The 72,089-nt window shown below is 38.8% G+C and overlaps 1 protein-coding gene and 1 long non-coding RNA gene across 2 annotated transcripts; both read right to left on the bottom strand.

Moving 5' to 3' along the window:
- Positions 1-37,713: 37,713 nt before the first annotated feature.
- On the bottom strand, positions 37,714-40,426 carry CTXN3 (cortexin 3). The gene is given in 2 exon segments (XM_074856350.1): positions 37,714-38,766; positions 40,326-40,426. A coding segment is annotated over 1 exon segment (282 nt). The 5' UTR covers positions 38,720-38,766; positions 40,326-40,426; the 3' UTR covers positions 37,714-38,437.
- A 1,627-nt stretch (positions 40,427-42,053) lies between these two features.
- LOC141937413 (uncharacterized) lies at positions 42,054-62,111 on the bottom strand. Its single transcript, XR_012626959.1, has 3 exons — positions 62,018-62,111; positions 49,098-49,160; positions 42,054-46,263 (listed from the first exon to the last, which is right to left on the bottom strand). It is a non-coding gene; the product is annotated as an uncharacterized LOC141937413 (long non-coding RNA).
- Positions 62,112-72,089: the final 9,978 nt, after the last annotated feature.

The raw sequence follows: 72,089 nt of genomic DNA, 5'->3' as shown, positions 1-72,089 counted from the left end.
GGAAACTCAATTATTTTACTTAGATTTCCTAGATTTAGATAGATTTCCATTGTATTCACTGTATTACTCTAGACTTCAGTTTCTAAAACCCACTAGAATTTAGCATTGTTGCCTGAAATAATATAGTTAAGGGCACTTTTATAATTAGTTATAGTAAAGTTTCATAATTACTTAAAAGATCAGATCTCTTCTAATATCTTATTTTTATGGGGAAAAGAGTATTTCATTTATTCATTGTATCATTGTATCACTTTAGTATCATTTACAGAAGCAGTGTTTATATTATATTGACATACCCAGAGTTTCACTATAAAAGCCTAACTTGCAGTGTTAAAATTTGTTGACTTCTTCATTTTGTATGGTAGATTGTGCTGCCTTTGAACTTCATAACTATAAAAATGTTCCTCAGGTAACTGAATAGTGTGGAAAAAAGGATATCCAACATAAACTTTTCATTTTAATCTCAAGATTTCAAAGCAACAGTGGATAAGCAGGTAGTTTTCAGGGAATGATATACAAGAGAAAGAAGAATAATAGAAGGAAAAAATGGGGAAGAAGATCACAGAAATTGAAACTTATAATCAGATATTGTAATTTTTTTTTTCCACTTTCCCCCCCCTCTTTTCTAACGAGAGACACTTGACCTGAAAGAAAGCTCAGCCTTCTTTAATCCTGAAAACTGATTGGGGCTTATATCTTCAGGTGTCCAGAAAAGTAGGGCAATGAACTAGCAATCTCTCATATTTTTGTTCCCACTTTTAAACAAGTAGCTCTGCCCTCAAAAAGGATTTAAATTTCTTTCCGTTCTTTTTCATGTATGTTCATTTTCACCCACCTTCAAACAGCCACTATGAACTTCATAAATAGAGCACTCACTGTATATGCACTAACCTCTGAACTTTCTGAGGCATTTCTTTGAATATTGGATTTCTCCAGGAGTTTAATTTTCTACATTTTCTTGAATTTCAGGCTTCAAAGTAAACTTTATTGTCTGAATTGCAAGCTGTGTTGTAATGAAAAGGAGTGAAAACACCTTGAAGAGGAATTTAAAATTCAACAGATAAAATAAATTCCAGAAAAGCTATACATTTTTTTGTTGTTGTTGAAAGAAGTCTTCTCTTGTTCAGGGTTACACATATGATGCTGATGCCATGGAGTGAACGGTGAGATGTGCCACATATTCTCTAACATCTAGATAAAACCACATGCTACTTTACTGGTGTGCTACATTCCATTTTAAGTAGGGAATAAGAATCAGAGATACTTTGCCCTTAATAAAGACATTTACTGTCTTTGTAGTCTGTCAAATCATTACTGTACTCTGATCAGGTATTTCCTCTGCTAAGTAATATGCAATAGAGCAAAACTATGGAAAATGCAGTGATGACTGTTATTAAATGCAATCATCACTTCACCTTTAGAAGACCACACAAGTGAACCACACAAGAAAACTGGGAGAGTCAGGAAGTATGGGAGAAAGACCCTGAAAGCCATTCTGAAATGTTATGCCACAGCTAGTTACTAGAATCTCTACTAGTAAAACAAAAAAAACCCTTGAAAATCAGCCACTTCACAGACAATGAAGAACAATCAAAATTTCTAGACCAACCCAGTACTGGGTTATGTAAGGCACATATAGCAGGCATGCTGGGCCTGACACTTGACTGCATTTGGTGTTTAAATGCAGAAGACAAAGAGATGTCTTGATGAAAGTCAAGGTATTTTATACTCCCACATTTCTTTCCTCTCTCCATAAGGAGCAAATTTCACACAAGGAGCTCCAACCACTGAGCAGCTGTTTTTTGACACTATGTGAAAAAGAACATAGGGGTTATAATGAGTAGAAACAGGAAAATTCTGGTCTTCAAAACACACGGATTCTATACATAGCAAACAGCAAAATAGAAGTTCTTCCACTGATCTAAAAGGTACTCTATACACCAAGAGCTGATTAAAGCAGGACATAACACTGTAAGGAAAATTACAGATAAGAATTTTAGCTGTGTCAATCAGTTCTGTTCTCTGAGAGTCAGCAGAGCTATGTTAGCTCTACTGCAGCAAGGGACGAGCTCTAAAACTTTAGTAATATATTAAAAGCTAGATTTCCCATAACCTCCAGTGGTCTAGTTGTCAGAAAGCTGTCCAATTTGACTTTTTCCCATGAGAACAATTAATTTGTGCAGATTGTTTACAAGGCAAGACATTACTTTATTTCAGACAGAAACATGAAGGATGTGAGCAATGACTATCCTCAGAAGAGAGTGTTCACTTTCAAATTGTGAGAAAGCAGAGAAGACATGCCAGAAGGTGGTTCTTAAATAAGTTACAGGCTGTGAAGTGTGAAGTAAGACAAGTGACTTTTCAGAAGTCTCAAATGTCATATACTGAACATATGTCCTGTTATTTTTGTCTCATTCACACTAACTACTGTAGCATGATCACTGGCCTTGACTTATCCGTGTTGGAGAAGGGCAGACTGACTGTTAAGGACAAAAATGTTATGCCAGTACTACATGGTTTTAAGTGGGGGGATTTGCCTTTAGAAGTTGAATACCAATTCCATTGCTCATCTTAGAGAATAGAGCATGAAGCCTAAAAATGCAGTAAATCTCAGTTTATCCATCCCACGAGTTCCCTTTGTTTAAAGAGAAGTCGGTTCAATATGTTAGGCAAATTAAATATATTTGAATACATTTTTGGCCAACGTACACCCAATTTATACTACCAAAATTTACTCATACTGTTCCCTGAAATTTTAATTACTTTATAAAATTCCAAATATTACTAGTGCCAATGTACCAACAATTATAAATTTGATTTAGTATATGAGCTTCCAGCATAAAATTTAAGACTACTCTTTATAATTCGCTGCAATAGCCAATTGACTATTCAAGAGGAAATTCCAGGTTAGGTCCTTTTGAAATTTATGAAAACATTTTGCCTTTATGTAATATACACTTTCAAATGCTGAAGCAATCCTACTGGTCTCTGTTCAGCCCTTAAAAAATCAATTGCCAGTGCAGCAGATTAGGATGAATCTTTCCACAGCACAACTCCACCACTTCTGCAAGTTTGTTGTCCAATAATATCAAGCTGACTCAATTTAGATTGAATGAGAGGTATAGCCACTTATTGTCATTATGTGATAAGCAGCATTCGCAGTCCAAACAGAGTCTCAAGCAAAATTTTTTCCATTGTTCAGTAGCCCGATCTCTCCAGGTATCTAGGGTACTATTTCCCAATTAAAAGTTATTAGAAAGGTCATATGCCAAATTAAAAAGTGGTGAGTGATAGCACACTAAGGTGATATTTCATATTCAAGTGCATGAGCTAAACTTGTCTTGCCTATGCATAAAGCAGTAACCAGTGAGAAAGGATTCAGTCAAATAAATACTCAGATCTAAAATTTCAGGCTCACATAAAGACTTAAGGTATCCTAAATGAATCAAAGGGTCAGAGAGCATAGGGGCCTCTACAATTTGTCTTCATGGCCTAATTATCCTGCAGAGTACAGCTGTTCAGCGTTCAATGAATCAGAAAAGCAGAAGCTTTCAGAGAGGCCATGCATTTGAAAAGTTATTTCAGAATTATTCGCAAGATTTTTCCACCCTTAGGTTTAGAGGTCTTCCCTAGATATTTTTTACTGCTCTAGTGGCCTAGTGGGGAAGAATATCCTGAAACTTGTAAGGATTTTCCTCTGTTCATGGACTGTGGGAAGATCTGAAGACAATAGAATGGCACTGGCATGAGTGTATGAAATATTGTTTCCCATGGTCTTCTGGGTGTACAAGGACCATGCGGCTTTAGCAGAATACCCTGTAAGCATACACATTAGTGCATCACATGAATGCTTGTCAGCAGTTTATTGTTTCAGCAGCAATTTGCATGTTTTAACTTGCTTCCTCTTTCAAGCACAAATCTTATCAATCTATAATCTAATCATTACATAAATACTGGTTGTGTTAATTTATTCTATCCTTATGGAGCACTCTCTGACTGAGAATTTTTAAAGACTCTAATCTTACAAAAACTTTGCTGCAAATTGCCTGTGGCTTACTTAAGCTGTTTCGGGGTTTTTTTTTGGTTTGGTGGCAGAAAATTAAATGCAGAATCAGTTCAGAGGGGAACAAAACCACCACACCCCTCACAGAAATTCAGCAGGGTCCTAGGATGGTGCTCTTTGGTTTTGTTTTTGTTTGTGTTATTTTAGTAATGACTCTACAATTGCTAATTTAAAGAAGACATTGACAAATTTGTTGAACAATTCTTAATCCTAGGACTATTCAGAATTTTTCCTCTGATATATACCCTCTTCTACTTATTTCCCCCAACAGAATTACTGGAAGAGTGATGTTTTCTCTGGAAAAACAGCTTTGCTGATTTTTTCTTATGCTCCAATAGGAAAGCCTAAACATATTTTGTTTCAGATTTTCTTAAAATAAGAAATGAAAAATAAAATCAAAATATTTCTCTATTAACCATGAATCTGCACAATGTATATTTGAACTGCTTTAGAACATCGTGTTATTTTCCTCTAAGACCTGGCTGAGTAACACACCAAAGTTTGAGCAACTGTAAATTGATCATTTAAGTTTTGAGTTATTTGCATCTTAATACGCAGATTGAATTCACCTGAATTTGAACTGAAAAACTAAAAATTTCAATAATAGAATCACAGGGAAAAATAGGAACTTGAGAGGCTTTTTACTTTATCCCTGCCCCGAAGCAAGATTACACCTAAACTATTCTTAACTTGCATATAAATTGAAATTAGTGGGAAATTTTTGCTGAGGGCATACTTTTTACAAAGTACTTTTCAAGTTATCAGACCTCTCTGAGCTTTCTGTATTAAGTCCTTAGCAGTTTAGGACTACTTCTTGTGCTGGTCTGAATCAAGAGAACCTGTGAGGACACAGGGATTTGCTTGTTTGCAAGCCATTGCTTAAAATTATAATCCCCATCAAAGTGATGCTAAAGGGATACAAGCATTATCTCAGGTAGACTTCAAGTTATTAATCCATTTGCTTTATAAATGGAGTATCTACAAAAGTTCAAATGGAATAATATTTTCAGAAAAATGACAGACAATAGAAAACAAAGCAGAAGTTAAATGCATCCAAGTAAAAACCTAAGTAATCCCTTAATCCTCAAACTGTCTTCTGCTGTAACCAAAATGTCTTTAACACTCATCTAAATGTAAATTCCCAGTGTTGGGTTCATATCTTACAGTCTGCAGGAAAACACCAGATCAGATTTAGCAACAATTTTCTCTTTCAAAAACAGGTTAGCAGTGAGGTTTTGGCAAGACTTTGCAGACATTTAATTCCTTTACCCAGGGGGTGTAAATGTTTTTACCTCTCAGAAGCATACATCATATATTATAGAAAACCTTCTGTACAGGAAGAGGTACTAGGAAAACTACTTGAAGGTTACTGCAGCTACTGCAAAAGACTGCTAGAAACTAGAAGGTATGTCACATGTGAAGGGCTTTCTTTTACCTAAGTATCACTCCACACAGAATCATAGAATCACAGAATCATCTAGGTTGGAAAAGACCTTGAAAATCATCCAGTCCAACCACTAACCTAATACTGACAGTTTCCAACCACACCATATCCCTCAGCACTATGTCGACCTGACTCTTAAACACCTCCAGGGATGGGGACTCCACCACCTCCCTGGGCAGCCCATTCCAACACCCAACAACCCGTTCTGTAAAGAAATGCTTCCTAATATCCAGTCTAAACATTCTCTGGCGCAACTTGAGGCCATTACCTCTTGTCCTATCGCTTGTTCCTTGGTTCAAAAGACTCATCCCCAGCTCTCTGCGACCTCCTGTCAGGTAGTTGTAGAGGGCGATGAGGTCTTCTCTCAGCCTCCTCTTCTCCAAACTAAACATCCCCAGTTCCCTCAGCCGCTCCTCGTACGACCTGTGCTCCAGACCCTTCACCAGCTTCATTGCCCTTCTCTGGACACGCTCGAGTAATTCAATGTCCTTTTTGTAGTGAGGGGCCCAAAACTGAACCCAGGAATCGAGGTGCGGCCTCACCAGTGTCGAGTACAGGGGTAAGATCACTTCCCTGTCCCTGCTGGCCACGCTATTTCTGATGCAAGCCAGGATGCCATTGGCCTTCTTGGCCACCTGGGCACACTGCTGGCTCATGTTCAGCCAGGTGTCAATCAACACCCCCAGGTCCCTCTCTGACTGGCAGCTCTCCAGCCACTGCTCCCCAAGCCTGTAGCGCTGCTGGGGGTTGTTGTGGCTGAAGTGCAGCACCCGGCATTTGGCCTTATTGAAACTCCTCCAGTTGGCCTGAGCCCATCGCTCCAGCCTGTCCAGGTCTCTCTGCAGAGCCTCCCTACCCTCGAGCAGATCAACACTCCCACCCAACTTGGTGTCATCTGCAAACTTACTGAGGGTGCACTCGATCCCCTCGTCTAGATCATCAAGAAAGATGTTAAACAGGAGTGGCCCCAAAACCGAGCCCTGGGGGACACCACTCGTGACCAGCCACCAACTGGATTTAACTCCATTCACCACAACTCTTTGGGCCCGGCCATCCAGACAGTTTTTTACCCAGCAAAGCGTGTGCCCATCCAAGCCACAAGCAGCCAGTTTCACCAGGAGAATGCTGTGGGAAACGGTGCCAAAGGCCTTACTGAAGTCGAGGTAGACAACATCCACAGCCTTTCCCTCATCCAATAAGCAGGTCGCCCTGTTGCAGAAGGAGATCAGGTTTGTCAAGCAGGACCTGCCTTTCATAAACCCATGCTGACTGGGCCTGATCATCTGGTTGTCCCGCATGTGTTGTGTGATGGTACTCAGGATGAGCTGCTCCATCAGCTTCCTGGGCACCGAAGTCAAGCTGATAGGCCTGTAATTTCCCAGATCATCCTTCCAACCCTTCTTATAGATGGGCGTCACATTGGCCAATTTCCAATCTGCCGGGACCTCCCCGGTCAGCCAGGACTGCTGGTAAATGATGGAAAGCGGCTTGGCGAGCACCCCAGCCAGCTCCTTCAGCACTCTTGAGTGTATCCCATCCAGTCCCATAGACTTGTGTATGTCTGTGTGATTCAGTAGGTCACTGACTATCTCCTCCTGGATTGCAGGGGGGTCGTTGTCCCAGTCTCTGTCTTTTGGCTGAGGAAGCTGGATTCCCTCAATACAACTAACCTTGTTATTAAAGACTGAGGCAAAGAAGGCATTAAGCACCTCAGCCTTTTCCTCATCACTTGTTACCATGTTTCCTCCTGCATCTAGCAGGGGATGGAGGCTCTCCCTGGTCTTTCTTTTGCTGCTCACATACTTATAGAAACATTTCTTGTAGTCCTTGACTGCTGAAGCCAGATTAATTCCCAGCTGGGCTTTAGACCTCCTGATTTCTGCCCTGCATAGCCTCACAGCCTCTTTGTAATCATTGTGAGTGGCTAGCCCCTTCTTCCAAAGGCTGTAAACTCTCCTTTTCTCCCTGAGTTGCAGCCAAAGCTCCCTGTTTAGCCAGGGTGGTCTTCTCTGTTGCCAGCTTCTCTTACAGCACCTGGGGACAGCCTGTTCCTGATACATTAAGACTTCCATCTTAAAGAGTGCCCAGCCTTCCTGGACCACAGAGAGGTGGCTGGACAGCAGCAGGACTCTATTTGCTTGTAAATAGAAAGGTCTATTTAGAGTCATAACATATACCTCATTTTGTTTCCTCAGAGAGACTTGGCAGATGTTGTAGTAGCCTATGCAGTGAAAATAATTCTTCTCCCTTAGAACAGTCCTCAGGTTAAAGAGGTAAGATTTTACATACTGAATATAATGTATTAAAAAGTTGCAAGAATAAACAAAGATGTACATACCTGAATTCTACTTAAAATAAATCTGGGACTGAACTACAGAACCTTAGGGAATCTTGGTCTGCAGCTTAGACCAAGTTTAAAGAAAATCACCTAGTACTTTCCCTTAAATCTAGATATCTATAAAGTCTACCATTCAAAGCTCCAAAAGAACCAGTCTCCAAACCTGGAACTAGGTTTTCCAAAGATTTACTCTTCTGTTTAGGCTCTGGGATAAGTGACAAGATTTTTCAAGAGAGAGGTATCTGGCATTTGGTCACTACATTAGGTTGTATAAGGAAACTGGATAATCCCTGGACTTTAGGAAGCTTACTGGAAGTTCCAGGCAAAGATTTTAATTGCAATAAATAATTAAACCATACTGGGGGAAGGGTTGCTTGGGAGCAGGGGAGGTTTTGTCTTTGTAGCTGCCAATGACAGCACAGCACTAAGAGTGCTATTTAGCTGCCAGAGCAAGTGGAAGGGACATGGGATGATGATTGGTCATTATTCTTTCCACCTCCAGGCATCCCCTGAAATTCCTATTTAACTGACCTGGCATGCCACAGTTAGGGTGAAAATATGCTTTCACAGGCTGTAAATAAACACAGAAATAGAGAAATACAGAGTTCCTTTTGTCAGCAACCGAATCACAAATAAACAATAGCCTCTTTGAAATTTGGCTAACGCCTGAAGAGAAAAGGAGGAATGCAAGACAAAAAAAATCCACCCACAGTCTCAACAGATAATTAAAATCATACTTGTTTACCATTCCAAATTGGTTAACCTTTTTGTGTTGCTTACCCCTACAGACTCCTGCATATTCTATTGTAAAAACTGCTCATTATACAGCTGACATCTTAATTTAGATGGACTTGGTTCTACTTCCTTCAAAATCAATACAAAATTTCCATTGCATTCAGTGAGGGCAGGATTTACCCCTAAATCTGAGCTACATTTTTTTAAAATGTAATTTATATGTATGAAAAAATATAGTTATGCACAAACACACAGCCACATTCCACTGGTTTTCTTCCAGTCCAAATACATTTAAAAACTGTTCCTTAATCTAATACTACAGAAAGGCGGGTATATATTGCATTTGGTGGTGCCAAGTGTAAACAAGACTGAGAAGTCTGAAAAAATATTTAATTTTTCAGAAGAAATTAAAATACATAAAGACATTCTAAACTCCCTCACCATGTTTTTTCTCCTTTCTGAAGGAGAAACAAGTTCTGAGGAAGAACAAGTTCATACTAACTGCAATTAAATCTTAAAGATACTAAGAATTTACCTTTTCAAATATGCTTCTAAACAAGATATGCTGTGTAATTACTATGTGATTAATTTATAACTGCTTCCAAAAACAAAAAAAGGAACTTCTGTTGAATGTCAATTCTGGGAGTATTAGTAAAAAAAAAAAAAAAAATCATAGAATTAAAATTGTGTATGAAAGGGATACATCCCCATTTTCCACAAAACCTGTAATATAAATGAAGATTCTTGATCAAAAAGTTATTTTCCTAGTGAGTTACCTTGATTTTACCCTCATATAAGCAGCTTGACAAAATCGTAAAAATAAAATTACTTCATCTATCAAACAAAGGATCAGGATCCCATTATACCTCTGCTTCTGCTGACCGAAATTTCAGGGACTTACACGCTGGAATCCATTTATACAAGTATAAACCTGAAAGCAGCATCTGTTGGGTGGTAAATGATGCTCTGAAAAATGGCTCATTTCTTATCTACAAGGGCAGAGCCTTCCACATGCACAAGAAAGGCAAGACAAGTTTGACAGGTGGATCTAACTGGAGTGTTATAAAATAACTGAACTGAAAGAAGGATAAGATAATAGCACACTCCAAAATTAGCCAGAATGACTGAAAAAATCTGAAGAAGCATTTAATGAAGTCACAGTTGCCTGATACTACACCTGTGAGCACAGAACTGCTGGCAAACAGCTAAAAATATTCTTACATTTTCTGCTTGAAATTAACATCTACCTGTAGTTATAAGGAACACATGATTCGCAATGATCCAGGTGGGATTGGTAGGTGAGTTGTTGATACTGAGAGATAGCACCTTAGAACACCCATAAAATACCAACATTAAAAAAAAAAAAAAAAAAGGTTTTCTGTAACACTCACAGCAAAATAAAAAAGAAGTTGAAATGATTAATCCAGAAAAGCTGCATTTTCTCTTTTCATTTGTTGCCTTAATATACTTTTCTGTATCATTTGCAATGAATATTTTTACTTCTATTTCTATATTCTACTATCATTATGAAAGTAATTTCTTTTGCTAGTTGGAATTCATTTACCAAATCCATGAATTGGAATCTTCTCATAGAAACTGTTTTAATGAGCACCTTTTTTTGTCTTCTGTAAAAGAAGAGTAAGAGATGAGACAAATGTAATTTCAGTTTTGAAGAGATAATTATAAAGAGTATTTTACTTTCTTCATATACATTTTAATAATAAATCTTTTATGTCACAGAATATTATAGTTATAGTCACAGAAACCTTTCCCCAGTGAAGTAAATGAGAAATATTATACCATGTTTGAGGGTTCTGGATAAGGCCTTCATTTAGCTGAACAACCTCATCCTGTCTCTAGGAAAACAAGATATTTCATCAAATGAGATCAATGGTCTTTTGCTGTCACAAACTGCAAGCCAAAAAATTCATTGAAAATATCTATTTTTATTAGAATGATATTTTAGAATATATGAAACATCTGGGTTCTTTGAAAAATTATTTTGTTAGTGTTCACATCCTCACAGCATGTCAATTCCCGGTGGAATTAAAGCTCACCAACTGTTTAACAGAAACTGATTTTATACACAACATATTATGTACACATTACAGGTGTCTAAAACAATCCTTTCTCTCTCAGGTCTTCTGTAACAAGAAGCCAAATGGATGCCCTTTTATATCATAACCATATTTTCCCTATCTGACATTATGGACAGTGGCATATTACATGCACAATGCCTTGTTAGAGGGCCACACTAAGAGAAACATGCTCCAAATGACAGGAGGTGATGCATCTTGGCTTCACTCTTTAACCATTTTATAATCACCTCCTCTTAGCTCTCTGCCCTGTGCTTTGCTTTTGGTGTCTGTGCTGTTGGTGTTACAGTGACCTTGCAGCTACAGCCTGTCCCAACAGGAACTGCAGCTCCCGTGGACTGTCACATGCAACTAGAACCAGACATGTCTAGTTAACAAGCCATTTTTGCTTTCAATGTCATTGCTATTTTAAAGTCTTTTGGTAGTTTCTTATCTCCTAACAGCCACCTAAGGAGAGCCAGCAACTGTTATGTGGCCAAAGCAGGGCTCGGGCTCTTAACAATCAAACATTTAGCAAGAAAACTGTCTTCCACTGCTCTGGTAGCCTCAATACTTCCTACAGAAAAAAAATGTTATTTCCATGTCTACTGTTCATTTTCTTAATCAAAGTGGCTCTTGAAGGTGAACAGTCCATTTCATTTCTCTCAGGATAGTGTGGTTTTAACACTCATTGCAAATTGTCCACAATGGATGATAAGATTATGATTTTAAAAGAAGCATACTAATACTAGGCAATTTGCATGAATCTTTGCCCCATGAGTCTGGGCAGAAACTACCTCCCATCTGTTCACAAGCAGGAAGGAATCAGTTCATGTTATGGCTTTCAACCTAGCAGATGTCTCAGTTCCTTTCCATCCCTCATGCACTGGAAAGGACAAGATAACTGTAGCTAGGCCATTTGATAAGGTATTTTTATTCTAGCTGGATAATAAAAAAACAACTTTAGTTCTGTGTGGTGGAACTCAATCAGAAAGATGAGCAGAAACAACTATGCATTACAAGAGGCATAATACCTCTGTGGAGCAAGCCCTGCAGAAAAGGATTAGGAGAAAAGGGATAATGAGTCAGAAATATAGCTCCAAACAGGCACCCCAAAAATCAGGCAGATTTCAATTGCCAAATTGACTCCAAGACATGATTTATTTAAGAATTAACCCATGGAAAAAGCACAGTAGGAGTGATTGTTTCCCCACAGAAGATACTGAGGTAACATAAATTTTCATGAAGGAAAATATTTCTTTAGAAATGTTTTGAGCTTTCATAACAATGAAAAGAACTGTCATGACTCAACCCACACTCACTCATAGATGGCAAAGCTGGTGAAGACATTCAGCTTCAGTATTATATTTTTTTGCTTTCGGGGACAGCATACTTGGCATCAAATATTTAATGAGTACAGCCTCATTTTGGCTGATCAGACCCATGCGTCTCCATCTGATTCAATCACAGTCTGCAGTGTATGAATTCTCAAAGTATCTTAGAATGAGAAAGCAATGTATCTGTTTCCAAACAGAAAATATTTCATTATAAGCCTGATGTATCACCTCCTTCAAACTAATAATGTAGATATATGTTAATTTTGTATAGCATTGGGGTGTATTTTTGTATATTTTGTGCTTTGAAAACCTTTTCTTAACATTCATAAGTATCTCAAAACTGTGTTTTCTGAAGACATTTTTTTAAATTGTCTAAACAGTCTAAGAAAACTGCAGTCCAAATTCTTACCTATCCTTTAGGTTGAAATTATAAAGAATCTACCCTAAGAAAAGAAAAATTTTTAGTTGTTTTTGAGGAAAAAACATATTACTGATTACCATAGCAGCTTTAGAAAAAAGGTAAACTGCTAGGGCAAAGCAGTTCTGCTGAGCTCACTGCCATGCCTATGTTAAATGTGACACAAGTAACTGGTAAAAGGCGTAAGTTAACAATATGTTAGTAAAGTGTTGCAATGGAGGAACAGGGCACAGTTTCACTGTTTGCTGTAAGTGACTGGAGATTCATAGCCCACTTTCAACAAAACAATGACTATACGGAAACCAAATTTGGAAAGGAATGTGTTTCTGTACAATTAGATTTGATCACAAACTGTAAATTCAAAGCTTGCATTTGTAAAGACATATAGGTATCTATCATACTGGATCTGTTTGGTTTAAAATTCTACGTATGGTATCACAATATTCCAAATTCCCAGAAAATTGAACTGATTTCCACATTTCACAAGTCATAGGTAAAAGTAGTTTATTGAAAAAAAAAGTAAGATTTCACACCCTAGAGAAGTGCTGAGTACCTAACATTTTGAAATTTATTATACTTTGTAGAAACCTCAGATTTCAAAATAAATATTCTGTGGTGGATCAACACCGACATTGCCAACAAACAAAGGTGAATTGTGAGATAATAAACTACCCTCCCACACTTTCATATTTTCTGTCAAGAATCTGAAGTGACAGCATGTTAAAAGACTATGCAACAAAGCCCTTTTTGACATTCAATAAACAAACAGACTGACAGTTTCATAGCTTTGAAGTTAAATGATGTTTAGCAGTAAGAGTGCCTAGACCCTCTGTTTTCTAAAGGGAGGGGAGGGTTGTGAATCCAGTAACATGGATTCAAAATCCACAGAGAGTAAATGTGGATTCATTCATTCATCATGAATTCAGTAACATCACTCAAATGAGTCAGATAAGTCAAAACCAGTCTCTAATCTTTTTGATGTTCAACAAGATGTTACTATAAACTTAGTTGTCCTGCTTGCAACAGAGGACTTTAGCATGTCCTCATGCTCTGCTGAAGTGATGCAGTAACATATCAAAATCGTGTTAGAGACCATCAAGTCATAGCTTTTCTACTTCAGACTGCAGGCTCAGGTTCCCCTCAGAATGTTTCTCATGTCTACTTATAGCACCTGAGCACCACTGAACATCTTTTGAAAGAAATAAAGAACCTCAAACAGACTGCAAACGCTCAACAATATTCTTTCTTCCCACTGAATATAGTGATGAAATCTCCCATCAATGCAACATAGTAGAATACAGTTCTTGTGGCTTCTTTGGTGAGAAGATTAGTCCTTTTTTCACAGCACACCAGCAGCTACAGATGTCAGAGCTTTCAATATTCATTACGCCTGCTTTCCTTTGGCACCTTTTAAGCTGTGCAATGTTGTTCCAAGCTTGTCTGTGGGTTTTGACCACAATGGTGTGTGTTTACTGTCATATCAAATGGTCTTTAGATATAGTATAGCTTTACTTCCACAATATGGGAGGGAAGTGGAATTTTGCTGTAAGAATGTCCTCTTACAACATTTTAGTGGTCTGCCACTCAGCTGATTACCATGCTGGCTATGTGTGCTCCAAAATAGGTACCAAATGCCTAAAGCAACTTCCACTATTCACAGTCCTTTTATCAATCTCCATTAACAAAATATTATCTGAACAGCACATTGATATGACCTTTCACTTATCAGGGAGATGGAATGAAAGCCACCTGACAACAACAACTAATAATGATAGCAGCTCTGACACAAGGTGGTTATCTGTGATATGTTGGCACCATCTGTGGGTCACACAAGACAAGTAGGTAAACTCTAAGTCCAACATTGTAACTATAAATGGCATTTGGAGGCTGGAAACATCATTCAAGCCTTTTTAGCATCTCTGAAGTCTCCATAAACCCTATTATATTACAGTTTATAGACACATTTGTTTCAAACATTGCACTGTTTAATCACTAGTGTAAATGCTGCTACAAATGTACAGCAATACTGTAAGATCTGAATTATTTTGCTTGCTCTGACTAAGTACAGAATATTTCACAGACAGCTGAGGATGAAAACTTTCAGATTCTGCTTACATGCTTAAGTTACACTCTACAACATAAGTCAAGATACATGCAAAATTTATCTTAACAAGCCAAATCTAAAATGATACAGGAAAATCCAAAAAGCATTTGAAGAGTGTAAATATGGCAGAAGTAAGTAAATCATCTCACGGTCTTCTCTGGAGTCTGTACTTTTAAGTATTCCAAAAGCAGAAAAAGAAGTCAAAAGGATTGGGACCCAATGCTAGTGGAGGGCATCATGAGTAACAGTCTGTCCAGTTCCTCTAGGAGGAGGTGACACCCTGAGGGGTAAGCACAGTTGACCTGCCAGTGAATCTATTCTGAACCTCTGCAGTTTAAGACCAGAATATTAAAGAATTCATTATGTCTCAGACTCTTCTATCTCAAGACAGATAGGTGTACTCATTGAATTTTTGTCTATCAACATGTGTTGCTCAGAGCTGTAAACCCTTAAGATTTTTCTGATAAAGGAATTAAATTTCTCTAATTAATTAATCCATCTATTGACTTGCTCTTAGTTTGCACTGTTAGAGATGAGATAAGGATCAGACTGAAGAACTTTCTAACTCATTTTTGTTGCTACTTATGATAATAGCAAAGTGAAACTGAGTGCCCAAATCTGCTTTCAAAGGAAGCAAAGCAATTAGTTGCTATAGCACCAGATTGGAAATTTCTCCTTGGCACATGTTCTGAAATAGTTAGATTTCCATTATGAGCACTGGTAACAAGAGTCATCATGGACTAATTGTGGATTAGTTGTGAGCTACTGTCTCTTTTTTCCTCAGAGAGGAAAAGCTCTAGGAAATAGTCTAGGATTTCAATAGTGCTGCTAATCACAAGTCCCTAGCCTATCTATAAACATAGTACAATATGATGCTGTAGTCAGTGATGTGTCCAGCTGGAATTCTGATCTTCATCAGCTTTATTGTTTAAGTATCAATGGGATATGTAAAAATCTTTGTTGAAGCCACAACATGTAAACTCAAAAGCGTGATCACACTAATTCAGTGAGGCATGAACTCTGAGCCAGAGTACGTTGGGAGTTCTGCAGATTTCTCTCTTTTGCAGGAGAACCAGAACTGCATAGTCCTTCAAATGTGCCAACCATAGGACCTTTCCAAGTCCTTATGTCAGCTATAAATAACTGAAAAAGGAGGGGGAGGGGGAAGAAACTCAGTTTGAGTTCTTTCTGGCAATCAGAATGCAAACAGAACTTCAATATACTCCTAAGTAGAGGAAGGTCTTAGAAACTGTTGAACTCTACCCACGACATCTGTAAGGCTGACCCAAAGCCTCGATTTTCTTGCTTCTCTTCCCCTATAATTCAGAGGGAGAGTGCTCTTTTTTCCAAAGAACCTAGAAAAGAAAGGACAGTTGCTAGCATTTCTGTCATGAGTGGAACTCACTATTTTCTAAGATACACCTTCCCAGCACTGTTGCCTATATTCTCACTGAGGAATCTGCAGGCTCCAACTGAAAATGTATGGGCTGTAGTTCATAATTTACTGAGATCAGTTAGGCCAAAAGTGACTCCAAACTCAGGTTCAAAATTCTCTTAGCAGCCAACAGCCAACTTGAGCTAAAACCTGTAAAGCCATCTGTAGCTTTGCTGTTACACACAGAAGACTGGCTTCAATAGATGTGTCTTTCAGACAGCAGAACTAAATGGGCCTTGCTTTCCTCTCCTTTTCACTTGCACCACAATTCCAACTCATAGCTCTTCTATTGTCCATTAGCATTTTCTGTTTCTTTTTTCTCCACCCAGTTCCCTTCCACAGGTGCAAAAGGCAGTAAGTGAGTGTTAATCTACATGATCTACATCTGTGTCTGATCTACATGCCTGTGATTAGTCTTCTTGTCTTGCTGGTTGGCCACATAGAAAAGAACTCAAGTCAATGTGATGTTAAATAGGATACCTCAGTTAGGTCCTTCTCTCTCTTTTACCTTCTGTTTCTGTGGAAACTTATGTGCAAGATTGGTGTCCCATTTTTAATTTCACTGAAAATTTAAAACTGGTTTTAAAAATCAAGAGAGACAGATAACATAATTGCAGAAGCTTAGTTTCTTAGCCTAGGTTTCTACAATAGTCAGATGTGTTCCACCAAAACTTAACCACTCTCCAAATGGCAAGGAGTAAGTCTGGTTGTGAAACATTGATTAAGCAATGCATTAGCTCAACAGACAACCTTTTTTTCTGTGTCTCTGTCTAAAGAGACATTTCTGGTGAGTGTGTGTGCTGGCATGGTATTTTTCCATGTCTTCATAGCAAATTCTAAGAATACAACATTGTCTTGTTTCCCACCCTTTCCCCACCCCTTTTTGCTTGGCTTTTCAGAGGTTTTGTTTGCATTTTAAGGAATTAATGTTTCACTGACTTATACATTGTTAAAATCTATTATATTGTTCTCCCTAGTTAACAGTTTCTCCCTCCAGCTCTCAGTCAATCAGACAGAAGTTCATTTTTAAAGCAGAGGTTTATATAACAGAAGATGCATGAAACCTGGGTATTTTATATCATTTATCTGAACAGTTAGTGTCTGGATCAGCAATTCCTTCAGTCAGGTTGGATTCCTGATCTGCCTAAAATACAGGGATCCCAAAGTTCCTCACATGCAGGCTTCTCTTTACTGCAGTGGAAACAAATCTACCATCTTAGCTGAAAAGGATTAGCATTTTTATCCAGATTATAGGTAAAGAAGTACAGCTGTTTAATTGCCTGCTTTGATAGCTGATTTTCCTAAATTACTAGAAAGAAACCATAGCAATAAAATTACTGAAGTCTAGTGGTACAAAAGAAGAAACTTGTTATTTTACTTACCAGGGACAAAAGCAACACTTATCTCCTTCCCCTTTTTCTAACTGTGTCATCGTGTTACACATTTTCCAAAATCAGCCTTTCAATAGCAAAACCACAACCACTTACAGCAACAAAACTGGGACTGATCCTGCAACAGCAAGTTCACAATTCTTTGCAATGGACAGGCATTTATCATATGCTTTCACAGCATTCATATTAGTGTCTTTTCAACCTTATAAAACAATTTTGGCAGAGTAATTTTACCAGTGGGTGAAATTTTACTTATGGACAAAGTTCAAGGTAAAGGCACCAAGTGACTGATATCAGGTACGTAGATTTTAGTACAGCAGTCTTCATTGCTGAATAACACTACTATAACTATTGTTCAGATACAGCTCTAGAGATTCACTGCTCTTCCATTTCACTAACAAGCATATTTACAAAAACTATAAACACACCTTTGCAAAGCACCAACATATTATAGACCTACAGATGGGCAGTCAGTGAACCACCCTCCATAACAGTTAAAAAATTCACCTAACAATTTTGCTAATTGCAATAGGTGAAGATCCCAGGAGGAATAGTTTTACAGTCAAGCATAGCTGCTTTTAGAAAGTAAAAAAATTGAAGGCTTAGAAAATTATATGTCCTGTTAAACTAGCTCATATATACAGAAACCCTCTAATTTAAAAATGGCACTTACTGTTTGGAACAGAGCAGGGATTTAAAAGTGTTTGTCTGTTCATACCCCACCCTTGGAAATAATTATTCAAACTCTCTAGAAAAGCATCCTAATGTGATTTATGATCAGTTCCTTACTGATAAGGTGGTTTGGCTCTTTGTTTTAGTTTTGTGCTTTGAAATAGAGGAAGGTCAATAGTTACTTAACACACATATAGCCTCACTTACATACACCAGTTTCGTCCATCTATATGGCAAAATAAGTAAACTAGGAACTCTAAGATGGAGAGTTAACCATAGTAAGATTGAAACAATTTTGTTTGTAGACAGCTGTACTGCTTTCAAGCTGGGAAAAAAAAAATCTATTATTAAGTATGTGCATATACATATGTGCCAAGAATTCTGCTTGTTCTTGATGGCTGTGGACAGAAGGGTCATTTTCCCCTTCAGCTTTACCTGTTTGAGATTCACTTAACTTGAACTGCAGGCAAAGGATGGTCTTGTAAGTTTAATGTAGAGATTTGATGATAGAACTTATACCCAGCAAAAAGGCCCATATATAGCATATTCCTTTGACATGCAGAATTAATCAAATAGAAAGTTCACTTCTAAAAATGGTTAGACAACTGCTACTAATGGTCTATTAAATAAAATTAAGTATGTGGAGGGAAAGATACATTTTGTATAGAAGTACTATTTGTGCTCATTTTCCCTATTGTAGCTTCTGCCATCTGTATCAATATTCTTTTCGTAAAGCTCTCTTTAGGTGTCTTTCAACACTGTCCAGTAGAACATGTATGTGATATCCCTATTTTATTTTTTTTAACATCCTTGTGGAAAAAAAATATACCCTGTTAAATTCTTTCTCCTCCAATTCTCAATCTGAGGAAGATAGAAAAAGGAAGGATTGTTTATGTAGATAAAGACTCAGTGTTAAAAGAGTAGAAAACTTCCACAAATGTTATAAACACAAAGAGGAAGTCTTACAGTAATTATAATAAAAGATAAAAGGCAGCTGAAGAAAGTTGTCTGAAGATGAGCTACAAGGCAGTGCTTGAATGGAAGGAGTCAGAATAGAGAAGCTATTTAAAGAGAAGAATAAAATGAGAGAAGTTGTAATACACTGGCTAAGAGAAATATTCTACATTTAAACTGGAGCAGAGAAGAGTGTTGAACAAGATCAAGTAAAAAGCCTCAGCAGACACTTCTGAGAAAAAACTCATAGTGAAAGCACCATAAATGATCTATAACACAATTACTTGTTAGTAAGCATGGCCAGAATAGCCTTGTGCTGAAAAAAGCTTGAAAGCTGCAAGCCAAGAGAAAGGAAAAATGTTAATTAAAACCAATTTTTAAAAGCTAGATATCTCGTCACTTATGAAGAAAATTATGAGAATAAGCAAAAATTGAGACTGCAGACAGGTGAAAGAAGAAAATAACATGGGGTATTACCTATGCATATCACATTTCTACCTCTAAAACAACTGGGATTTGCATTGCTCTCTACTTTAAGGATAATTTTCACTGAATAATCTGGTTAGCAAATGTTCACAACTCAATGGGGTGTCAGCCACTCTTTTCCCCTACATAAGTTCTTTCCTGTGAGATTTATTACTCTGCCCGCTGTGTCATACTTATGTGCTCCAACAAAGATCTCTTTAAATCATCACCTACAGAAACTGTCTAGCTTTTTGGTAATTTGAGACCAGCTATTGCGAAAAACGGAGCATCCTTGTATAATGGAGAATACTCCTCACATAGAGGAAACAAGGATTCATTGCAGACAAGGCATAAGAACAATAGACTCACTGTTGAAGAAAGGCATAAATAATTGAAAAGTCTGCAAAAGGACTAAGTTTTCAGAGAAACTGGCTTTTGGCCACTTGTAAATTAAGTGTGAAGCACACAAAAGTAGGAGGAAAATAAACCTGAAATGATTAGGTAAAGGAACAGCCAAATACTAGTCCCAGTCAGGCAGTCAGCATATCAGCCCTAGCTGTAGGCAGAGCACAGCAGACATTTTGTATGAGTTTGTAACAGCAGGCTACAGTCTTGTTTGGCTGCATGACCTCATTGTGTGTGTGTATATATAGATATATTCATGTAAAAACACATACACACACATACATACACATGCATGTGCACACAGGTGTATACATAAAATCAGGCACACTCCAACATCTGTACATAAGTATAGGACACTCTTTGTGGTCTCCAGCTAGGTGAACCCTAAAATGTTCTACCTAGAGGAACATATCCCACAGCATCTCCACATTCAGTTTGGTATGTACCTTCATGCATTCAATGTTCATTGTTCCTTAACCTCATGCAAACCCTGCCATACCTCAAGGTCCTACAGCCTTTTTCTTCCAACAGCTGCACCTTGACCAGTCTCTAACACAAGACACCATTTGCCGGGACTTGCATCACCCTTAAGCTGCAGCAAATTTGGGACTGTCATTTCTCTGAAAGAGGTATGGAGTCTATACCTCTTTTGCTGATGTTATGAAAAAACAAAAAAATTCAAACAAGTTCAGACCAGTTCTGCATTTCTCAGGGAGATTCCCCCTTACAATCAGTAAGTATCCTAAAATAAGTTTTTTCTCATCAGCTGCCTACTTTGAGTGGGCAATCCCATGTCCATAAGCACTTTTCTTTTCCCTTGTTATGCCTTCCCACGTGGCAGGGAGGAGGAAGGGAAAAAAAAAATAATGGAGTGGTTAGTGCCATCTCTGGGGTGACATATCTATCCTGTCTGTGGGCCACTCAACCTGATAGAGTAAGACATTCAACCTGCTTTATCAATGCAAACCCATGGGGCAGAGACCTCACAGGCTCCTGGAGGACTCGCAGATCCTGACAACTGACCTGTACCACAAACAGGAGTCTTTCTCACTCCATGTAGTTTCAGTCCACCATCTGCCTTGTTGCAATGCTCACAACCCTGAACAGATATACAGAAAAGTACTTGAAGAGGCTATTTTTAAACATGACAGTAGCTCAGAACACCAGAGATTTCAGTTTATATTCAGATATCAGCCCATGCCACCTGTTCTTCCCTCTGCCCTACCGGGGCTAAAGCTGCTCTGCTAAGAATCAGGAACATCTGCAGTCACCTCAGCCAAAAAACAACAAGGTTGTGAGTCAGAGACTTTAGTCAGCCAGCACCTCTTTGCTGCAGTGGAGGTGAGCCCCATTATTCTCATTCCCTCTAGTTTACACAGCACCTTCTTACTCCCTTTTCTCAGGTTTCGTTACAAACCCTCACCATTGCATATCAGCACTCGGAGCCTACTAGGGAACCCTTCTCAAGGTCAACCAGTCAGCTGTTCCCTCACATCCACACATCTCTTTCCCCCCCCTCCTCTCAGTTGACATAACAGTGTATCTTACCCCAAAGCATGAGCATGTCATTTAACACTTTTCTGACTAGCTGCTGCCAAGATGTGCTATTTCAGGTGGAAGGTTAACCAGGGATGAAAATGCCCCTACTGATGTGATAGTAAAATTCTTGGGTATCATTTATGGAGAACTCCAAGTCGGACCTTTTCCTTAAGACAAGCCTTTAATAATAAAGAGATCTTTTATTAAACTGCTTAACAGATATCAGAATACAAACACTCCTGTGCATATCCCCCCATCACATTCTTAACCATCACCTACTACAAGGATGTGCCAGAAGGTGCTACCATAGAGGCAACACTCACAACACTCATTTTAGATAACTTTATATGGTTTGAGAAACACCTAGCAGCTTGATTTGCATTTTAAAAGTCAGTATACAGTTTAAAGAGTGCTTGGTTTGCTTAAACTTTTCTGTTACAAAAAATCAGCAAACAACAGCTCCTCCTCTGAAAGGATATATTCAAAGAAATAGGAAGCAATCTTTGTTCTTTCTAAAATGGCCAGTTTTACATAAAACAGTACATGATCTCTGTTGCTTTAGCACCATGCAGTTTTTGGCAAACAAATCATAAATAGCCGGTATCACTACAGATGCTGAGCTTCTATTTTACAAGAGAGAGTGGAGCTGAAAATGGTGGTCAGGCACTGACAGACCTCTATTAATGAAAAGTAAATGGTTTGCAATGATGGAGGTCATGTGATGGAGGTCACATGAGATCATGTGACCACATGTGGTTACTTTGTGTTCAGGTATACTTTCCTTTACTCCACTTTCTCTCTCTTTTGTGTGTGTGCATGTCAGGTTTTGTCCTGTTGCACGCTTCTGTAAGTATGTATAAAATTGACTGTTTCCCTTTTCTTTCAGTCTGGCTGCATTTCCCTGTCTTTCTGTTGTATTTTTTCTGACCCTAATAACCTGGTGGTTTTGGATTCTGTCTATCACTTTTCAAGACATTGTAGTCATTACTTGTTAGAGACAGCCCACTCACCCTGATGAAATGTTAAAGATTAAAAGAAAAGAAGCATTTCATAGGACTTGAGAGGAGATAATAGGCTCAAAGATAGTAGAGCCTTGCAAAGAAGAAGGTAAAAGAACAGATGGAAACTTGAATTGAGGAACAAGGAAACTTCCCTTGGTCATGTGCTCAGAGATACCATAAAGACTGCACAAGTTGTGTCCTTTAGATGAATTTAGCTCACTATCATGTGAAAACCACACCTCTTGATGAGAAAAAGCCCTCTACTCAGATAAGACCCCCATCCCTTGAGACTGCTCAAGATAATAAAAAGACACTGTAACTTTAAATAGAGACAAGGTATGTTGCTAACTAATGAGGAACAAAGTGATAAGAAACTAACCAATGGTCATTAACATTAAATGTGTATTCATGTAGTTTGAAGTCTATAAATATGTCACTTGTCTGTGAGTGGTGTCCTAGCCTTGTGGAATTACCACCTAGCAACCATCTCTGTGCTGATATGTAAATGTCTAATTTTTTTTTTGTGTGTGTTTAATTCATCATTAGTGACTTGCGGAAAACAGACTCTACAACTCAAAGAGAGTTACAAAGCAGGTATGTTTACTCCAGCACTGGCGTGCAAGAGGATTTTTCCACAAAGCTTGCACACCCACGGCACATTTTACCAAAAACTTATAGAGTGTGGATATACATATTCATTGGATTGCATAACACAAACCTACATATGCATGAGTAAGGCTGGGTTAGTTCAAAAGGCTGGTGTCAGCAGTTTATGTTATCCTTGCGCCTGCGCATTGCCTCCTGGGGGGCGTCTTCGGGGGTCTTTGGGAGGAAGGCTCGTAGTCTTCTTCACCTTGTACTTTTCCTTGGAGCATGCACAGGTTCTCTTGGCCAATTTCTTGAATAACAAGAGTGTTTTCAGCTGGTTTACTCATTCTATCTTATCTAAGAGAACCAATGGAACTTCTACCATCCGTATATGGCTATCTTTACTCATTACCAAGACCCAACTACTTAGAGCACATCTGTTTCCCAAGGACAAAAACATGATATTTTGCTGAACACTGCAGTTCTTGGTAGATTTTCACAGTAAACTGCTTTGTTTTGATGAACACAGTAGTCCTTGGTAAAATTCCACAGAACAGTTTGGGCAAGCAGGATTCTTAGCAATATTCAAAAATACTATAAATAATAATATAAGTTGCTATAAGTAAGTAAATAAGTTGCTAAGCAGTTTGCTATAAGTAAATAAGTCTCAAAACAAGTAATCATTTCTCTGTATCATTGCAACCTTTAACTGAATGATAAATTGAGCCAATTGTAGTGTTTTTATTGAAATCACTGTACTGCTGAACGTAACCATTTGGGTTTGAATATGGAATCTTCTGCTCAGGAAAGATTGAACTTTAGTTAGTCTCATAAATGTCAATGACTGGCAAAGAAATTTTGCTTAAAAGAGAGCATTAAATGTCTCATACTTACAGTTCAGATGTACCATCATCAGTTTTACATTTTGTAAGGAGTGGCTGAAAAACAAGATGCGATGAGAAATCTCCCAATAATAGCACATGTGCAATGCATCCATCCTGGACAACATACCCACCTGTGGCAACACAGATGCCTGCTGCCTTATCCCTTAGGCCAAGGTTCCCCTTCAAGGATTTTGTCTTATCTTATCCTCAATTAAGCTTAAAAAGCCCAGAATGAGCTCAGGTTACGGGAAGTGAATGTTCAGAGAAATTGCTAAAATAAATGCAGAGAAGCTATTTTCTGTGGCAGAGTGCTGTGCTTTCTTCAGAGGTCATCAGCTCTTGGAGCTACTTGCCTGCTCTGTCCTCCTGGCTGCTCTCTCTCTCCTGTCATTTGAATAATTCTATCCTGTTCCTGAAGGTCTTTCCTCCCACTCTTCAGGCCATGTTTTCAGGCTTGTCCTTTTGCTAGCATTGGGCACACTGAGGAGTACTAGTCTAACAGCAACTGTGAGCCTCCTGGGCCTGATCCAGGCTTGACATGTTTGATTCACCTCTTCACTGTGGCATTTCCTTGGCATGGGAGGATTAAGTGGGTGTACAGGCTCTAGCTACTTTCCTCATAGCCTCAAGAGGAAGGTGTGTGTCTGGCAGTGAGGAACAGCTGACTCAGTATTGCATGCGCTGTTCCAGCTACTTCTGACAGACAGAATTGTTCCCTGGGGCTATGGAGAGCTGTAGAGAAACTGAGGCAGTCTAGCTGCACTTCTGTGCACCAAAGGAGACACCAGTTGGTCCCACTATTAGAAAGATGCAGGGAAAGTCTTAAATCACTGGTATTTTCCATCTCAGGTCCAGTCCAAAGTGTGGCAAACACAAAACAGAGGGCTAGGAGAGTGCTTAACCAGGTACTGTTGCAGAAAAGCAAACTGATTCTAGCACAGGTCCAATTATACGTCTTAAAATATTTCTAGTTCCAAAGGATAGAGTTGCTAAAAAAGCTCATACTTGCAGACTTTATTGCATATTTAGCAAAAACAGGGAAGCAGCTCTCAAAGAAAGAAGAAAGGGAGTCAGTTGTGAAATAACAGGGTCATGAAACAGCCTTGACATTTACACCAAGTGAGGTGAGCAGCTCTTCAGAAGTCAACGGGGAGATCTCAGAGTATACTTGCAGCTTCCTCACATTTGATATGAATGTGTCGTTAGTTTTTCAAAGTCTGTCTCAATCCCAAATGTAGTCCCACAATCAGAAGAATTTGTAAACATCACCTGATTTTGAAATCCAGTACTGTGCAGATTGAAAGTTAGGCAACTTACCAGTTTTATAGGCTTGTGCTTATATTTTCCAGTTCTTGCATAATATTCTAAAGATAGATGTTAATTACACAGAAAACCACTGTCTTTGTCCATTTCATTTTCAATTTTACATTACCTAATTATAATGGGTATATCTAGCACACCCAAGTATCCATGTTGCAGATGTGAAACATTATCATTATAATGTGGAGGGGAAACACATAATAATTGACAACATCATGTGAAGTAGTTAAGTGGATCAGATACACTGGAGCTTTGTTATCTTTACATCTTGTTTTCCAAGTGATCTCCAATGTCAAAAGATCTGTATTATCTGTAACTTTTTAAAAGTAAGAAAAAGCAAATTACTGAGTATACAGAATAACTCAAAGTAGCTGCCTGAAAACTGTTAATAATGGGGTTAGCAAAAGTTTAATACTCACAGGAAAATTATAGTAAGGACTTTAAGGACTGCAGTATGTCTGCAAATTACTTGTAATACTCAAATTTAATAATATTTTTAGTGGGGGAAAAAGCACTTCAGTAACCATGATTTTACTTTTGGTTTTAAGACCTCAGACACAGAAATCTGATCAATGTTCATACAAGTACTCACAAAATATGGTGGATATTCCCTTGCTTATAGTCTGCAGGTATCTACCTTTGGAATATTATTAAAGGTTATTGATACAGTGTGAAAAAAGGTCCTTTTTTTCTATCACCGATCTAGGCACCCTTCTCTCCCAAATTGCCTTTGACCAATTTAGCTTTAGTTTTATGACAAGTCTTCTATAAAGTCTTCTACAAACTGTAGCGGCAAATAAACCAAACTAATGCAGTGTCTGCTTTATGGCAAATGAGTAGAGTTTCTCCTGCTGTCAGGTAAGTCCATCAGCACAAACCCCAGGGCTAGCTGAATACCATCCTTCACATTCAAACTGTGACTAGCACATCTGAGCCACCTGAATTGGCTCATTATGGCTTATACTATAGAATACTTTTGATCTGCCCCATACACTTTCCAGACAGAATTATTACAGTAGAAATTGTTTAGCTTGAAATTAATTGTATACTGCACTTCAGCACAGCTAACCAGATACGATAAACAAGGGTGTTATTTCAGAATAGTGTTAAGAAAAACAAGCTCTACACTGAACTGAATTGCTCATGGTATGTTAGATAAGAACAGGAGCAATATCCACAAATGATGAGCCTTTTTCTGCATGATTTTTACTGGCAAACTGAAAAAATATGAATAGCTTGAAATGGATTCCACTGAATGTGGAATAATCCTATTAAATTAAAATAAAATAGAAATAGCTGATTTTTAAAATTATACTTTATCTTCAGATTCTGTCAAATTTAGCATTGCAATGAAGCATCAAGGCAGCTCTATGTTCCTGCGTCTTAGGTCAGCTGAGAGCAAAATGGTTCACTTTTTCCAAGTTAGAGTATTGCATCCAACGTCTATAAGTCTCTGTGATCTGTCAGATTGTACTGTTCCCTGCCCCTTCACACTTCTGTAATGTCCATTGTGTGTAGGGCATGAGTCAGTATTTGTCTCTTTCTCGCTCATACATGCACATATCAAAAGACGTTTTCACTTGTATCCTAGAATACTTTTCTTCCAGATTCATGATGCTTCTAGTATGTTCTGCTTTAAGTTGGCAGTTTGTGCTACATTGATATCACACTCTGGCAGATCCATGTGCAAGTTCATTTACCTGCTCTACTTATATAGAGCTGGTAAAAACAAGCAATCAAATAATTGATTCTTTACAGTTATCAAGGTGCAAAAGAGATTTTTTGATCTGGTATTGAAAGTTGAAGAAAGGATTTTATCTTAACAGTAATGCTTAACTGTTTCCAATTTATACAAAACCTTAGTTTTAATTATCAAGTTCTGAACTGTTGTTGTAGGCCAGAAGTTTATACTGCCCTCAATTCTATTGTCAGGCACAGAAGAATATTTGTGGAGTCCAATTTTGTTTTATTCTACACAATTCAAAGGAGCAGATGTGTAAGCAAACAGAACAGTATCAGTGCTCCCACCTCTACAGTAACCCTGACAGAAAACACACTGACAGCCCTACCATGAAAAAGCTCTTCAACAATATAAACATTTTGTCACTACAAAGAGCAACCCTTGACCACAGGCAATCCTATGTGAAAGAAACATGGTAATCTCTCAGACTCCCTCTTAGTCTTTGTACATTACATGACCTTTCAGGTCTGTAGTCCCCAGTATATCCAGATCTGCTCTTGAATCTACAGCAAGCAGAGGACAGCTGGCAGAAGATGTGTTTTGTTTGCTAACTATCTTGTGGTAAGTCCCTTATGTGTTCCCACCTCCACACATGCTTTCCTGGATGGGAGTTCAACCTCTAAAAATATAATTTATATTCAGTGCAATACAGCCTGAAGCTGAGGACACTCAGCCTTAGCCACACAGAAATGATGTTATGGGAACTTTCTTTACCCATAGTATAACCTGTCAGTGAAAATCAGAGGTAATCCTGGAATAAACAAAGTCAAAATACAGATCTTACACACTTGTCTTGATTTTGGAACTTGAAATCAATAAAAGTTGCCCAGTGGTCTAGATCAATAATAGCAACTAACAAAATAAACTTAATAAAATTACATCAGCAGTCCACAGCTCATGAGCAGACCACCCGCTCTTAGCAGCGTCTGTTTCACAGTGGTTTTGCTTGGTTATTGATCTTCCTGTGTCATGATTTTTCAGAGATTAAATTTTCTTTTCAACAGAGGGCTTTCAGATTTCAAAATTCCTTTCCCAAAGGAATAATGGATTTTCACAAATAAAGAGGAAGAAGGTGGGTTCTAACTGAGACATCTCCCATGAACACTATGCTCAAATTCAGGAAGGATTGTGAATTATGCACCTCTTTCTCTTCCCCTCCTATTCCAAATTTTTGAAATAAATAGCAGAAAATTACAGCTTTTCAATAAAATATTTATGTATCTTCTTTTTTTCTCTGAAAAAAAAATGAATACTGGAGATCTGTAGATCAAAAAAGATTAATTCTTTAAAACTGAGGTATGTAGACCTAGACTCACTTAGCACAGATCTTTCTAGCAAATCTGATATTCACACTATAGATGGTAGCTGTAGTTCTTTGTATACAACAGAAATGCACTTTCCCTGTGTGCATATAATCTAAACAGTATAAGCAGAGTGGAAGTGCTGAAAGCTCAAATCCTGTATGTAGAAAAATAAAACCAGAAAATGTGTCCAAACAAACTCTAGTATATCCAGCATTTGAAATATGTGTTTGACATAGTGGGGAAAACAGCTTTATGATTACTTCTAGGTGGATTTGCATTTCAGCAGCAATAATGATTTGTCATTAATCCTTGCTCTCAAAATCTAGCTTCTGAAATGTAAAGGTACGTAGGCAACACTCATAAAACCATTACATGGAAGGCTCTCCTATTCTGCTGTGGAAAAGGTCAGTTCTGCCATCAGTTGCTACAAAATCACTCGGCATTTGATAGCTTTAGTGTTGTTTATGAAAAAATGGTCTAAGCAAGTTAGGAAGACCATAGAAAGAGGTAATGAGCTATACTAAAGTAATATGGTTAGGTACTCGAGTTATTTGAAAAGATTTACCAAATAGCTTTATGAAGAGGAAGTAAACTGCAGACCAGTCCTCCCTTTTCCAGCTACCAATGGTAAGACAAGTACTATCCTTGCATGCTCAAGTGGCCATTGAAATTGATTACAGAAAAGATTTTTTTCTGTTGTTGTTGTATTTCTTTCTGGGTTTTTTGAATGGGTAAGGGCTGCAATGAAGCTTTGAAAGGGGCTATAAATAAAAAGGAAATAGATTTATTTTCCTGTTGTCATTACTGAATCATCAGATAAGTCCTGCTGTACTTCTCCACAAAGAGAGAATGAGGAAAATTAGATTACCTACAATTTTCTCTCTGGATTTTTAATTTGCAAATTTAGATGAAAATTTAAACAAAAAATGCGCCTACGATTTCATTTTGCCTGTGTGAAACAACCCCCCCCCAAAATAACTTCCATGACATCACACTTCAGGCAGTTGAGCTTCCAGTGTAATACCTATATTGCAAAAGAATGCACTTGGCATTACTGAACAGTGTTGCAGTGAAGAAAACAAGCCAGCAGTGTGCCCTTGCAGTGAAAGCAGTCAACTAAATTTGGCTGTATTAGCAAGGATGCAGCCAGCTGGTCCAGGGCACTGATATTTCTTTATTCTGCACTAGGGACACCACATCTGGTGAACTGTGTCCAGTTTGGGGCTCCCCGGGCATGGCTATAGTGGAGCAAGTCCAGCAGACTCCAAGCTAATCAGAGGGCTTGATGCATGAGGAGAGGCTGAAGGAGCAGAGTTTGTTCAGCTTGGACAAGGGAAAGCTCAAGTGAGACCTTACTTCTGCCTACAGCTAACCCCACTGGAGGGTGCAGAGAAGACAATGGTGCACAATGGAAGGAAAAGAGGTGATGTGTACAAGTTTCAGCATGGGAAATTCCAACAGTTTTTTTTTTTTAACCTGTGGACAATCAAATACTTGAGCAGGTTGCCCAGAGAGGCTGTGGGATCTCCATCTTTGGAGATACTCAAAACCCAGTTGGACACATCCCTGAGCAACCTGATCTAACCAGAACTCCCCTTGTCCTTTTTAGCCATTGTGATTCTGTGTCTCTGTGTGTTTATCAACAGCTTCTGCTAATGCTGCTACTAATGGGCATATAAAAAAAAAAAAATCCTTTCCTCGTCTCTGGTGTTCATGCATCCTTTGTATGTTAGCATAACTCCATACTTCTCAGACACTGTTTTTGTTCTATAAAGATAATGAATGGGTCTTTTCCAGGGTTTGATTTTGGATTTTACATCATGACAGCCATCCAAATATACAACTATCATGGAGAGGAGGCACAGGGATTTGTTACTCTGAGACTTACATTGGCTATGGCGAGTGCTACAGTCCAGAGGGTTGGGGATGCTTGTGAGGTTTATTCCATTTAATTGTAAATTCTGTATTTTGGTTATCAGTATCAAGTGTAAACAAAGAACTTAGCAAGCTCTACTGAACCTATCCAGGATCTGTTCAGTGATGAGCCAAAACATGTTTTTCATTGCTGTGGCTGGGCTACTAGAAATATTTGAACTTGTTACTCCAAAGTTTAGCTATGTTTCCCTACACATACTGCAAGCACAGCAGACATACTATATACATCTACGTAATGCAGATACAAGCTCCACACTGAAGGGTAGAGGAGTGATTTCAAGTAGACATACTGAGATAACAACTATTGTGCTTGTTTACATTAGGATTTTATGCTGTTCACTATCTTAGTAAAATATGCTCTACACATTATGTCATAGCAATGACTGCTTCAGGTAATACTGTCATGTTTAGTTGTACATGATTAACCATGTCTTTCTTTAGCTAAAGGCATTGGATTCTTTTTTGCATTTATACAATCAAAAAATTTGAGTCTTTTGATAAATATGAGTCTGAACAGATCAAGAAGTATTTCAAAGCATGTAAGCTGATTTCAGCCCACTGAAGTCAAGGGAATACTTACATAGCCAAGATGATAATTTTTTTAAAATGTACTAACTGGCAGTTGTGAATAATTATTTTCTAAACACATTGAAGACTTCCTAGTCTTGATATACCATACTATATGGTATTTCTACATTATCTATTTGTTTTAGGCAAGAACTTTCTCCATCTATATCTTAATCTCCAGGATATATTTAGCAAATCATGATTTTGTTTATTATTTCTGGGTTTGCTGCTGTGTGACCAGCAACACATGGACCAACAAGCACTTACTATCAATCAAATTCCACAAAACTATACAATGTAGTCACCTCAAACCTTTAATTTTAATTATTGTATACACAAGCATTCCCCTACTTTAGTAACACCCATTTTCCATATGAGCTAGAGAGAAGCTCCAGAAGAGTTGAAAACATTGCAACATGTGGTAACTTTACAGTGTGTTACAGTAAATGTTAGTGAGATATGTAAGGCCAACATATTACAGTACTTCAGGGGAAGAAGCTGCATTTTTCTACACAACCCAGTCAGGTTGTCTCCTGAAGTTAACAATAATTAATGAAAGTGATTGGTCCATGTTTACGCTAAGAGCTACAATGACTAAAAATTAATACTCTTGACCAGGTACTCATGAGCTAGGTCGTGGTGATATGGCAGACTGAGATAAAAATTACAATTCTTCAACTGTTTTAAAGCTCTGATTGATTGCTGCAATTCTTTCATTGTATATTTTGTTACCTTAGCCACTGCAGCATGTCTTCTTGCTTGATTACGCCTGGAAATGACCCTTTCTGAGAGAAGTAAAGCTTAGGCAACAAGCAGACAGAGGCATCTGAGCTTGGAATCCAAAACAGAAGGAAGAACTACCAGAAAAAAAAAAAACAAACAACAACTAAGGCAGTAAAATCTGAAATGACAAGGTAGGAAGAAAAAAAAGTTATCTTATGCCAATCATTTTTAAGAAAGAAAAGCAGCAATGTGTAATGCAGTCTCCTGGCACCAAGAAATCCCAATGGTAAACAGAGGACATATCTCCTTTTATACCACTGGCAGTAATGTTTTATGGCCACTCTGGTTACCAAACTCTTTGCATTCTGCTGTTCGCCATAAAAGACAAAATACAGAAATTATCAGCAACATTTTTTTTTAACAGCTGGTTAAACTTTACACAAGTTTATTACAATATCTATACAAGATATATATTTTGTATCTATCCAAATTGATTAGAAGACACTAGTAAAAACATTCCAATAATCTCAAATAAAGATTCTATAGGAAACAGGACAATTTTCAAGTCTCTGCCAAAAACTGTCAACATGTAAACAAATAAAAAAGCAAAACAATCAAAAAACCCCCATCTCAATCAGTTGTAAAGCCTAACCAAAATTAGAGTGATAGAACAGAAATGGTGTTATCAATGGTAAATTTAATGCCTGCTTTATGATACTGGGCCCTTAATTAGCACTCAAACACCATGAATAAAGAGATGTTCTGTCACATCAGAAAGCCTGTGAAAGCATGTTGTCACCATAGTAATATTATGGCATTTATAGGAACTGTTAAAGCTTAACAACCAATGATGTTGCTCTTAAAAACAAGTTGATTAAAAAATTGACTGCATATTTATTAAACATCAGTGCAGCACTACCAATTCTTTGATACAGCTGTATGTGTTTAGAAATGTGGAGCCCAACACTTAGTTACAGTAAATCTAAAGTAATGCAGCTGAAGTCAATTACATCAAGCCAAAGTCATGGGAATCAGCTCTTAAGAATACGACCCTCCAACTACAAATCCTTCATAAATACACTTCTTTTTCTTTTGCAGGGATACTGTGGCTAATGTCACAAGATTGAACACCTTTAGGTGTGTTCTGATTTATGCTGGAATCTGAAGTGATCACCAGCTTCAACCACAGAATTACAAAGATGAGGGGCTGCATTATGTGTGAGTCTTCCTCCTGTCTCAGATTGGAGGTTATTAAACATACTTTAAGATGCAATACCTAGATGTTCTGACTCCAGCCTTTGTCATTTTTTCCTTATATGGAACAGACAGTCAAAAATCTAGGTTTTTTCAGCTTGGCTTCATTGTGTGTAAAGCAGTTGTCTGCTTAGATGTAATTCTCAGTATTGTTTTTCTGTATTCAAACCTCTAATATCAATTCTAAGAGGCAAGTTAAGATTTTAAACCAATGCAGACAGAAGTAGAGAATCTTACTGAAAAACAAATCCAAAAGATGGAAGTACAGTCTAGTATAGGCACTAGTTGAGTCAGAGGGACAGCAGCACTGCACCAGATCCCCCAGTTCCCTTGGAGATCTTGCACTAGTCTAAATAACAGGATGGATGCAGCTGCTGCACAACTGGTTCTCTCACAGTAAAAAGCAGAGCTCATACAAAGCAGAAGGAAGCATGATAGGACTTACGATGGTTTATAGTTGTGTCAGAAATGAAGGATGCATTTTCTACTACCCTGTTGACTAGTGCATGGTGACTTCTACATGAGACAGAAGCTTACACTTCACAGATTCTGCCTTAGCACTGATAAATCTTCATCTCTGTGTTGAAAAAGACCTTTCACTCCTTGCTGCTCCTTTTAGACCATGAAGATAACAATGGAGATATCTAAGGGCATGATGGGGATTGATTAGTTAATGTGCCAAGAGGGAAAAAAGAAAAACTGCTATAGTGTCAGCTGCTTTTACAGTGACCCTGACAAAAGAACAGGAGGGATGGCAGCCTCACATACCAATGCTGCAGAAATTACACCAAATCTGTGTATTAAAAAAAGTCCAAAACTTTGCTGCAGAACTCCAGAAGCACTGAAAACAGGATGTGAAATGTGGGAAAACGATAGCTTTATTTTAATGCAAACTACATTAGTATGAAAAGACACTTGCCATGTTTTACAGACTAAGCATATTCCAATAAACCAGGGTGAAAAACAATAAGATTTTGTGTTGGAGAAAATTCAGGTCATGGCCACAGACCCAGTCATGCTGTAGATCAAAGGTGTGCTGGGTTTGTGTGTGTGGCAGGGGTTTTTGGTAGCAGGAGAGGGGGCTACAGACGTGGCCCCCTGTAAGAAACTTCTCAAAGATCCCCCAGCTCCAAGTCAGACTTGCCTCTGGCCAAGGCCAAGCCAATTAGTGATGGTGACCATGCCTCTGAGATAACGTATTTAAGAAGGGAAACCTGAGAGGAAGAGTTGGAGTTGTGAGGAGGAGTTGCAAGGAGGACACCTATGCAAACACCGAGGTCAGTGAAAGAAAGAAGGAGGAGTGGGGGAGCTGCACTGGAGCAGAGACTCCCCTGCAGCCCATGGTGAGGCAGGCTGCACCCCTTCCACCCATGGAGGTCACCGGTGGAGCAGATGCCCACCTGCAGCCCATGGAGGACCCCATGCCAGAGCAGGTGAGCCTGAAGGAGGCTGGGACTCTGTGGGAAGAAGCCCCTGCTGTTGTAGTTTGGCACTGGGAGGATTGCAGCACACAGGGGTGACCCATGCCAGAGCAGCTCAGGTAGGGCTGCAGCCCATGGGAAGGACTCATGTCAGAGAAAGTTCATGGAAGACCGCCTCCCATGAGAGGGACCCCATGCTAGAGCAGGGGAAGAACGTGAGGAGTCCTCCCCCTGATGAGGAAGGAGTGGTGGGACTGAACATAATGCCATCACCTGCCTCCTGTGCCACTGACGGGGAGAAGGTAGCGAAATCAGGAGCAAAGCTGAGTCGGGGACGAAGGGAGGGGTTGGGGTGAAGGTGTTTTTAAGATATGGTAATGCTTCTCACTGTCCTATCCTGTCTATTAAGTGTTGTTGTTAGTGTATGAATTAAATTGATGGGTTTTTTCTTCCTTAACGAGCTGTTGTTTGCCCCTGACTGTAATGGGAAATTCATCACTCCCTATCCTTCTTAATTTCCTGAGCCTTTTTTCTTTATTTTCTCCTTCCCATTCCTGAGGGGGGAAGAGGTGAGTGAATAGCTGCATGGTGCTCAGTTTCTTTCTGAGCTCAAACCACAACAAAAGGTTTTCAGCTTGTTGCCTGCAGTTGTTGGGAGTCTGTGGGCTGCTTCTCAGTGGTCATTGACATGGACAAATTTGTTGATCTTTGTACCAAACTGAGTATAAATTCCTACCAAATAGTCTACAGATCAGAACAGAGGTTGCAACTCCTAAGCAAGACATCTTGAAAGCGTCCCATTAGACCATATCTCATATGTGTATCTCTAGTATCTTTGTGTAGAGCTCCAAACCTGCAAAATCCCTATGTACCAATCCCATTAGGCTCACAGGGCCACGTAGCCACACATTGGGTACCTCCAGGCCTTCTTCTGGAGGCACGCATGGTAAAAGCTAACTAAGCAATGCTCTGCAGACTGTTTTCTCAAAATGAAGTATTACGAATTTGCTCAGACTAGATAGCAGGCAGAACAAAAAGTAAAAATATGACAAGTTTGTATTCATATTTCTTCTTGTTTACACAAAATTCTCTTCTTGGAAACTTTAAAGTCCATTCAATTCTATAAACCCCATCTCCGGTGAGGGAGAATCTTCCCCTGCTGCCAGTTGCATCAGTTGGTTGACAGGTTCCTTTTTTCTCCCGGTTAGCTATACTGCTGGATCCCAGCTTCACCTACCTTTGAAAGAGCTCAGATCCTGCTAGTTGCATGACAATGGCAGACACATTTCACTGCAGGTCCAACACACATGTACATACTCAGAGGGAACCCCTACATGGCTCTTGCAGAGTACACAGAGCTGTGGATTTCTGTGTCATTATCATTCCTGACCCCTGAGCTACTTTAAAGGTAGTTCATGTCTGCACAAGTTGCACCCAAACCTCTGACTGCATTCAAGAAGCAGCATCAGGGCTGTTCTCACACACATGCACCCCAGACATTGCTGAGAACAGACTCCTGTCTCAGCTCCATACTGCTAGGCCAGCACTTTCATTTAAGGGTCATGATTGAAATATAAAAGTCTTGAAATTCTCATTGGAGAAAAACAGCTTTACTCCCTGGTTTCTACCAATAAAGAGTTTTATCTTGGTCCTTATTTGGCTTTATCTCACCCCTTTGACTTAAGTCAAGTAGCCCTTTGACTTAAACTTCTTGTAGTCACATTGAACAAACTAACATAAATGTGGTATTTATTAAAAAGTTACACATATTCCTTGTTTCTCCACAGTATGTAAAGTATATTTGCTTAAATTATATCAAGAAATACCAGAGTGATACAGAGCTACAGAACTGCCTGAGCACAGCTGCATTAGCACACAGATCCTCCCTTTCCAGTCTCATTAATATTTCAGGTCATTCCACAGTGAATACATATTCTTGTGAGGCATAGTGTTGTGTCAGAGGCTACTTTGTGGACTGAAATAGTACTCTTCCTATTCAAAGTCTGATCTGGTTTCTCCCGGCAAAGGAAAAGTGAGCTATCATGAAACTGAATTGCCAGTCTGCCTTCAGAAAACTTCTGTTAGACTTTGAGAGTGCGAAGCAAGAATTTGTTGCCACAGTGGGGAAACCAGTGTGAATTTCCTATCTTTGCTATAGTCAATTTAGGAATATCCACAGATAGGCTGACTTAAAGCAACTGCCCAGCAGTATTAAATTCCTCTTAATAGACTGACTTATCCCAGTGGTTTACAAAAATATCTCCTTGGAATGCTTCCAAACATACCAGAGATGCTGGCTGGCTCAGCCTCCAAAATAGTCCTCAGTTAGCAACTTCCAAACTCCACACAAGAATCAAATTGCCTCACTTGAACACAGTCCCTTGACCAGAGTCATCACCTCCCTCTTTAGATACAATTATGAGAAAAAGTCTTCTTCTGTTAAAAGAAAATAAAATGTATAGAGTCTTCAAAGAAACAGACCCTGACACAGGAGAGAAATCCCAGGCCACAGGGAGAAATGTTGTTACTGCTGCTTCATAAATATTGACAACACGTTGTTTTTAGGCAGCACTGGTGCAACAACAGGAATGTTTTGTGTATGCCACACTGTTGTTGCCTTTGGGAAATGATCTGAAAGTCTGAGTCTGCTTTGATCTAGGTTCCCTGGCACTGACATATGGGTAGCTAAAGCCAGTACCTCATGGCTTCTGGAGAACATAGCTGTGTTTCTGTCCTCTTCTGCCCACTCCATCTTGAAGGTTACCACCCTTGCAACAAGCTGTGCTTGTATTTCAGCATTGACAGATCATGGCCCAGCTTCTTCCTGTGAACTCATCAGGGAGTTGCATTTGGCACTCTGTGACAGCCAGCGTGCAGAGACACCTCTCCTTCCACTGTCTCTGCTACAAATAGCTGCAACCTTTAACTGATGGACAGGACAAGCAGCAAAGGGAAATAAACAGCTCTAAGTGCCACGGCTAGTCAGAGCCTCAGCTCGGATGAGTCAGCATGGCCCCTGCTGTACCAGCTATGGGGCTGGCTTTGTTTCTCCATTTACAGGCTGCAAACCAAAGCACAAAGGAAAACTTCCCAACTGCTTGTCATTATTATAGTACAAGTAAAATAGCTAAATGTAAAGCTTTGTCTGAAAATAGCCAACAAGTGCCTTCCCTTCCCCACTCCACTAAATATTTAAGAAGCCCAGCAGCACTAGGACCTTTTTCAAGACTTTTCTGTGTTTAGGACCGTGGCCTTTTCCCTCCTGTCAGTATATCAAATGTTGTTACCACTATAGTATTTCAGTGTTGCTAAACAATGCTTGCAAACATCCACTTAGACTTTAAGTAGTTCTACTAAATTTTATGCAATCTTTTAAGTCTTTCTTTCCCTGATCAATCCTGCAGATGATAGATTTTTGTTTACGCTAACTTCTAGGAATAGATTTTCATTGTATAAATACATTCAAAGACATTTATAGGCAAAGAGGGTGGTGATTATTTATTGATTCTTAGCACTAATGTTCCAGTCATCCAATTGGGAAACAAAAACAGTGCAGTGTGACCTACACACCAAATAAACAGACTGAGTGAATGCTGGAAATGCCGAGTTTGAAATACATGCAAGACTGAAATTTGTTTGCATAAGTTGTTGTAAGACCAGTGCAGAAACCTACCTTAATAGAAATCAGTTTGGGCACAAAAACACAAAGATAGGCCAAAATCGTTACATACCTTATTCAGAAAAAAATTGCAGTCAGTGATTTGTTAGTGGTAAGTAGCTTAATCATTGCTTAATGCTAAGAAAGAGCATTTTATTGAATATCTGGGAAAATATGGAGGAATTTTTTTCTCCTGAAGTTTTCTAGCTCTTTCAATCTTATCTTACAGTATGGGAAGCTTCCTCACTTGTCTTCAGAGCATGGGAGATACAGTAAGAAGAGTCTTGTGGAGGTTGAAAAGCTAATTTACTACATACAGATCATAAAAACACATTCTTACCTCATTTGTAAGACAAGAGAAGACATGCTCTAGTGTCTCTTAGCTGGCTATAAGAGACAACATACACTACATATTGTTCCAATGTGTTTGGAAGAAAATTTCTGCTAATACAACCTTTATCTTTTTCCCAACAAGGAGATTCATTAAGCTATGATCAAAAGTTTAACTTGCTTTGGTATTTAATTAAAATCAGATTCATTGTGTGCATATTTGTATGTTGCAATTCCTACAATATTTGACAAAATGTAAACCACAAACAAAGTTAAGAGACATTCCAGGATTTTTCTTTATCAGAGTGCTAAATAACCCTCCATAATTCTCAGTCTCTAAGCAAGAGCATAGTAAAACTGGCCTTTCTTCAGTCCATCAGCCCAGGTTGAGGTTGGCATACTCTGGTAGGGGTCGAGAAGAATTCAGAAGCAGTGAACAATGAGGATAACCAGGAAAATAAATAATAAAATCACAAAGGCAAATGTTTTCTGTTCTATGGTCATGATGGGATTTGGTGTCATGTTCCCAGATGGCACCAAAGTGGCAGTGAATATCTCTCCATCCATCATACAGGGAAGATGAAACAAGTAATCCCACAGCTGCCTTCCTTTCAACATCAGTATGCTGAGGTCAGAACAGAAGCCATTTAGATGCACTTTGCTATCTGTAGGGTAAGGGGGAAGCAATGTTAACTGTGAGTAGGTCTTTGGTTTGTTTATTTCAATGCAACTTTCTCCTAATGCAGAAAAAATGAGATGGAAAAGAACTTGACAGCAGGTCTGCTTGTCCCTGCATCATATATAAGAGACCTTTTAGAAGTCCTGTACTGTTTTGTGGCAGTGCAGAATCCAGCCACTGATATTAAATATCATTACACCCTAAACTGGCAGTAACTTCTCCCTACCTACTACATCATTGGGACTGGAGCAGAACATTTGTTTCCTGCAAGGGGAAAAATGAGGGGTTTAATCACACTGCTCCAGTGGGTAGCCCACAGAAATGGTAAATTGCATGCCTTGTTGCAGGACAGATGAGCTACAGTTGATGCTACGCTAAGTTAGCGGAGAGGGGTTTGAAAACCAAATGTAGTTACGGTTTTATACATCAAAAATGTTTTGAGGTGGGATGGACCACTATCCACTGCAGGCCAATAAAATGCATGTGTCCCCATGATGGAAGGCAGAAACCATTCAGTGCCTGTAACACTGCATGAAGAAAAGGCATAAATAATTTGCATTTGAATGAAAGAAGATTTAGGAAAGCAGCCTGAAGTAAGTCAAGTGGTAATTTAGCTCAAGGTCAAATGTTTCCTATTCTTACTTAAAATCAGAATCAGGTTTACAAACACAGTCAGCAAGAAAATGTTTTTTATGTCACCAGCTCTGCCACATCAAGAGCATCACCAGGATTTAGGACTGAACTTGGCTGTTTCTAGACAGCAGAGCATATGCTGTGCTACCGCCTGCCTGGCACATCTGCTCCCTTGACTGTCTGTCTGGGTGTCTGCCTGCTATTACTTCCTCCTCACTTGCACACAGGACTTTACTTCCAGCAAGAGGGAAGCATTGCTGGATGCCACAGTTTAGGCCTAGTCATCTGCACCTCTGAAATTACCTGTAAAGTGTCCTCAGGAAAAGAGATTTTATGCTATAGATTATATGCAGTAAAATACTAAGACTACATTGCGAAGCTGAATGGAATGTATTTCTGAGCCTTGGGCTTCCAGACAGCCTTCTGTGTGTGCTCATTACACTGAATAATTGCAAGCTTTGGGGGGCAGGCAATTTGTCTCCAGAAAAAGGCACAATACCTGGCATCCTTTGACCTCTTTATACCACTTCTTTTGCAAGCTAAAACTTAAATGAGATCATTAACCATTTTCTTTGTGACAAAATGCTGTTTAACTATCCCCACTTATACAAGCACATGGGTACTTGAAAGGAGAAGTTAATTAGCTAAAGATATTAATTGGGTGTATCTATACGCATAAGTCATTAGGCTTGGAAGCACCTTGGCACGGCAACGTGAGCTTCCACACTCCTGGCCTCTGGTCATTCACCTGGAGCAACTGGTGTAAGGGAGTTATCAGCCCCACATCTTCCTCCCTGCCCATCACTTCCTGTTGTGTCAGCAGAGCTCTACTGTCATTGGGCACCACAGACTCTTTTCAACTGGAAACATTCCCTATCTAGGAGACTCTACAGAGCGTACATGGCAACATACCTTAAGCTGTATTTTCTTGCATGAGAACCTCTACACTCCTCGCAAAAGTTCCGCCAGTGTGCTTGAACTCCATCCCACCTTGGTGGTACTGATCAAAGCCTGACAGGGAGGACAGGAGCCTGGAAGAGGGTGCTGAGGAGCTGCAATGAGAGGCATTCCCCATGGCATGAGAGAGATTTCTGCTCAATGATCCACCTCTAATGCAGATCCCAAGAGGCAAGAGATGAAAGCATGAGTGTGGTGCACACTATTGGTATCCCCATTTCAGCACAAAGGTATCTATGCAGGAAAAAGAAATAAAACATACATATCATAACAAGGGAAGTGGTAGAAACCAGATAATAGTAATAATAACAACACAACCTGAATGTGATCCTTTTCAGCTTGTTCCAATCACTAAATGTTAAGCCAGGTTATAGCATGGGTGGAAAATCTTCAAGGTTGTTTAAAAGTTTGTTGATGTAACCAAGATTCCTCTAGGTGCAGAAATGCTTCTTTTTTTTTCCCCTCACATCTCAGATTAAATCATAACTGACAGAACAAACAGATTATCCTTCACTTAAATGACTAGCCCTGATTTTTTTTTTTTTTTAATGTAGAAGTGCCCACTTCTATTACTTTCTGTAATGGGTTCTTTGCACATGTGTCTAATCCTTTAATAAGTACACAGTTGCACATCACTCTATCCATATCAGGATATGGATATGTCAGTGTGCACACATCCATTAGGTCATTCAGTTATAGCTCTCCCTGAGGTGCTTACAGTCTAAGATACTACATTTTTAAAGAAATAAAGAAACAGAGTAAAACTTGCATATCGTTAGTGGCATTGAATGGACAGGTTAGTCCTTGGCACATCCTAAGCCTTAATAGTCTTCATATAGTTTCAGGTGCCCACCCACAAACCAGTAGCTGAACTATGAGCATAGGGCCTGGTCAAATGTCACCAAAAGATAATTTTTCTGGTCAAGCCCCTAAGATTTTTGAAGTTAAAATGTCATTGGATTAATTAGTTGATAGAGCTATCTACACATTTGTATGAGATACAAATTCTCAGGACTCTGATGAGTTAAACTTGTTCAAAGCACCTTTGATTGGTCTTTCTGTGCTTTCAGCATTTCATTTGCTTCAAAGTTCACTTTAACTGAAAACTGCTGTATGTTAAAATGATTTCCTTAGGGATAACAGTTTAAAGCTTCTTACTTTGAGAACAATAGGGCTAACAGAAAGAATGGCTTTAAGATCTGCACCTCTAGGAACAACATATTTACAATTACATTTGGCTTTGTTCCATTGTTTAAACTGCCCCCCCTTTATTACCATGTAAACATAAATTGCATTGTGTATCAACACCCATACATTTATGTTCTTACTGTGAAAGACTTGTCTGTTGGTGAGTAGTTGCAGCCAAACAGACTGTAGGAAATTGCAACTCAGTTTGCTGAGTAGAATCTTACTTATACCCATTTTGCCAATTTCTGTATCCTACCTGTTCATAAACTTGCATATCATTCCATCCATGTAGCTGCAATATGGCACAAATCCTCTGAGATACAGAAGCTCTGGAGCTGACCTTTCAGTGGCCATAAATTGTTCCAATACAGACGGAGGTACACACAGATTAGCACTGGCTGGCCCTTCATCTTTCAAAATGGTGAGGAACGGGTAGCTCAAGAAACTATTGAAGACATCCAGACTGAACTGTGACATACATAATCTATGTGTGCATGCATTTAAAGCAAATATTTTAATTAAGAACATTAACAATGAAACACCATAGAGTGGCAACATCTGTTTATTGCTATTTTTTGACAGATCATTTACTGAACAATGTTCCATGTAAATCACATAAACCAAATAGAAAACAGGCAAGTTCAAAGGAGGAATATGACCAGCAGAAAACCATTTGAGTCACAGGGGCTTGCAGCCTTGCTAACTAGACACAAGGCCAAATTTCCTGCTACTGCAGCTAGCTGTACAGTTCTGCTGACTTAATTACTATCTTGCCCACTTACACTTTTGGCTCTGTAAAATTTGATTGATAAAAATTGCAGTTAAGCAATAAACACATCAAGACATTAAGCATCAAGACATGTAAACACATTAAACAGGATATTTTCCTCTCTCTTTTAAGTCAACACTGGGGACTTTCTTTTGCCCTTCTTTTTCACTGAAAATTTACTGTAAATCTGTAAGGTCCTGTGACTTCACTGGGTGCTTCACAACTTATACCTGATATGCAGGTATGATATATTAGTGGAGCAATGGGTTTTCCATTATGAAATATCTCATGGAATGTAACAAGCACACAGCTGTGCCAAGACCATGTGCATGATTTTCCTATACCACCCATACTAGTTTCACTGATGACTCACTTCCTTAGCTACAAAAACACATGGCAAGTTTCTTCATGCTCAAACATCTGTACACAAACTATTTCAGCAAAGATATTCCCATGCACTCACAGCTCAGTTGCTGTGATTGATTGACATTTTAAACCTATCTTAAATAAACAAAACTTGATTACAAAAAGTACCAGGCTAACAAAAACACATGCCCTTCTCTTGTACCCAAATGTGTCTTACGTTCCTTCATACTGTATCCTGTACTGTTGTTTGCTGCATAGTCTAAATGGATATATTAACAATGCCCTTTTCACCTGTACTTCATCTTTCCTTCTCACAAATTTGATATCAAGTTGACATTGCCTTTCCCCTGCAGGCACATAGCCTTATCATCTCTCAACGGCTTTTATGGACAGATCTTTGTGTGCAAAAAGAGCCCCTTGGTGCACCATACAGCTGTTGACATTGTGAAAGCAAGTTGATGGGGTTAATTTTAGCAATAAAACAATGCTAGAAAGGGATCTGTTCTTTCTTCTGTAGACCCTCTCCAATACCATGCACCTCACTTTTACTTAATGCACTGTGGAATGTTTAAAATGCAAGCTCACTCTTAATGTGGTAATGTGCACACAATATTTTGAATTCCTCTATATAAACTGTGTGAGAATGATTATACACAAGAAAGGTCAAAGTTATTCTAAAAGCTTGAATTACTCACTGCTTTTGCTAAAGTAATTGCTAGCTTTATGAGATAGTACTTGGGAAGATCTAAAGGTACGGATCTGTGAAACATCAATATATTTACACCATCCAGGAATCTGTGCAATGGTTTGAAACATGCACCAAACAGACCATTTGCCTTTCGCTATATACACTCTTCTTTTAAAAAGAGGGTGTACAGATACACAGGCATCAGTATTGCAATACATGGCTAATATCCTTATAGGCTGGATCCTACATCCATCAGCAAGTTGAAGATTTATTGTCTTAACAGTCATAAATCCTTACCAAAAAAATATTTGCAGCTCAAAATTACAATAAATGGATTTTAAACTACCATTTCTGGCATCAGTAAAAGTTGAACTGTAATATACTTCCCAGAAAGTAAACAGGGAATACACAACAATATAATCAGTATACATTAATTTAATTATTGCTACTTTTAAGTCTAATGTCAGACATAACAGACAATACTAGCCAGGTATATGCAACATAAATGTCATAACTTTATTAAATAAATGAAGAAAATTAGACAATTAATTTCCGCAAAATAAATACCTTCATCTAGTCAGTAGGGGAGTTGACCCATTTCCCACTGCAGCACTTACAGGTAGTTACAAGTATCTTTAGTTTCCTTTCTTCTGCACCTTTCTTGCATCAGTGACTGCCAAGGAACCCGTGAATACCCAAGTTCAAAAGCTACCTTTTGAAGGCTTAGAATTTTACACAAAAAGCCCCCACAAAATCAATGAGAATTGTACTTGTATGCTAGAAGTAATTACCTGACAATAGTTTATTTTAAAGTAAGGCTATAATTTCAGTTCTGCCTTAGCAACTCTTCAAAGGATTCTGCTAGGCTGAGCACAGCAGTCACCTGTCTGAAACCATCTTCAGCAGAACATTAACATTAGAAAGTTGTACCAAAAAAACCCAATCATAAAAACCCACAGGGTATTCCCACACCTCTGCAAAATCAGACCCATAATCTGCTAGTGCTTCTCTTTTCTTTATTGATTGTTGTCAGTAATCTATCTTTTTAACACCAATTAACACTTCTTTTATCAGTCAATCTGAATATTGATTACAATTTATCCTCAGACAAACACCTTAATCCCTTACACTTCTTAAAATTTAGTGGACTATATGAACGCCAGTCGTGTACTTTAGAAGATAAACTGACCTTGCAGGGGGAGAGAATATAGTCAATAACACCTACTGCTTAACTTCTGAATTTATATCTAGGGATTTTTGCCCTGGAAGTTGTACTTGTTTCCACAAGTACAACAAAACTGCCTTTGATATTTTATTTTGATGGAAAATATCTAACTAAAGTGAGAAAGTTCCTGTTTTCCTTTGCCATGAGAAAAAAGAAGTCAGTTTTAGAATATCATTCAGATAGGCTGATTAAAAAAATGTAAGCTTTTTTTTTTTCTGAGAGTTTCTACTTAAAAGCAAAGAGATACACACACACATGCACACAGATCCCAAACCATTTTACTGTGACAGAATGTCATTTGTTTTGATCTCTTACAGGGAGCTTCAGCCTTTAGATATCCCATATTTTCATAGACGAGAAAAAGAATATGGGATATTATTCTCCTCTCATATTTCCTTCAGGCTTCTGGTATGGACAATAGATTTGAAGCTCACAAGAACTATATTCCTTTTTCTCCCCCTTGAGAATTTTCCCATGGAAGCATCCTTTACTTTAAAACATTGACCCTGCCAACTGCATTGTGGTTGGCAGGGTCAATGTTGTGGAGCATGAGACCAAGGTTTTGTGCATGTCATAGGAAAAAATATGCTTGCAGACATGATGCAAAGCTGCTGGCCAGATTACCACAATGCAGAGATGGTAATTTTATGGACAGCCATGCAGACAACCAGACACATCCATGCACCCTGGGTGTGCTCTGTCTTAAAGCCATTCAGTCTGGCTTTTCAAGCTTTATACAACTAAAAACAAAGAAGAAAGCACCTGCTCTTGCCATCACATAAAAACTTTCATGAAGGGCTCCCTCAGCACCTTGCCCTTTGCAGGGTAAGCAGGTAAGAAGGGCTATCCAGAGACCTAGGGTTACCACACACAAATGTTCCATGCGAGTGTGACTATTTCAATTGCCAGCACGTTACTTTGCAGAGTAGTTACAGAAGTATACAGGTCAGCATAAACCATGAGGCAGTCTGCCATACAAATGCGTTATGCTCACATCGGGGTATACTTCTGTCTCTTCAGGAAAACATTTCAGGAAGGATTTTTCCGTGCCTTGTTCTCCTTGTCACACATGGGCATAGGTCAGTCTGACACTGTTCTGCACCCTCTGAATCCCTCAGGATCTGTTCCTCTTGACGAGCTTCAAAAATGATGTCCTAGGGCTCCTTCCTACACTTCCCTTAGCACAATCAGCATCTCATTCTGTGACTTTAATGAGCTAACTTCTGATTTTCCTTTGGGGGATTTTCCACTTTCTGAACCTGAACTCTGCACAGCTAGGTTTGATCCACTCCATTGCTATAGCAAGCAACTTCTGGAAGGATAATTGTCAAGGTTTAGTAACCCCTCCTTGTCTGGAAGATTCATGACAAGACTTGACAAAAGAGGCTGGATTACATTCCCAGAACATTTCTATCATAGGGATTTTGTAACATTACAGAAGCTTTATATTTTGCATTTAAGTATTGTCAAATCACACAGTCTTACAGACTCAGTAGCACATTACCGCAGCACCATCGCTCTGTGATCCAGCAAGCTGCTGTGCCTTCTGGGGTGCACCTTTTTGTCATGAAGAAACTCTTCATCACATACTTCCCTTTAAACAATTCTCATTGTGATACAAGTTGTCATCCACTCAGCTCCAAGAAACTAAGCAAGCCTGCAAGAAAAGAAGGAATGATTCATTTATTACAGGAAGACAGATCATAAGAGTGTGAATCTATAATCCAGCAATGAAGTAGAGGTTTGCTCCTATCACTGTGTATGCATTTTATATTAATTAGCCATTGGATTGAAAAAGGAAAAAAAAACCCAACAAAACAAACAAAACAGAAATAATCCTGGGAGCCATCTGGTTAACATATAAGAGATGGACACTGCTGCTACACTGTGTAGGTTGGACCCCAGAGGAGGTGTATGCAGTGCTTTTGCTAGGATCTGCTCCCAGTAAGGTTAAAGCAGGTGCCAGGAATTAAGTGGAAAATCCCTGGAGTGTCTCTGACCTAGTCGGTCAGTCAGCAAGGGAAAACAGGACAACAGCCTAATGAGTTCAAGTAGTTATTAGCCAGGGAGTGTTTTGGATCTCGGTTTCAGAGTTAGGTTCCTACAGTCCCCTTAATGGTGCTTTATGCAGCTAATTTTTTTGCTTGTGACTTTCAGGTTTAACAGATGCTATAGGGTCAGCTCTTGTAGGGCTTGCAATGAGTGCATCCAACCCCAGAGACTGCAGACTCCTAGATTCTTATTTGACTTGAAAACAGTATGCTTCACATATGTCTTTGAATGAAATGAATGTAAAATTCTGAAATAAATATCAGAAATATATTGGTATTTCTGGTAATTTCCTACAGTGCTAGTAATGGAATGAATCTGCATCTCCAGCAATTTAATAGGAAAGTTCCTTTAGTGCTCTTCAAAGAAAGTTTTTAATCAGCTAATATCATTAAAATATTTTCCAGAGCCTTGACTTGCTTTGCTATAAAGTTGTGTTTTACTCTGAAAAACTTTTTGAAAAAGGAAGCTTTAAGATAATTACATTTAATGTTTAGATGGGCTTCAGTTCCAAAATCTAAACCCATTTCAAAAAGTGTAAATAAAGGCAGCCTTTCAGTAAACAAACAAATTCTGATTAAAAGCCATAAATGCAATCCTGAGACATTCACTGCACCTTAAGACCCTCCTGCCAACTTTTTAGTGTGCTTCTATTTTTGTCTGCTCACAGATCTGTTACTTACTTTTGGAAGGTGGAGGTGAGAGCCCTGAAGTGCTGCTTCCCACCCACTGTACAAGCAGTGGCATGCCACATAAACAGTAGCTGACGTCCCATTTGCAGGTCCTCTGCCACTACATCTACAGGGGGAAAGGACTGTGCAAACTTTCCTTTTCCTGCAGAGGTTTCTCTCCCAGCTGTTTTTACTGAGCTTCCTTAACACTCATAGTCAATGCCAAGACCTGTCTTTCTGTGTCAGGCTGGTAGAGATAAAGCAAGGGAGAAAGATTTCGGCTGATTCAGCAGCATTTGCAGCACAGCACAGCCTTCCTCTTCTCTCCTGGGAAAGCAGGGTAGGCCAGGTGTGCTTGGCCCACGGGTCACCAGTTGCTTAACACACTGAATCTTTTTTTCCCTTGTGGATGGCTTCAGTTGCCGCTAACATCTGGAGGCATCCCTCCCTGTGACGTGCATTTGGCTGGAAGCACAAGCCAATTCTGGCAGGTGCTGTGAACAACCTGACTGCAGGCATAGAGTCAGATCAGGAATCCCTCGGAGAATATGGAGGCTCCCATCCCTGCTCTCCCCTCCAGGCCCTGCACTGGCACCTCCTCACCTCCACCACAAGACATTTTGCAGAATAAACCCAATTGCTATATTCATGCCCCATCTGAGTCAACTGAGTCTTTTCAGGGCAACTCCACTGCATTTCTTGTTTTGTGCATGCATGGGGAAGTTTTCTTTGTCAGGCTTGTAAAGGTGCATGAATATCCTCCTTAATGTACATCATTCAAAATAACAATGTAGTTTAGACATTTTCTGAGGGTAGTAGGCAAAAAATGTGACTCCTAACTTATTATTAGTAAAACTATCTGGCGCACACGTGGCTTCCCTATGGTAACCTCAGAAGAAAACTTTGACATAGCATGACCTGTTCCCTGCCTTGTCTATTTAGCACACTTCTAGACTGGAATTTCATTTCTGGGATCCACATATTAGCCAGCATTTTCCACGGCAATTGATTGAGCTCTCCCATATATGTTCAGTTTGGCACATTAAAACTGTTTTTGTGGGACCAAGTAAAACTGAAAACAATAAAAACCTGGAGCATTTCTAAAGTGTGCCTCAGCCTGGACAGCAAGTATCTACCATTGCCAGGGCAAAGCAGGAAGGATAAAATGTTGCAGAGGGTAAAATATTCAGATATCTGAAGGAAAAGTCATATTATAACTGAGATTTACTTTGGAGACTGTGTAGCTTCCCTGCTCTCCTGTCCTAACATAAGTGGTTATCTCACATTTCCATCAACTGCTGTAATCTTTAGCACCAACTGGTGCACAAACCAGAGAGCCTGCAATCCCATCTTGGCCAGAGAAAGCCATGAGAAATTTTATTTTGCATTCAGTGTAACTATCATCTGATAGTCAATGTTGACATATGTTTATATGATCCTAATCTACAGAGACTTCTAAAATCTGCCTAAGAACAAGGTGAAAATAACAAATGTTGGGGCAGGGAGGGCTGTTGTATCTGGAGAAGGGAGGGGAAAAAGGGAACAAGAATAAGTTGTGGGCTCACAGCACCTTCTCTGGAGGTATCAAAAGCGTCAGTATGATATAGATAGCTTTAAATCAAGCTCTCACATTCCTATTTGTGTGTTTTACATTTATGCAGCTGGTCCCATTTCAGACTCCTCCTAAGCATCTCCATTATGGCTTTGCCACAACAGCTGACAAATGCCGTCCTGGTTCAAACTACTTGGAAGTGCAAATTGACTCACTTACCTCTGACTGACATTGAAGGCAGGCAGGAATGGGGATCAGCCACCACAGAGTGCAGTGTAATACCTGTAAAGTGCCATATGCTGTCATCTTAAACCAGAGGTGGCATTCAATGCACAAACTCATTGTCCCCTAGTACCTCAGAAGCTGTGTTTGCAAATTATATCACACTAATATTGATTTATTTTTCCTTCATTTGTATTCTTTAGTGTGCATTGTAGCAATACCAAAAAAGCAAAATCCTTAACATCATTTACGTAAGTCATCATAAGAGCCAAGATTTCAAAGTTAATTTACTTTCTTTGCATTTTTCTCTACTTCCCAATTTTGTCTTAATGCAGCCTAGATGTGATACCTAACATAACATGACAACACTGCTGCTGCAAAAACATAAAGCTTTGTAAAAATTTCTGTTTCTCTTCTTATAGCTGATTTATGCAGGCAGCTGTGTAAAACTCAAATGGTGTCTGCATATAAGAATGTACTAGGTGTCTTGTGACTGGCAGCTCCAGAAAAATACTGATTTAAACTTATACCTTGTATGGACACAGCATCATAAAAGTGTACAGAGTTCTATCTTTAATCCATAGGTTTACTAGTGATTAAACAGCAATGTACAATTTTACTACTATAATGCTGAAGATTAAGAGATTGAATTAGGATGCCTTCCAAAAGACGTCACTGTATTGCATAGAATTGTGATTTGGTGTAATGCAGTTCAGTAATGTCAGTCAAGGTACACTTTATGCCTAAGTCTCATTAAAAAAAAAAAAAACAACCAAGAGTAATATCACTGAACGGATTTTATTGTTTAAGAAATTATAAACATAACATTCCTATTCCCACATTTAGCTAGCTTGCCTTAAAAGTCATCTCAAAATAACATAAAAAACTTTGGAATAATGAGTATGAATAGATGTGTGAGAGCTTAATGAGCAGGATGCTGGCTTTTTCACTGTTTGATTTTGTCCTGATTTTCAATAATTTCGCAGAACTGACAGTTACTGCTGAGAAGTGAGACAAGATTGTCTCAGCAGAGAGGTTGAATGTACCAGCAATATAACTGCTGATCTTTAGAGCAATTTGGGATGATGAGTATGTTTTTCCCTTTCAAGAATCCTGCTTCCTTTACAAAAGCTGCCCCTTTTCACAGTGATGTCATCCTTTTAGAGTGTGTCATGAAAGGAAGAGTTAGATCCCTTAAATAAACCCATACAGTTAAAATTTCTATACAATGTGCTACAGATTTCCAGCCAAGGAAGCTGGTAACGCCCAAGTGATTCTTATCCCCTGTTTTGGTTAAATTAGGGCCTTAAAGGAATGAAAGTCATCTTGCTGGCTAACTCAGAAATGCCAAAGGTGACAGTGTTTTTCAGTAAAAAACACAGAAGTTCCATAATGAATGTTTTACACACCCAGCAGTATAACAGGTCACACTGACACAGCCAAAATGGGACTTTTATCCCCACAGCTAAAAGCTGTCATTGATCTAGAATTATACACAAATGCTATGTATTTGCATCAGAAAACAACAATATAATATTAGGAAATTTAAGTAAATGTTCATAAAAGCAGTTATTTAATGTAAGAGAATACTACTTTCACAAAGGCTGCAAACTGCATTTCAAATGTGAACATAATGGTTTCAGGCAACAAAAGACGAGTTATGCAATTGTCTTTTTCAAACAGCATCATAACTAGCATATCATAATGTTACCTCTCACTGTGCTGTCTTGTGGAATTTATAATTCTTCAAAAATAAAATTAGTCTCCTTAATTAAAGCTAAAAGTATGTGAGCCCACATAAAGAGACACATAGACAGTCAATACAGCTATTTAACACTGCAGTTAATTTACATTCAAGATATGTTCACATTTTTCATGACTGGGGAAACTGATTTAATTCTATTTTAAAAGGTGGTAACAAATGTAATGGGCTTCCTTTGAAAGGCCCTTAACACATTAATTAAAATTAATCTGAAGGATTCTGCATGCTCTTGAACTGTGGTAAGGGAAAAATATGTCAGGTCCTCAAATGTACATTGAAAAAGATATTTCAAAAGCATGAAAGCTTCCCTATGTACTACTACATTTTTTTCATGCCAACAAATTTGTCATTTACTAATAGAAATACACCTAAAAATGTATAACCTTTAACTTGAATCATATTATAACTGCTAATATATCAATAAACCCGACCTACATTCCTATTTTGAAAAGCAGTTGGATATAGCCTTCACTTTGTTTAGGCTGATATTTCAAAAATCAGTGATGAACTCAGATGACACTATTTTTTCAGCCTTTTTCCTTTGTTTTGAAGGAGTAATGAAAAATTACCAAAATCACAAACAGAATCTAAGTTACTGTAGACTGCTTTTGGACAGGCAGCAGCGAAAGAAGGAGGCTCCTTTCCACTTCCTCCTATAATCTCGTCCAGGTTGCCCATATCACTTGGTACTTTCTTTCCACCAAAGCCACCAGGCACAAGAAACTGATGATCTCCTGGGAATATCTGTAGCCAGCTGTTTATCTCCCTACTTCTTGCTTCCAGACAGACTTTTCACACTGCAGCAAAGTCAGTGTGTTAGCTACTGCCAAAAAAGGGGCAAACTTCTTCCCACCCCACCTTTAAGCCCCGAAGGTTGCCACCACTTCATTTGCATCAGACACAGCTGTTGTTCAACTACAGCATATATCAGGTATGGAAAATCCACCCGGGGAATAAAAAATGAAACAAAACAAAAAAGTTCTCATCAGATCATTTAGCATCCCAAGAAAGATGGGTACAGAGGGGAGAACCTGAAGACAGAGGAGCAGGACTGACTTTTTCAGCAGCAGCTTATTATTAGATTAGCGTAGTCAGATCTTGAAACTGCATCCTAAGCCTTCCTGCAAAGCTGTGGAGAAAAATGACTATGCAGTCACCTCTCCTTAGAGATGGATGAAGAAAGACATTAAAACAGATAGGAGGATCCATGGGTATGCCACAGCTGTGGTTACCTTGAGGAGCAGATATGCAGTAGGACTGTAATAGATCAAGAGAGCTGGTTACAGATGGACTAGGGTGATTTCAGCAGTTCGCAGTTAGGCTGCATGCGTGGAGCAAGGTGAAAAGCAGCTGTAGGAGGAGATAGGGAGAAGCAGTAGGAAAGAAGGCCGAAGAGGGAGATTTGAAAGATGGCTGATTGCAAAACCATGGTTTCAGTTAAGTGCACATGAGAGCAAGAGAAGAGTCTAATGACTTAAAGGAAGGGACAGCAGTCTTCTGTCTATCAAAATACTGGGGAAGAGGCCACAAGAAAATGCCAGCTAATAGGTTGTATGCATACATGCAAACACAAATATATATTAAGGTATTCCAGATGTAATCATGCTATTAACTGAAGACATTTCTGATAAAGGAGCAGAATTATTATGGCAAACTGCAAGACTCCCAGCCTTCCATACCCACTCTTCTCTACAGTATTTGTATAAGACCTTTCAGCACCAGCAGTCACATGGCCAACTGTGAAGTGCCCTAGTCCTGGTGGAGCTGTCTGTAGATCTGCTACCATGCAGGAGAATAAGAAGATGGAAGCTCACCTTTTCCTAGAGGTCTCATTTTTCTTATATTCTCACTGTAAGGTCACAAGTACAAAACTGAGGGGAAAACTCCAGTGCCAATTTTGAGAGGCAGCTTCTCTATCACACATTTGCAGAGTGCAAAGTGGGATTGTGGTGCTTTTAAATTTAATATGATATGATAAATCTAAAGCCCCAGAGGGTTACTTTATCCATTTAAACAGAAAATAATATTAATATCCAAAGGTCTTCCTCATGTTCTCTATCCTTAAATCACTTTCACAAGAAATGGAAAACAGTTCATCTTGAAATAAGAAATAATTTTTTTGTAGTGAGAACAATCAATCACTGGAACAACCTCCCCAGGGACATGGTGGTGTTCTCATCACTGGAGGTTTTCAAGATGCAAATGGACAGGGTGCTGGATAATCTCGTCAATGCTCCCTTTCCCACAAAAGGTTGGACCAGATGAGCCTTCCAGGTCCCCTCCAATCTGGGCTATTCTGTAATTCTATGATTCATCTGATACATCTGATATGTCAAAGATTAAAAACAAAGGAAAAAAAGAGAGGGACAACAAGCCTTGTTCTGGGAAATTTCACTACACATCATAAAGCTGCAAAAATGTCCACAATATTTTTAAAAACTTTTCAATACTCTTAAATTGTTCTGATTAAATTCAACCACTGTATGATAGAGTATTTTGACCAACATCTTGACCTTTAAAAGGCATATAGCCTCGTAAAAGGCGGACTGCAATCTCACTAAAGACAGGCACAGGAAAGGCACTGGTGCAAATTCTAACTGCAGCTTGCAGCAATGAACACTGAAAATGCTACCAAAAGAGTGTTCCATTGCCTTCATGCGCATAGCCTTCATAAGCACAAGCATTTATCAATAAAGCTTTCTGATGACATTAGACCTTTGTAGCCCTTAAGGCTTTCCAGATGATAAAACCACATTTAACATGAATTGTATTTAAAACTAAGATATAAAATAGTATCAAAATGATTGTGAAGCTTATGAGCTGGCTTAACGGAGCTGGAGACTGCAAGCTTCTGTCTCTCGGGCTCTGCAACGGTATGACAGTATTCCTCTCATGCTGCCTATCAAGGTAACTTTGCTCTGGTTTGGTGGGACATCCAATGGGGATGAAAAAAGTTAACATTGATTCATTAACTCTAATTTACTCCTTTGTTGCCAGCAAACAGCAAGACAAAATGAGATATTGTGCAAAATCCTCATGTGACTTCAAACAGAGACCTCTGTTTTTTATTTAAAACAAAATGTTCGTTGGGCTGCATAGCTAATAGCATGAAACTCTCAGAAGCCAATATTGCTGTTAATGTTAGTCAGCCAGTTTATTTGGATAATTTAGTCTTTTTTCTACTAACAAATTATTTTAAACACTTCTTTTTGAAGGAGTGAGCAAGAACAAGTCATAACTTAGCTGTGCCTGGTCACATATCATAGCTTCTTCTCCTAGACTCAAAGCACATCAAGAGGCAGTGCTTCTCCCCTCCTCTGAGCAGTCTACATGTTCTGCAATCATCTCTCCAAGGGTTTTGCAACTACTCATTCAAAACAACAAACCTATTAATCTTGCTTTCCATTTTCTCCCTATGCCCAGTCATTCTGAAAATCTGCAAGCATAGACCTTCCTGTCTCACCCTGCTATCCCATGTCTCCTGCCATCTCGGAAGTCTGAAGCTGTCATCCTCTGCAGGATTCTACCACTCACAATTGCATCTACTTCTAGTCAACAGAGACACCTTAGCATCCTCTTAATCTATACCTCTAGCAGAGAATCTGTGCAAAATAGCTGCACTTGAGTAATTTTCTTCAAGTTACCCTAGTTTAATAGAGAGCAGCCATCCTGTAAAGCAATCAATCCACCATTTGCTCATCAGTGCTGCACTCACATCTGTGAGGCAATGAGGGGACCTTCACAGCAGCACTGCAGTTCACTTGCAGTGGTACCTGAGCTTTCTCAGGGAGCTAGTACAGCTACTGCACTGGTTGCACTTCACCTGAACTAAGATTTTGTGCTTTTTAGCAAGGCAGTGCCCTTACACCATGAAATACAACCTTGATTTGCCACGACTGCAATAACTGTAGATATTACAAACAGCTGCAAAACCATCTATCTCTTGTTTATCCTGCCATTTTGCTTGTCTAAATGTCTTTCATTTCAGTGAATTCTAAATGCTCACATAAATATTTTCTCTTTGCCTTAAATTTAATATGTTTATGTTTCACCCAATTCTTTATCACAATTGAGAGGGCATATTATTACATTCTCTTTGATTGTTTTTCAGTTCTAGTTCAGAAAAACCTGCTGTGCAGGTTTCTTGGTAGACTCAAACTATTTCATTTTTCTGCACATGATCTTAGCAAAATGTTACAGAGAGAAAGTCTCCTCAGGAAAAAGCAAAGGAGACTTTATTTTGACAAATATTTATAATGAGAAACTCCAAAACTGTGTAAAAAAATAAATCAAATGTCTCTGAATTTACTTTTATTTCAGGAGAATTTGGTTTCCTGCAGATAATTTTGATCCTGTAGAAACTGCATTTTCCAGTGAAATGCATTTCTCTGAAAATTCTCAAAAAAGCTTTCACATTTTTTTCACTAAAAATACCAAAATGATGTCTTCTTTAAAACATAAAAATGGGGATGAAAATCTCATTGTCCCATTCACAGCCTATTCCTGTAATTACAAACAAACCTTGAAACTGATGTCTTTTCAGTCCCATTATTTGAATCCAACATGAGATTTTCCTAAGGCAAAACCAATTACACCAGAATTATTCTGGCAGATGTTAAACATTCAACAAAGAATGCTTCTTCTCATCCTTCTTCATTTTGTGAGCCATTTGTGTGCATTTGGATCCTGCTTGCCTGCCAATTTCTGCATTTTGATGGCTAGAATCTTCATTTTTCTATAAGTGGAAGATGAATTTCTCACATGGTCACATTGTCAGTAGGAACTGGGCTTAAGTAAAACATCAAATAGCCATAATTAAATTGCTGGAGTTGGCAGCACTGTCTCAGCAGGAAAGCAAGTGAGGTTTTGAGTAGCTGAAGGCTCTCAAGTGGTGTTCTGACTCACACAAAGGGAAACCACACGACCTTATTTTGGGAGTGTCTCTTTGCACCTTAATCTAATAAGGCAGTCCTGGGGCTCAGTTGGTTTTCAGAAGAGCAGTATCATAAATCACTGTCATTGCTGTCCTTATCCACCAAGAAACACAGACACTGTATTCTGAAACTGTCTCACACCGCTTCTTCAGGTATAAGTTTAGAAGTGCTTTGAACTCCACATTAGAAGTCCTTTGTAGAACACATGCAAGCTTCACACAAATGTTTAAACAAGACCTGTGTACTACTTACAATGAATCACTGAATCTGTGACTGTCTTTAAGGTGCAGTTGTAATGCTCTGATGAAAAAGGCTATTTTTTTTTCTGCTAAGATATCCATTGGACATCTCTGGATAGGTTATCTGTTTTCCCAGCGTCCTTATGACTAAAAGTAACAACATAAAAGAAAATAACTTTTGAACTCATTCAGTGTGATTTTGAAAATGTACTTCCAGAAGCGTACTTTCTTTAAAGAAAATGATAGTTTCTTGGGAGTTAGGGACAAAATAAAACAGTAAGGACTGCTAAGGCAGCACAAGACAAAGAGGTTAACTGGATGCAGAGTCTGCAGGATGTATGTCAACCTTAAGTAAGTACCTGATAAAATTGCTTTTCCACACAAGCAGATTGAAACTCATAGGCTCAAGTGTGACCACAAATATAGTGTGACCACAAATGTAATTGAAGACAATACTAAACTAGATATGGGCTTGAAGATGTGATGGAGAAAATGGTGAAACTTAACTACACAGGCATCCTCTCATCTGCAGGCAACTGCTGATTCAGTACACATCAATAAACAGAGACTATCTTTCAAGAGAAAACTGATCACAAAGTCAAAGTAAAATAAAAGAACAAGCAAAGCAGGGAAACAGGTTTGCTGCTTCCCTAAGAAGGGAGCAGCAACTGACAGAAAACTATGTATCAAAAGAAAAAAGAAAGGAAGCAAAACTTGACAAAACATATTAGGGCTCAAGAAAAGAGGAAATGGGCAGGCAAAGGCTCAAGAGAGACTGCAACACAGAATGGCCTTCTGACAAATGACTTGTTAAGGCTCAGGTGCTAGTGAAGAATGTGTTAAGTGTGTGTTGTGGACGGGACAAAGAAGAGAAGATTCAGGTTATCTCCAAGAGAAATCATTCTCTCCTTGGGGGAAAACAACAAAACTAGGATAACAGAACAAAAGTCAATAGGTTGCTCTATGTTTGGATCCTTGAGAGATGCTTTGTGGCAAGCTTTATCTTCTCAATGGATGAACTCTACCTGAGACCTTAAGTCACTTAAACTAAGCTGTTAGATCTAGAAGAACTAACAAACAATCTAAAGTTATTTCCTGTTTTCAGCTTATGCCCTTACCAAAGGCAAGTATAAACACAATGGCCTTTTGCTGGCGTAATGTTTGATGAAGAATAAAACTGGATATTAGCCCTATAACTGAGCATGCAAGTCCTTAGCATGTCTTCTCCAGTCTGTATATGAGAGATAGTAAGGACACAAAAATCTGGAATACACTTATAAAATAAAACTAACAGGAGAGGCAGATCACGAAGATATTTGTGAAGAGAGAACAAGATGCCATGGAAGAAGTGAGAAAACTTGAGGACACAAGTAACTGAAATGGGATTCAATTTTAGAATAGAGACCTCTGTTACGCACACAGGGACAAATAAAAAAAATTCTGTTTTAAGATGAGAATTGACTACCAAGTGAAAGGAAAGACCTGGAAGTATGTATCTGATCACAGGATGAGTACACGTACTCCAGATAATGACTTAGAGCACTTAACAAAATGTTAAACAAAGCAACCAGAAAATGCTGTGCAATAAGTCTTGTCAGTTGCTACACTGTTTTTTCATTATTTGCTACTTCCTCAGAAAGCCCATGTAGCTCTGGAAGAACACATGGTTATAATTTAATATAGAAATGTAAGCAGAACTTTAGCATTAGGAGAGAGCCATCCTCTCTAGTTCCAAAAGTCTATCCTAGGTGCCTCTGATTAATAAATTAATTAGTCTGATTTATCCAGTTTTACGTGTAAAATTGGTTGAAACTCAGGTTGTTGTAATCTTAATATGTTAAAAGTAAGCTAACATAAAATTTAAGATGAGATGCAGTTTAGAGCATTCTAATTTTATACTCATTATTGTAATCAATAAATGAAAGATCAAAAGTTCTGCAATGTGAAAAAGCTATAGATATTTTGGGGTTGCATATTGGTTCCTTTTTGTTTAAAATTCTGTTAAAACTATTTCATCTTCATATTTCCTTATTTCAAAGTATTGGAATACTACTATTCCCTTATTTAGTGTTTCTTACCAGTACTTCTATGAAGCCATGACACTCAATTTCTAATGACAAACTGTGAAGAAATATCCAAAAGGGAGTAGGATGACTTATTTGTAAAATTGTTTCTGGTCTGAAACTGTGCATGACAGGGCATATACAGGTTTGTTAATATAGATACTTAACCAGCAGTAGAGTGAATCACTTAACTCATGGCACAAAATTCTGTCAGAATAGAAAATCTATAGCAAAATTCATCAGTCTTCATGTATTTTGCTTACTTTGATTTTGGAAGACTGCTGTGACTCCCTGTGGAGAATTGTAGACTTTTTGGTTTTCATGCCTATTCAAGACATAAAATTTTGATACTTGAAAAAATGCACTGGGGTAGGATGTGACTCCCATCCTCCCTGCAGTTCCCCTCCTTTGCATGCCACCAAGGACACATGAATGGATTTTTTTAAAAAAAGCTGCAATTTGTATGTAATTAAATTGTGTGTGTTGGGCTTGGGTACTTGGAGAGATCTATTCTGAGATCCATTCTCAAGTGTGTGATCACTGGCATTTTTCCCCAAAAGGATGGTGTGTTAGGAATGGGGTTTCCTCACAAGCACTCAGATCAGGTAGCCTCTCAGCATTTGTCTGGAATGGACAAGAGCTGCGTGTTTCCTTGCAGGCTGTGCTTAGATCCAGGTGTTTCCTCTTGTTCAATGACTGTATTATGACTGTTTGTTAACCATAACTTTCATTTCCATGGCAGTGACAGGATGGGAGTAAACGCCACAGATAGCGTCTGAAATGCTCATTTTTGTGTTGTTTCCCAAGAGTCCCAGTCCACACTGAAGGAAGTGGAAGTTTTGTATCAAAGTGTACATTCCTGAGCAGGAATAGGCATGGTGTTAGTAGGAACAGAAAAAACCCCAACATTTACTGTTTGATTAACAGAGAAATAATTAGCCTAGGTTAATGAAAGTCAAGTGAAATGAATAGGCTATCTGTAAGCTAAATGCATACTATCTATCTAAATGTCTTTGCAAACAGCCACAACCTAAATAGACTTGTCTTTTCCCCTATTGCTTAAAAATACTGAAATCTGATGTATTCTTTTCCATCTAGTTCAAAATCTAAGAAAATAAAGTCTCTGTTGTCTAAGAGAGAAGGGGTTTGCAGATTTTTGCATATTATTTGACTTACAGGAGAAGCTTCCAACATAGTGAGGCTGACATTGTCATAGCAGTTTGGAGTCAGAGTCAGAAAAGAGAGAAGCGATACTGATAAATACAGCTAGTGGAAGTAATGGGCATGAATTTTATCTGCTACAGCCTCTGTTTGAGACCTTCCAGTACATAAGCACTATTTCTATTATTTTCTACAGAAGCCTGAAGCAATGGGCTAAATACTCAGCTGTAGATTCGTTATGCTTCCCTGATTTTATATGCATTTAAACTAAGGATCTATGAGATGGTACTTTGGAGTGGGTTAAATCTGAAATACAGAGAACTATTAAAACCAGCTGGTTTTAATTAATTTCTTTAATCTAAAAATACCTGTCTATCACTGTTGATCCAGTGTGTTTTGATTTCTTTGGAACTACATGCTAAAAAATCCCCCCCGAAATAAAATAAATCCAAGAAGAAAAAAAGAAGCAAAAACATTTCTGAGGCCTTGAAAAGGGTTGAACATTTTAATTAATGAAACACCTACAGAAAAAGATTCCCTCATGGAAGGAAGGATAAGAGATTGGGACATGTCCTGCAGATGGGAAGTTGTATCATCTTGGGGGAACGATGTTTTTGATTTTTTAATGAGAGTTTTCTGGTTTGTTTAGCTATAAAGCAAAACTGACTAAAAAGCCAATTTTACTTATAAGACCTCCGTGGCTGGATTAAAATTATCTGCCCAAATACTTTCAGTATTTTCATGTCTCTTTTGACGACAACATACTGAGTATTTCCAAACAGATGAAGAGAAACATTCAATAGGACTTTACTACATTCTCCTCAAACTGCAAGAGTAGTTTTATAAGTAGTCAACCCTGGTTCCAAGCTACAGGAGAGGGCACATATACCACAGTTATCTTCAAGGTGTTATTTCAGGGGCAACACTTTCAGTGGGAGACAATTTTTGAAATCTTAGGCAGAAGTTACTGCACAGCTAACATTAAAAGAAGCTAAATGTATTTATTCATTAGCATTACTGATCTCTTTGGTTTAATGACTGACCAGGAGATCTCAGATTTTTAAAGCATGGTTAGCATTTATTTGTCACATGGCAAACAGCTTATCTCCCTACTGCTGGTTAATGAAAGTAATTTATTTCTCTCAGGGCTAGACCCTGCAGTCACCTGACATCCAGTGCCCTCATGTGGAGACATGAACTGTAACTGTCTGAATGCTGACAGCATTGAGGAGTGCTTGCCCAAAGGCCCAGTGCTTTGGTTCTGTAGACACACAGATCCTTAGGAAGGATATTTGTGTATGACAGATCTCCCACATGTATCTTTATCACTAGCCAAAAGCTAGGGACAAAGTAGTACATTCACTTAAAAACTTGTATTTGCAATAATGAAACAAACTTCGAAAAAAAATTAAAAAGTTCACATTAGTAAGATGTTTGGCAATTAAGATTTTCCTTGGCTATTAAGATCATCCTTAATACTAGAGATCTGTTCAGCTAGCATCTTTCCCCAGGTTAAACTACAACAACTGTTTCATAAGCAAAGATAGAGCCTCTTTTTGGTCTAATTGTCTAAAATGGTGTGAAAGCATCATCCTCTGGAGTTTACTGGGTACTATGCTTTTCAGTGGCTTTCCTCAAGGACAAAGCTACAGATTCTTTCCTCAAGAAGAAGAAAAAAATCGGTTTTATCTTTCATTCATGTATAAATATACACACATATATACATATACACACATACATAAACACACACACACACAAAATGTTTAACCTTGAGACAGAATTTGGGGCAGATGCTGGTCTTCTTGTGATCACCAGCCATTCCAACTTTCCCGAGCTAGGATTTCAGCCTCTGTGGGTTCCAAAGTGAATGGTGGCCTAAAGACACATCCACATGAAGAAGCAGAAATGAAAGAGTAAAAGAGTTTGTGCACACTTCCAAATCGTGAGAAGTTGTAAGTTTTGAATGGTCAGGGGAAGGGCTAGAAAATACAGGTGACAGTTGAGTGTTCTATTAGCAAATGTCAGATACTGCTACGGACTGACTCTTTTTGGCCCATGCGTTTCCTGGCAGATAACACACATATTTGGCTTTTGCATAGAGTGTCTTCTAGGGAGGTCAAAATGACCTTCAAACAAGCAAGATACCAGTATTTCTTTAAAGCAGATCCATGATGGGTTTTCTTGTCAGAACGCATTACTGAGAACAGCAACAGCACATAACTCTATTCAAGCCGATAGCCTGCCTCATTACTATGGCTCAAACATTCAATTTGAGGATATAAACCAAAGAAAATGAGTGGTTACATTTCATCAAGTGTCAAATGTCCAGAAAGTAACCGTAATTTGCCACATGACTTTGGCAAGAGTTCTTTTAATTAACTGGAGAATGAATTATGGCCAAGTTTATATGTTGGGAAAAATGAAATCTGAAATACCTGCTGCAATGCTTTCTGCTCCTCTGAACACATACAGCCACTATGCAGAACATGCACCAAAACAAGCAGAAAAGCAGTAATTCTACATTTATCTTACTCGCTCTCTCCTCAGATATGAAAGCACTAACTATTTCTCATGTCAGAAGTAATCATGTAAACAGGTTATCATCCCATTTAGCAGCACCTTATTCAAACCAGCATGACACTTTGAGGACTAGTCTTTCTTGCTGTGCCAAAACACAGTTAGTATGTCTGAGCTAGTCTGGTTTAACAGAAGAAAAGTACGGCAAAGCCAGCTGTCCTTCCTACCTGCAGAAACTTACCTTCTCTTGTAGCCCAAGGTGCCATGAAAGGTTGTGTCTTATAGTTTAAAACTCTGCATGCAGTACAATCCCTTCTACTCAGCTCTTATAGTCTAGGACGAAAAAAAAGGCAAAGCGTTCAGATGAGAAGGTTGATTTGCCCTGCTTATACATACATAGTTTTATATACTATAAACATCTAAAAAATAATATTATGCATATACATGATCATATATGTATGTATGTGTATGTATATGATCAAAGTAATAGAAACAGCCAGACTACTTGATCAGAATACAATTTCTGCTGTGTTTTGCCCAAGCTTGTATACATTGGGCAACTACAATATCTTCATTTGGTGGGCCAGTTTAAATCAGGCTCGTAACTACCAGGTACCCAGGGTTGCGTCAGTGATGAATAGATTAGGAGGATTCTTTGTTAAAGAATCACAGTAAACTGGTCTTTAGGCAACATTTATGTCAGTAAATAATTAGAATCGAGGAAGAGGCTCAAGCACCGCCCTGCCGTGTGTTTAACCCTTAGCACACTCATAGGCATCACTGGCTTATGCCATAGTGTGCTCTGCATCATGACGCCTGGCACAGTTTAAGTCTAGCATGAGGGCCAAAACAAAGAGGTGTTTTGGATGTGACCACTCTGTGGCTGGCAAAGGCCTTGAAATGTTATTTTAGGGCTGAGCTTGACAAATGAACAGACTTGTGCAGCATGACCATGGAGGAAGGGATGTACAGCTGCAATGCCACCCTCAGGCTATATGGTCCTATGTCCCAACAGAACAATGGCAGTGTTCATCACACCAGCTTCCCAGACAGGGATCCCTGACTAGTTCTCCTGCTGTCTGTCCTTCTCTCCCTGCCTCCCCCTTTCCAATAGCTATTCTGTGGGTTTGAGTCTGCACATGCAAAGGGGAGGTGGTGTTACCAAACTTCAGTGAGATTAGGCAATACACACTTTTCCTCTGCTTCGCCTACTGTCAGCCTAGTGTCACATCCCACTCAGACGAGGGAGACAAGTGACTCAGATTCGCAAATCCCCAACGGAGCAGACAACAAGTCTCAAAGTCCAAACATTTATTAACTACCCACAATGTACTAATTGAACACATGATAATTGGCTAAGTATAGAGCAAGTTGTGGCAAGCAATACAATATGCCTTGCATTTCTTAATGGGAAAGGGAAAAGAGGGAGATAGAGGGAATGGGGAAATACAGATCACCATCTGGGTTTCCATGTTGATCCTGTCAGCGAGGGTTCCAGAAGGCATCTGTCTTTTTCACTTGCATCTGTCTTCTTTGCTTCACTGTACTCTCCAGGCCCCCCCCTTTCTTTCCCCCGCCTTGATTTATACACACTTTCGTTGGGTCCATCCCCTAGGTCGACCCACATACCTACATATTCCATGTATGGGGAGGGGTAAGGTGTTTCATGGGATGATGTAATTAGCATGATCATGTTAGCCTTCATTAGCATATTGAGGGGTGCTAACTTTAATATGCATTTTGTGGATAATGAAGCAAAGGTCATTCACCGGACAAATGGCCCTTGAAATTTGGCCAGGTGCACCAGAGCAGAGCCGTCCTGTCTCCACAGGGCTCCCTCTTCCAGCTGCATCTTGTGTTATTTGGGCAGCCTTACCAGCTTCAACCTCCACACTATCCACCCTGTGACTCAGTTTTTTCTTGCGAGTGTTTAAGGCTTTCCTTCGATCAGCCTCAACTTTTGCTTTCTCAGGCTGTTTTTCTTAGGCCTGGTTTCTCATCTCTCACACCTAGACTACCCCTGACCTGATTTCTTACATCCAAAGTCACTTGACCCTTTTTCATGCCCTCCCTCAGCTCTTCCACATTTCTTTCTTCCACCACAAAGCCTCTTGTCAAGTTACCAAACTCAGACTGCTTACCTGTGCTTCTTACCAGCCCTTCATATATCCTAATTTTATTTTATACCATGCTTTACTTATTCTGATACTTGCTGAATGCATGCTGATACCTTTTCTTTTAGCAGTCCTATCCAATGGACATAGGTCCATAAACATTTATTTTAGTGATAGTTTACTAGGCCTGGACGTTTTTTTCTCTGCTTACTGAGCCAGTAACAGACACCACAAGACAAGTCTGTAATGATTGCAATTTAGGCCAGTTTAGGGAACTGGCACTGCTGAAAATTGAGATCTGGATTTGTTGTACAGCAGATGTACTCAAAATATTCCCCTCCACAATAAAATGAGTAGAGCAGGATTGCCTCCTGGAGTTCATCCTCCAAAATCTCACTGAAAATAAGAAACATTTCTTTACTTGATCCTCTGGTAATAAGGCTGCTTTCCAGTCCACCACTGAATCTCCACCCACAGTGCAACCTGCAGGAATCTGGGATCCAGGGGGAATCAGACACAACCTAGGATGCAGATTTTGGGGTGCAGATTTCTTCTTTTACTTAGTTGCTTTCTCACTATCTTGTCAGACAAGCAAGAAAAGGAATGAATGGAAAGCATCAGGCTATTTGGTACACAGCAGTAAAACTCAAATATTTCAGGTGTGGGGAACTTGACAGTAGCAGGCAAAAGGGAGGACGCCAACATAAGGAGGACGCCAGGAGGCATTTGTTTTCAGAAGAAAGGAGAGAAATAAATGAGAGTACACCAGAGTATGTGGTCATGCAGATACAGATATTGCTCAGTAGAGTGTGGTAGAGTTGAAGAAAACAAATACCTATTAGTTTCTTAGTCACTCATGAATAACAACCAGAATATAGGCTGGATGAATATTTGATTTCTAGTTTTTAAGAAAATTATGGAGAAATACTTAAAAACCCATTTTCTTAGTCAACCTCTCTAGAGGGTCTTAGAGGATTTTGTCAGCAGATCTCTTGCAACATGCAAGACCACAACAACCATGCTGTCCCAGCTACACATCCTATTTCTGACACTGGTCAGCAGCAGACTCTTAACAAAATAACACAAGAACCACTCAGCACACAATGATGCTTCTTGTGCTAAAGCTTTCCATTTTCTAGCAGATGTAGATTAAAGATACAGTTGTATCTGCATCTTTATGATTAATGGCATTTCATACTTCTCCATTAGTCTCTGTTTGAACCCATTTATACTTTCGGATTTACCAGGATTTAGTTCACAAAAGAGTGCTTTGACTCTGCAGCTGATATGACCTGCAGTATGTATAGTTGTTAGTTCTGCTGGCGACCTAGTTGAGCTGTAACTCAACAACAAAACAAAACCACAATTTGACCCTTTCTTCCACCTCTATTTTTCAAGAATGATACAAGAATCATGCAAAAAACACCAAAAAATCAGTTTTTCTGCTTATGTTTTTGGTAATTGAAATAAAGAATATGGTGCAAAAACTATCTACAGATCTAAATGCATCAGCTCTGGAAATCCTCAGGTTTTATCTACTTGCTCACTTGGAAGGTTTGAAGCATGGGAGCCAAACACCAGCAGGAAATGGGTGAAAAAACTTTCCAAAAATGAGGTTTTGAAATCAAACATATCTTAGACTAGAGCATCACACTGTCTCTTGTGCATACTCTACTGTGGTGGTTACTGCATGAACACTGTCCTCCTCCATATGAAATCACCACTCAGCTGCATGTCCTGCTCTTACTCTTACCAACCAGTGCTGGTTCCTTGCTGTATATGAAGACCTCCTCAACTACATGAAAATAAAAATCACACAGAAACACAACATCAGGGCAACCTGAAGCAGTACGCCTCTATCTGTGACTGTCAGATCAGCCCTCCTCACTGATGTTAGATGCTGAAGGCAAAGGCAGAGGACCAAAAGAGCATGCAGCTTTGACCGAGGTGTTGAGTTGTTCTTCAAAGAGTAAGGGTAGTGTGAAACACTGTCAAAGGCTGGAGGAATCAAGAGGTCCCCAACAGCATCCAGGGAGAGGATGACAGGCCTACCACAGCAGTAGGACTTCCCTAAAATGGAAGAAAGCCAATGAAACTAGGCGAAGAGAATTAAAATTCATCATGCCTTACGTTATCTTCATTTTGAAGTTTTCATCAGCTGTGCTTGTGAAATAACACCAACATCCACACAAAAGCCGATGTAAAACCTTCTGCCCTTAGCTTTGGCTGGAGCAGAACACAGCAGATTTATGCAAGCATTCATGTTCAGCACACCAGGTACACATACAGCTGCACCAGCCGCGACCTCTGACACAGAGGTCTGGCACCTCTTGTGTTCTCCCTTGCTTTCTTGGCATTGGTATCCCTGGAGTGGATGATTACAGGACTGCTTTCAGACTAGCTCATCTCCCTTTTAGAGGGGTACACAGAAGAAATTACACAGTGAGGGATTACACATCCAAAATTTAAATGCTTTCAGCCCAGTATGTCGCATGTGCAACCCAAAAAATTCATATAGAAGTACAGCACTAAGGCTGTCATATGAATAGAGCTAAATGCATGTAAAGAAGGAATGAAGCAAACACAAGCATTTGCTCCATGGGAACTTGCCATCACCAAAACACTGGCATAGTCAGATTGAAAGGGGTTGCTGTTGCATATACAGTTCTCTAGCTTGCTCAGCAAACAGCCCCACATCCCATTAGAGAAATGTCAAACATTTGGATTCTTTCAATTATAACTTCTCATTAATATTACATCTTCATTGAGTAAAGTAAGAGATAAAGAAACAAAGTCTTTAATGTGTGAGGGTACTCAAACACAATGGGATGACTATAAATAAATACATGGACAGATACTGCTTCTTCTTGTTCTGATACTTTTGCAAGCAACACGCACTTGTATGTAGATACCTAGGTAGAGAGTACAAAACCTTATGGCATTTATGATTGCTTAGACAACTGGTATGTTTCCTGCCTCTGAGCTGTTTTCCTACAGTGCCTAATGCATTGAAGATGTGCAGAATTACATTCTTTACCGAGAAACGCTTCCCCCTCCCTATACAAACATATGTAAATAAAAAGATATACACTGAAACTATATTATTGTAACTGTTTTATTCATACCAGTCTACTAGGAATTTACTGGAATTTCCTCTATAAGTAGCGATTTTCTGAGTAGGTGCTTTGAATGGCTTCAAAAAATTCAGCAGAAATATGTCTGTCTTTTAAAAACTAAATTTAAAGGTAATTAGGCAACTCCACAGTTAGAAGGATGTTATATTGGCAGAGGCAGGATGTTCTGCTCAACTTCATCCTGAAAACATGTGTCAACACTGACTGGAGAGATCTGCTCTCACAAAAGTGTTCAGCTAGCACTAACTAGAAAGGTGGTTTTGATCACAGCCAATGAGCATCCAGATTAATTTCTGAAGCTGTAAAATACTGGGCAGCATATGAAGTCTCTTTCAGTTCCCAAAACTATGAGACATTTGCAAGCTTAGATTTCTGTGGGTTTCATTCCACTTTTTTATCTGTGGATTCAAACCCAGTTTGTTTTGGTTTCGCCTTAACTCAAAAGTCAAAACAAACTGCAAAGAAAACATTTTTTCCTATTCAATTAATTGTATGGGAGCAACGGTTTGGTATTATCCAGTTCTGCAGAACTCTGAAAAGTATCTTGTGACCTGCTGTCTTTAAATGAAACCAAATCAAAATCATGAAAACATGGGTCTACCTCATCAGTCTGCATGAACGGCTGTGTTTCCACTTATGTTAGTGAAACAACACTGATTTAAACTACCAAAGAATTGAGAGCTTGACTAAAACCAGTCTTGTTCCATTCAACAGAAATGTAGAGGTGGGCTTCCACATCACCAAAACAGAGAGCAAACAGGTAATATAAACAGGATGCAGTGAGAGATAACTAAGATTAGCAAAGCAAATTAAATTGATCATTCAAAAATGTTACAAAGGCCTTTTGCAGGCAAAATGACAAAACTTTCCCTCTCGTACTAGGAGAAACTTTACAACTAGAAATAGACCTAAGAAAATTTAGCACTGTTTTTGTTTCTTTTGTCTGAAACTGTGTGCATTCACACACATGACCTTATTCAAGTATTCTACGGACTTTGCTAGTACTGCTTCATGTGCATCAGATAACAGCTAGTCTTTATTCTGTTTTAGTGTACCAATCTAATCTGCAAATGCATATGTTCAACCATTTCCCACTCAGTATCAGACAGCCCTCCGAGAACAAGTAAGAAAAGCAAAGTCGCTAATGCAGTGACTTTCAAAGTTATTTCGGACAGTTACAGAGGCAAGGGAAAATATGCCAACACATACCATCATCAAGAGTGGCTGGATTTTGCACCAGCTCTGACCCACACGTTTCCAACCCCCTTTACTTCACACTCTTAGTCCCCAAAATACAGATTCAACTCCTCAACCTTATAATTTTACTCTATACCATCTTAAATTAGGCTTATAACTCTCCCTCCCTCCTCAGCTTTGTGCTACATACTTCACCATCAGATAGGTCTTCCACAGCTTCCTACTGCAAAACTACTGTTCCCACCATGGATGGATTCCTATACAGCTAATCAGAACCAGAAACAAGCTCCAAAATGCACCTGAAGTCAGCCATGGCATCTGCAGGCAACAGCTTTTGTTTCTTGTTTGCACCTAAGAACCCAGAAAGCAAGAAGAAATTGGGAGCTCAGTCCCAAAGTTCAAAGTTACTCACTTAGTAATTTTGCTGTCACTGATGGTAAGAGAACCTGCCCTTACAGATTCATAGGATTTGCAGTACTTCAAAAAACCAAAACCAAACCACCTTATCCCCAGTGATAACTTTAATTTCTTAGTTTTATCAATTTAAGAAGAAATTTTTTATGTCCGGTATTACTAAGCTGCAATGTCCAAGAAAATAAGCTCTGCAGATACAAAGGATTATATCTACATAGGACAGACAGAGCTTATAATGCTTACATTACAATACTTACAACCTTCTAAGTATTGGGATGTGCATTTTATAAATACTATGAGATCCACAGATGAAAAGAATCATGTAACAGTGCGATTATTGATTACGGTAGCTCCTAGTACATTAAAAACAAATATTCCCCTGTCCTTTCCTCTTCACTTTTGTTTTTAATAGATTTTGTCAAAAACCAAATTGCAGTATCTGCCTTGTACATGCATAATGATACTAATCCCATAGCAACATCTCAACTACACCATTGATTGCAGGATAACTGTTTGCCTGTCTGGGAAGACTTTCTAAACCTGTTGCTCTGCAAGATACTGTTTTCTACCTGTTGTTGGATGGCATAGCTATTTCAGAATCCCACTACTGGTCAAGATACTCTTCCTTACACAAAATACAACTTCCTGCACTTTTCCAAGAACTCATGGAACAATCACCACTTATTTTCAACAGTTGTTCCTGCAACTGTAAGAATTAGATCATGAAACTGATCCCTAAGTACTATGCATTCACGTGTGGTCTATTGTAAAAGCAAGCAGAACAGCTCTCTGTTTGATACTTGAGGAAAAAATAAATTAGGGTGCTTCTCACTGTGGTTAAATGCCATTCTTTTCACAGCCTGCCCCAGTTTGGTAACTGTAGTCAGTCAAGAGAGTTTAATTAAGCAGGTATCTCTTATCTACTAATTTTCTCACCAGAAAACATAACTTTAATCCATTTTTAGCATACAAAAGGGCAACAGCTATACTTTTTTTTGTTGCCAAGCTGAAAAGAAACATGTTTCCTCTAGTATCCTGTTAGATGAGAAAAGTGCTTTCTTCCATTAGGAGACCGTCCTATAAAATTGTCTCAACTGCACAAGATGTAAGGCATGAACCTACAGATACTCAAACTAAGCCTTTTCACATGAACACTTAAAACTCAGAGAATTTTTGATGGAATAGAAGAGAATTTGACACAGTGGGTAAATACATTGTTCACAACAAAGCTACTGCATAGTATTTTAAGTTTGATCTGTATCAAATACATGCTGTTTGCATTGATCTGACAAAAATAGACTAGAAGTGTGAAAGTATTGATGCATAATTTCCAGCACCAGATCTTAAAAAAAATTTAAAAATTCACATTCACTCTTGCCACAGTTTTACAAGAAGCATGTTTTTGTGATTAATACAAAAAAACCCCCAGACACAACACAGAATTCTATGTAATTTTGTATTAAAGAAAGTCAACATAACCTTGGAAAACCAACTCGTCTGCTCTCTCCTCCACTATACGTAGTCCATGGCTATAGTCACACACACTTGTAGAACGCAGATAGTTGATGTGGTGGTTTGACCTTGGCTAAATGCCAGGTACCCACCAAGTCGCTCTATCACTTCCCCCCCCTTCCCCTTTTTTTCTCAACAGGACAAAGAGGGGAAAGAAAATAAGATAGGAAAGAAAAAATCAAACGTTGTGGGTAAAACAAAAGCAGTTTTAATATAAGCAAAGCGAAGCAAAGGTCTGCACGCGGAAGCAAAAAAAAGAAACCAGATTTATTCTCTACTTCCCATTAACAGGCGATGTCGGACCTTCTCAGGAAGCAGGGCTCCAATACGTGTAGTGGTTGCCTCGGAGGACCAAGGGTGACCCCACCCCCTTCCTCCTTTCTCCCAGCTTTATACTGAGCAGACGTCATATGGTCTGGAATATCCCTTTGGTCAGTTCGGGTCAGCTGTCCTGGTTGTGTCCCCTCCCAAGATCTTGCCCACCCTGTCCCACTGTGGGGGGGGGGAAAATGTCAGAAAGAGCCTTGGTGCTGTGTAAGCACCACTCAGCAGTAGCTACAACACCAGTGTGCTATCAACACCCTGCCAGCTCCCAACATAAAACACAGCACCAGGAGGCCTGCTATAGGGGAAAACCAATTCTGGCTCAGCGAGACCCAGTACAGTTGAAAATCACTTTCTGAACACAAAATATTTTAAATTTGCCTGTAAAGTTTTTAAAGCTACATCTACTACTTTGATTCCAGTATATGAAAAATCACTGCATTAGCTCAGAAGCAGCAGTTGAGTGGTTTTGGATCTGTTATACCTCTGCAGCACTGTGTATTCACAATTTAATTGCCAGGTCATAGTCTGGCTGCTTTACAAAGTCAACTGGCTGGAATATCTAAAGCTTTGGCAGAATTCTGCACAATGACATGATAAATCAAACCAATTGGCATTTTTTCATCTTAAGAACTGTAGCTATATACACCATTACTTTTATGCTAATAGTTTTTCCTGAATTGTGTAACTATGGATGGAACAGAGCCATAAAGTCAAAGTCAAATGGCTCTGAGATTCAGGATGTCAAAATGTGAGTTCTTGATAGATTACAGACAAGACTTAATTGTTGAAGTTTAAATTCACATCAGAAAATTAATCAAGTTTGAAGCTATTTTATTCTGGTTTTCAAGTCTGTTAACAATTTTTAATGGGATACAGGATGTCCTTACTTGCTACTCGTTCCAGTGACCGCTAACAGTAGGAAACAAAGAAAGGCGTTTTAAAAATTGGTTTGGTTAAAAATCATTAAATGTAATTGTAAACTAGACCCACAGAGTTCTCTCTTTCAGTGATACTGTTCAGTGATAAACTCTTATTTTCCATCTGCAAAGTTTACATCACATCATACTATTATGAAAAAAAAATGGCTGCTTTGACAAATATCCTTAAGAATTTTTACTAAAATTCTTTTTCACAGGTTTATACTTACAGAAGTTCTTCAAAAACCTCCCGCTTGAAAAAGACTCACTGAAAAACCTACCCTATGCTGCAAGCGTAAACATCAAAGGCAACCTGTAAACTTCATTAAACACAGACACCAAATGACAATTATGCTAAATGTCTCTACTGCAAGACTTGCAGGTATGTGTTGGTGCTCTTCTAAAGCTGGCTAAAATCAGCAGTAGCAGAGACAACCAAGTTAATCTATGCTCCCATCTGATTTCTCAACTACCCTCTACTATCTCCTGCATCCGGGGCATTCAATAAAAGACAATTAAGTTGCTGTACCTTCTCCTCCACTCCTCACTAGACATTCCTACTTCTCTGGTAATCTCCTGATAGTTTTCACATCCTTTCGTACTTCATTCTTTTCTTTATTGTCTTCTGTCATTGCTCACTATCTTGCCCAAATTGAGCAGGTGTCTAAAAAAGAAGGTTGGTATTGGAAGGCATTTCT

Source organism: Strix uralensis, chromosome Z (assembly GCF_047716275.1).
Source record: "Strix uralensis isolate ZFMK-TIS-50842 chromosome Z, bStrUra1, whole genome shotgun sequence".
Lineage (NCBI taxonomy): Eukaryota > Metazoa > Chordata > Aves > Strigiformes > Strigidae > Strix > Strix uralensis.
Note: the sequence above shows the minus strand (reverse complement) of the source record. Positions and strands in the feature narration are given on the sequence as shown.